General features: G+C 33.2%; 1 protein-coding gene and 1 pseudogene across 1 annotated transcript; one reads left to right on the top strand and one right to left on the bottom strand.

Annotated features, from left to right (window-relative positions):
• Positions 1–27,550: 27,550 nt before the first annotated feature.
• On the bottom strand, positions 27,551–34,378 carry LOC145003150 (uncharacterized; annotated as a pseudogene).
• A 12,778-nt stretch (positions 34,379–47,156) lies between these two features.
• Positions 47,157–48,252, top strand: LOC145026150 (uncharacterized). Its single transcript, XM_078976820.1, has one exon. The coding sequence runs from the start codon at positions 47,186–47,188 to the stop codon at positions 47,903–47,905; it is 720 nt and encodes a 239-aa protein (XP_078832946.1). The 5' UTR covers positions 47,157–47,185; the 3' UTR covers positions 47,906–48,252.
• Positions 48,253–72,089: the final 23,837 nt, after the last annotated feature.

Here is a 72,089-nt window from a genome sequence, read left to right as displayed (position 1 = left end):
ACCACTTCTTCTTCAGCCCCAACCTCTTCAGCAACCACTACTTCTTCAGACCCAACCTCCTCAGGTAGTTGTTCATCTGTAAAGCAAAAAAATTATTAGTGTCAAAATCTTAATAAAGAAAGATTGTAATTAGGAATCAAACCTTGTTTCAGCAATGGACATCGTCTCCTGTTGTGACCTTCTTGATGACAATTACCACATTTTGGAATGCCCCCCTTCTTGCTAACAATATGTTTTCCTTCTTTTTCTATACGACATTTCTTTCTGTTCACTTTTGGTCTCCCGGGCATTCTCCTACGCCTTGGTGGCAAGATGCTTTGAAGACCTGTTTCCGGCCACATGTCAGCTCCATTAGTTGGTTTCACGTTATATCTATATCAACTTCCAAACATATTCGTTGTGAACCAAACTGCAACATACTCCTCTGCATTCCCATTCAAAAACAAGATTACAGCAATACCATGTACACATGGTATACCAGTCAACTGTCATGCTCTGCACCCACAGGTTCTTTGGTCCAAGTCAACTGCATAAACCTCATGTAATTGTCTCACTTCATATATTTGCGGACCACTTGGAGTAACATCCCAATACCTATGATTAAATGGTATAAAGTAAGTAATTTCAAATAAAAAAAAAGTTGCATTCCAAGTAAGTATTATACCTCTGTTGTTCTTTAAATGTCTCAATCCTCCTTCTAATGGAAGGACATATATCCAAGTTCCATTTTTCCCCTTTCCCTTTTTGTTTGTACATCCTCTCCATCACGTACACTCTGACTTCTTCCAACATTGATATAATAGGTTTTTTCCTGGCCTCTACAATTGCTGCATTAAAAGATTCTGATATTCCGTTTTCCACAGCATCACAACACCTATCAAGCTCAAAAAATGCCTTGCACCATGTCTTTGGGTCTCTTTCCATTAGGTGATCATAAGCATGTGTGGACATCACATTGATTTCCCTCATATAAGATCGGAAAGCTGACTCGGTTGTGGACTTTGCAGCTCTCCAGAATAACTTCCTAAACTCAACACCTGTGTATTTCTTCTTAAAGTTAGCATAGACGTGTCTAGCACATTGCCTATGCTCACATGCTGGTGCTCTTTCTTTAACAGCTTCTACCAAACCCTGCCAGATGAAAATATTAACATTAAATATAAAATAACATATAAATAAACATATAAAGCACTAAGTTATGTATTTATAAGAACAAACCTTATGCTGGTCAGAAATAATGGTAAGACCTCTGCCATCTCCCATCCCAATGTCCTCAAGTAGCAGATCTAAGAACCATTTCCAGGTTTCCTTGTTTTCTACTGACACTATAGCCCATGCCAACGGGTACATTTGGGTGTTGGAGTCCCTACCAACAGCTGCTAATAGCTCACCTCTACAAATACCCTTCAAAAAACATCCATCAACACCAATCACCCTCCTGCATCCTTCAATCCAACCATCTTTCACACCCTTAAGGCAAACATACATTCTTTTAAAGTAAGTTGTAGAATCAGGCATAGGATTCACTTCTATTGAGACTGTTGAACCCGGATTAGACCTCAATAACTCCGCTCCATAATCCCACAACTTTTCATAGTCTCCCACCAAGCTACCTGAAATTTCATCTAGTGCAAAACTCTTGGCATTTTTACATCGCACAACACTTACATGCAAACCAAAATTTTTCTTAACTAATGCAACCATGTTCCTGTAGCTGATGCGGGGCTTTTCCAAAATGTCATTCGTTAACATTTTACCAATCCACCTGTATGTCACAATAGACCCCAAATTAACTTGCCTGCAACAGTTATGTTCGTCAATTAGCGATTTGATCTGGAATGAATCTTCACTACTCATTGGAGTAGCCCATAGTCTAAAAGGGCAAGCTGCCTTCCCTTCTTTATTTTTACAGCACCTCACTAACAATCTAGTTGACTCATTTTTTTTCGTACCACAATGCATACCCTTTAAAGACAGCATAATTTGTTAACATTTGCTTGAGTTCATATCTGTCAGAGAATCTCATGCCTAATACAGGTACCATTGTGTCCCATTTCTGGTCGGGATCATGAATAGGAAAGTGGTGGACCTCATCATCAACTTCCTCATCTACCCCTCCTTCTGGAATAAGATTTTTCTTGGATAAAAACGGATCAACAGATTTAGGAATTTCTATAACCTCATCATCAACTTCATGGTCTACCGATATATCATCTGACATCACCGAGTCCACATCATCAGAAGATGGATCACTATCACCGTACACTCCATCTTCGGCTATCTCTTCTTCAATCCATTGCATAAGTGGCTCGTGGTCGTGATCAATGTAGATACTGATTCTTCTCCCATTTTTATATCCAGCATCAAGAAACCTTACATAATCATCTTCATCTCTCAGCTCCCTCAACCCATCTACTAAGGCCCGATTTGGAAGACAGTAGTACATATCATGACACATACCCTTCGTCAGATTACGGATGTAGATTTTGAAGTCCTTAAACTCCATATTTCGTAAGTCTACCTCTGTGACAGAAGTCTTATCAGGATTGAAGTACATCAAGGGCTTAGGAACAAACACTCCTTTATGGAAAACATCTATACTCAATGCACCATCTGTTGAGAACGACATTCTTGTTTTAACGGCCAAAGTCAACTACAAAGGTCATTGTTAATGATTAGCAAGTAACATAATCATATAAGATAAATAAAGGTTGAACATAATAAAATTTCCAAGAATGTTCAACACAGTTCAAAAGTATGCGGACTGATTTAGGGTTTGTTACCCCTGATTTAGGGTAAGTTACCCATGAGAATAAGTGATGGTCTGATTTTTATCAATCAACGATGAGTCTACAAACCTCCATTCTATATCCAACGTTCGATTGATTTAGAGGGGTTGGGGTATCGAAGCTAGTGTTTGAAACACAAAAAGAGACACAAGAAAAGAAAAATCGTTTGCTAAAAGAGGGAATGTTAAGAGTATAACTTACATGAACATATCCGACTTCAGAATTTCTTGAAGGATATTTGATCGATCGAGCCCTAGAAGAATCGCCTTCCCGGTCTTCGTGTTGTTGAGAGAGAAGGGTAAAACCCACATATATGTTAAACGATCGTATACTCCATGTCATTTCCTTTTTTCTTTTTATTTTTTTTAAACGGTTGAATAAGAGAGGTAACCTACACCTGCCGGTTACCATAGGTAACATTTGAACAAACAGTATATTTTATTGGTATTTTTTATACAATATTGTTATTTGGATGATATTTTTTGAACAACGACAAACTTAGATGGTTTTTTTTTGAACATTTGTGAAACTTTCTTACCCTTATAAGTCATTTTCCCTCATATATACCACATTTCTTATAACTTTATGTTTATATATCAAATTTCTTAGAAATTTATGTCAGCTTTATGATTATATACTTAAATTGTAGACGAATACATGCTTAAAATAACTAAAATGCTGATATTAACTATAAAATAATACTTTTATAATAATAAGAAAATGATACAAAGTATTATAATCATCTAAAATTATGCGATAAGAGAAAATGTAAGTCCACCGAAGCAAAAGAAATTTGATGTATGTTCTTCCGATTTAACCGAAACCGAACAAATCGAAGCAGTTAAACAAAACATGGATTATACAGAGCGTTATTTTGTTCGATTTTTTTATAGATATTTTTAAAGTTAAAAAACCTTTTAAACGATAAGCAAAAACCATAGGGCAAAGTGTGTCTAATCAACACAATTGTTCATTGGAACTTAAGTCTTTTTTTTTTTTTTTTTTGAACAAATCTGATATTCTACAAATTCTTGATTATATCAATATGTACTCAATTTTTTAAATCAAAAGTTTAAAACATGATTTTTCATGCATTTAAAAAAAAAACATATTTAGAAAGTCTTATATATGCCGACCCTTTTTCAAAGATTTCAAGATATGCAGTAAACCAACTCATAAACAAAATCCATTTCAAACTCACATGTCTAATATTTTATGAACCGTTAATTCCACACATTCGATTCAATGCAAAACACACTACACACACCTACAACACATTGCGATATTACGGAGCATATTGAATGGACATAACCCAACATAAGGATTAATATATATGAGGAATATATATATATATATATATATATATATATATATATATATATATATATATATATATATATATATATATATATATATATATATATGTCAACAATTTTATCTAGTTATTTTTCCATAAAGCAACTTTATATTCTGATTAATAGTTTTGTATTGAATTGCGTCTTAATTAAAGAAAGATTTTTTACGAAAGAACAGAAGTCTGATTTCAACTCATAATATTATGATAATATTTTTCTCAAATTAATGTAAAAGTAATTTCAAACTTGAACTACGTTCCGGTCATGTGTGGTGGCGCAGGACAAAGTCCCGTTGTCTCTCCGGCCGTAGCGCCACCGTGCATTATTACCTTCAAACCATTAATTAAATTCATGCAGATATGCATTCCTTCAAGTAAAAGCGATTCATACATCTAACACAAACATCAGAAAAAACAAGAACTTCGAAATCGTATGATTAAAATTATATCCTGCAATTTGGTTACACTTTACATGTATACACGCAGTTTAAAAAATATTCTATAAAATTAACCCAAGAAAAATTAAAAAAAAAAAAAGAAAAGAAAAAGAAAATGAAATTTATGTAAGCTAATGGCCTGGTCCTCGTTTGCTTGGGCCAGAAGCTAATATGTATTCCAATGTTCTCATCTTCAATCTTCGACTGCTACTACTGGTTACATCACTGGTGTCATTGGTCGAGGAAACTCCGAATTCAATCTCTCCGCCGCTTTGTTCGCACTCAGTGGCTGCAATGGTGGTGGTGGTGGTGGTGGGTGTCCCTTCCAGGCTTCGGCCATGGACAGCACTAAGCTGTGTTATCAATAACAAAAAGATGACACCAAAAGCAAGACAGTTGTCCCTCATTGCCATCTTTAATCGGTTTCCTTGATTCCGTAAGCTAATTTGATTGCTTTTGAAACGAATGGTTTAAGGAGGAGGAGGTGGCGGAAGCAGTGATCGAAAATGGTGGTGGCGGCGGCGATAATGGTGGTGGTGGAGCTGTTTAGGTTAGTGAAGAATGAGAGGATGGAGAGGTGTGATATATATAAGAGGAATAGACCGTGTCAGGACGGTGAAGGGCTTTTGAAAATTTCGTTCATATAAGATATAACTACCGAGGAATTTGACTTTGGCTTGTTCCCACTTGTACACCACGGGTTTTTACATTTAGCTACCTCCTATTATTTTCAATTCTAAATATGAACACTTAACTTGTAAGGTCATCATACAACTAAAAAATCACCAAGTAATAGAAGTTTTAGGGTTATTATTGCAGCAATTTGTGATCAATGTTGCCGGTTGCGAATAACCCAATTGGCAGAGATAGGGACGAACAAAGGAACCGACTCGGTTAAAACTGGCCCGGACTGGACCCGGCCTAGTCTGGGAACCAAATTCGGCCGAAATTAAAAACCGAAACGAACCGCAGGTTCTACCGGTTCTTGCCGTGTTTATAATGTTGGAAACGATCATCGAGAAATAACAACATACGGTTCCGGTTTTTACCAGTTCTACCGGTCCCGGTTCCTATTGATTTTCAGTTTCAAAAATTCACAAGAATATTGTCCTGGTCTCGGACCGACCAGTTTCATTGGGTTCCGGTTCTGGTATCAGTTCAGGTTCCGATACCGGTTCTGGCCGGTTCCACTGTCCAAATGCTCATCCCTAGGTAGAGGCATAGGATATGTTTGGTTGTGAACAATTTTCTAATAATTTTTTTTTTTTTTGAAAACGTGTTTGGTTCGTCAAGTTTTCTAAATTTTTCTAAGAAAATAAAAGTTTTCGTTTTTCCAAATTGTATGTAAATTGAAAAGTGATTTTTACGGTTTTCCAAAGTTTTTAGAATTTATAAGATGGAAAATTGACAACTCTATCGGTTTCAATCAAACATTTTTGCTAAAATTTTCATTGAAAGTTGAAAATGAAAACTCAACTTTAGTTTCTGAAAACAATTTCTTAGAAAATAAAAATAGGTTTCCACAACCAAACACACATATTGCCCCTTAGTTTGCGAGAATGGGGATGTCAGTATTTGATCCTTAGTGTTAACAAGAATTTAAATATTAACACTAACATTTAACCAGTCAAGTTGTCGTTCAAAAAAAAAAGTATGTGATAAATGTCGATCAAAGTTGTTGTCACAAATTTAGGATTAATTATTATGTATTCTAAATATAAACACTTGACCAAATCCACGAGTTTAGGGTCGCATAAGAATTAGAAGAATCCATCTTTGAAGGGCACCTAGACTTAACTAAGTTAAGCTTGTTTGTATTTTCTTGCTAAGAAATCATGCAAAAGATCTACACAATATTAGAAAGCCAAATAAATAGTGCTAATGTGTTATATAGTAATATTGTTAGCTATGGTACAACTAGCTCTTCAAGTAGGTGTGCACTATTCAAAACCTTCGAATTTTGTTAAAATTACAGAATTTAAGTTATTAAGTTGAGTATCAACCTTGATTAAGAGCAAATATTCCATTGAGGGGATGATTTTGCAAGAACTGGAATAGTATAAGGCAGTTAGTGGTAAAATAAATTATTCAAAGCATGTTGTGTTGACCGTTCATTCCGGTTAGAAATTTTGGTGTGTGGACCTAGTAATAGCCTAATAGGTGTGTGTATATTGGTCTGTGGTTTGATTTTGACTTTTATACCCCCGGACAGGCCACACTATAACGCCACATATATACTTGTAAACCTGCTTGCGTCACCATGATCAAACGAATATTTGACCAACGGCAAAGATGTAGCCGGACGGGGATAAATCGGAGTTCTTAAGTCAAGACATTAATAAAACAATTAAACTAATCCAAGCTAAACCAATTTAAACCGGTTTAGATTAGGTTAATCTAAATTGGATTATAAACTAAATACACATACTCTTTAAATTTTAAAAATTAAATATCAAACAATGTCGGTTCAATTTTCAAAACCAAAAAAAAAAAAAAAAAAAAAAAATGCTCGGTTTTGGTTTCAACTTTCAAATCATACCTAACTGAGAAAAGAAAATAAGTTATGTGAAGTTGTGACCTGGATAATTAGATTAATTGTATAAAACTAATTTGCATTTTTAATAAATTTGAAAATATTAATCTTTATAAATTTTATAAAAAAGACCAATTAAATTAGATTAATATGGTTCAAAATACATCTCTCATTCTTACATAGTATTTATTTGAAACCCCCAACATTTTCAAATTACTATATTTAAGGCATCTTCAACACACCTTAAATTTTTTTTTCTTCTATTTTTTCTCTTATTCTCCTCCAATCATATCATATTTCCATCTCCATTTTTAAAGATATGATATAAATAATATTCCTCTGTAGCTCCAAAAATAGAGTTGAAGTTTCGGTTGCCAATTTTAATCCCTTTTATTTTTATTTTATACATTTTTAGTTTATTTTTATCTAATACTTATAATTTAAATACAGTATTTAATATTTGTAATATCAAGTTATATATTAATTTATATTAATTAGTCGTAAATATAGAGTTTAATATTTATTTATCAAATTCATATAAAAAAATTAAATATATACTAAAGATTTGAAACATGGTAACATAATTTATAAAAATAGTAATTAAATATGATTGTAATCTTGATATATTTGTTATAAATATAATCTTATTTATTTAATAATTATTTATAATAAAGTAATAATAAATTTAAATTATTATTTATGTAACATTCATAAAATTCTAGAAAATTGTAAACTTTTTAAACAAACCCAAAACCATCATTGTTTACAAATTGTTTTCAAAATAAGTTTCACATCAGATATATCCCAAAATCGTAAAACAAAATCATGAGGAGATGCATGATCACGCCTTTGCCTTCCTGCGATCCTCTGAGGTACCTCAAGCATAATCCAAATTGTAACCCCAAAGCTTAGTAAGTTTCCACAAAATACCATCACAATACATAATCACAAAAGTAACAACACGCATAGAGAGCCTTCAGCATGTCTAGACTGCCACATCAGACCTTCAACTTGTCTGGATCGTTCTCCGGGCCTTAGGTCTGACTAGTCCGCCTCGTGGGCCTTCAGTCTATTCGGGCTGCCCTGGGTGTGTTGGCCTTCAGCACAAAGCAGGACCCGCCTCAACCCAACCACACACACATGTCGACATATACTTAACTCATAAACATATAATCAATCAAAAGTCAAGCACATATCATACATATCAATAAGCATAGCAACATCCTATGTATCAAGATTCAAATCTAATAGATCACTACAATACTCAATCATACGATAATTAGGATAACAATCCAAAGGGTTGGCCTTGGTGCCTTCGACCCGAAAGTATAATGAAGAAGACTCACCTCTCAAATAACAAACTGTACAAAAATCTCTGACTGCTGACTCACAGAAAAATCCTAAACTATTACAATAAACAAACACCCAATTAACAGTTGGGACACCATACTTGACTAAGGACCCAAACATAGGGTAATTATCTATTTTACCCTTTCCCTAATTAGGCCAAGGCCCAAGTCCAAATCTTTGATCCAAAAGGTCCACCTTACTTTAAGACCCATGATTGGCCCAATTTTCCAAATTGAGCCCAAACCCCTTATTGGGCCTCATCTAAAGGTTCGATCCTCTAATTAGCTCGAAACCTACTTATCCAGATGGTTCATTAGGGCCCAAGTATCAAAGCCAAATAGATGGACCAATACCCGAAGCCCAAAGTGTGAAACCCAAACAGAGGGCTTATGCGGGGCGTACCCCTTTGGTATGTTGGGCGTACTTCGCCTCGCTTTGACCACCATTGGGGTGGTTGACTCAGTATGCGGGGCGTAATTCAACTTATGCGATGCATAACCTTGGAAGTCTTAAAATCCTTATAAGTGCTTAATGGATTAAACACCTAAGCTTAAACTTCAGATCTAAGACTCAAATACACTCTAGAGCCATAAAGTCTCAAACTTTAAGACTTTAATCGTCCAAAAAGGGCTTAATAATGGTCTTAATCCATTAAGACCTCATACAAAGAACAATAGACCAAACTAGCTTAAGGGACCTCATTTTTATGAGTTACGACCTTTCCTAGGGTCTGAAAGGACAACCCATCGTGTACAAAACAAAGCATGCATAATATTGGGACTCTTGGGACAAGAAGAATACCAAAAATCAACCACAACAAGATCTAAACAACCAAGCATAAAGGTAGAAGCTTTATACCTTTTGAAGCTTCCTAAGAAGATGATAATCCCAGATCTACAAGCTTGCTTCCTTCCTTGACTCATTTGATGCATTAACTTCTCCCTTTTGCACACAAAAATCACACTATAAGCTCCAAATGCTCACTATAGGGGTTAGGGTTCTCTCATAACGGTTAAGGGACTTGGAGGCAGAAAGAGTGAGTCAAAATGGCCCATAACTGTGCTTAAATACCCTACAAACCCTAAAAATCACAGATTCATCCGGAAACGCGTACGTCCTGCGTATATATGTGTATGCTTAACGTACTAGGGCGTGCCCTAGTACGCTTAGCCTACCCACATGTACGCCCAACGTACATCTCAAGCTTCAAAGAATTACCAATTTGCCACTAAGGCTTCTTAGGGTTATATCCAACCAACATCATTGACCAAAATTGACTAATTAAAATACCAAGGGAAGGATTTGAAAATACCTAAAAACCCGGGATGTTACAATATATAAACCTTTTATTTATGAAAATATAATTTGTAATATTTTTTTAATGAAAAAAATATAATATATATTTGTTAAAATCTAGCCGTGTCAAAAATACCCATTACCCGAATTACCTACCCGATTTTTTTCGGGTCGGTTAAAGGGTAAGTTGTTTGGGTTTCGGGTATACCCGATTACCCGAAATATATATAAGAAATAATGTCCATTTATGAGTTTATCTAACCCTCCCAATTCCCAAATCCCAATTTCCCTCGTTGAGGCTCATTCTATTTCCCCCATGTCAAAAAACCCTCGTACCTCGTTCGGTCTTCGTTGGTATTCATCACCAATGGATGATTATATTGAAGTAGAAGATGAGACGATTGAAGTTGACAACCTAACAATTGATCAAGTTCCACAAGAAAAATAGAAAAAAATAAAATAAAGAATTAAACCCAAGATTGAAAGTTTGGAAAGAATACTTGATATCTCAAATATTATTGAGTAAAAAATCCCAATGTTCAAAGTTTAGCACGACATACTTATTTTATTAAATTTATTTAGATGCCATTAAAAATTAAAAAAAAAATTAATCGGGTAATACCTAAATTACCCTTACCCGACCTATTACCCGAATTACCCGAATTTAATTTGGGTAAGGTAACGGGTAAATTTTTTTATATGAAAAACCCGAATTACCCGAAACCCGAAACCCGAAAAATTTACCTGATCAACACCCTTATTAAAATCTATTTAGTAGAGGGTGTATTTAACAATAAATATAAGTTATAAAAATGGAATATTATAGGAATATATTTTTTGGGGTAAAAAATAGGGTGGAAAATGGAGTAATGTTGGAGATGAAACACTATTTATCCCATTTTTTTACTCTATTTATGGAAAAAAAAAATGAAGATGGGTTGGAAACGATCTTAATAGATAATTAATTAAAATATTTAACATATATAAAAACATTGTTTCACATTTTTGATTACTCATATTTGCTTATCTTATCTTTCTCTTTATTTTATATGAAGTACATACAAATAGAGAAAAAGGTTATAGTTGTCTTATGAAAGTGTTTTATGTCGAATATGTCATGAGTTATACGATTTTCTTTGGATATATCAGAAATTCGAAGGATCAATCCATTTTATTGGTTTAAAGGAAAAATATCAAATATTCAAAGTTAAGTGAATGATATGACTCATTGCCTCAAAGTTTTTTCTATTTTTTTAATTCTATAATTTTATTTTGAAACATAATATTTTAAAGTTACATATATGGTAATTAGACACTATAACTGCATTGTTGTGTTAGATTGTTGTGTTAGATTGTAAGTGCATTATGTCGAAATATAAAAGCATTCTAACATTTTCGATACAATTATAACTTTATAATATAATTAATTATTTACTTTATTGATTAAAATCGATACTTTTATATTTGGAGAATGGTCCAACATCATGTCTAATTTTGTAGTAAGGTAAGCCAATGTTCTTGCACATCAAAAGAACTTTGAAATTAGAATTAAAGCTTATTCGATTCTAACTTCATTTTTTTTTCATACTCTACTTCAATGTTCTTATCATCATCTCGATCAGAACTAGAAGGTTAGGGCACAAAAAAGCGAAACCTCGATTTCACCAATCTATTCTCGAAATTTTTGAATTTGAAATAAATTTGAGTGGAAAAGAACTTGATCAATGATTAATCTGGAAGTGTATGTTTTTGTGGTGGATGGAAGGGTTACTTAGGGTTGGAACAATTCCTGGTTCGTCGATACCATCAACTTAGTCGTAAAATTTGTCGTTGATGCAATCTCTAATGGAAGAATTAGATTCATGGCGTAGCCACGCCTCACGCCATGGCGCACCTTTTAGAACACTGGTTAGATCAGTATCATGGTAGATAGGATGGTATTATGTTATTATGTGGCTATGATCCGTTAGATCGGTTTGCTTGTCTACAGACTGATATATGATTATTTTTTATATGTGCACATGTTTGATTGGCGGTTAAGGCTTATATACTTTGTGCGAAAACTAATAGGCATGGGCATTCCAAACTATTGGTTGTGGGTCGTGAGTATTTCATCCCGAGGATGATTGGACTTGTAGTATGTGGGCTAAGGATGAGTGTGGGACGGAACCGATACCGACCCGTCCCGTTCCCGATTTTCCGAATACCGAATTTGATTGAAAGTTAATCCCGAGTACTGAACCGAATTAACATCACCGGTACCGGTACCGGAAATGGTACCGGTACTCGGTACTAGTACCGGTACCGATTCCCGAATTTCATGTTTTTGGAGTAACAAGTACCGTCCCGTATTTTTAAATTCGGTACCGGTTCCGGTACGGTACGAGATCAGGATTTAGGACAAACTGCTCACCCCTAATGTGGGCATTCCAACCTGTTGGTTGTGGGCTTGGGGTATTCCATCCCGAGGATGATTGAAACCATAATACGTTGGCATTCCAACCGGATGGTTGAGGGCCTGGGGTATTCCAACCCGATGGTTGACTGGACCCATAGTATGTTGTTTATGATTATATGTGCATTATTATGTGTGTGGGTATTTTGGGGAAAGTCACTAAACTTTGCGCTTACAGTTTCAGTTTTGTTTCAGGTACATCAGATGATCATAGGAAGGCAAATGCGTGATCGTATAACTTCTCATATTTGTATTTATGTTTATGGGATACTCTGATATTATACCATTTGGAAAACAAACTTTGTAATGTTTATGGGTTTGAAACGTTTTTAAAAGTTTAAATCTGACATAATTTTTTATGGGTGTTACAAGTTAGTTGGACCGACTTTGACCGATATTGACTAAGGCTGATTAACCTAACCCTCTAACCCTTAATCATAAGCGGTTGGAGATAGTTTATCGTCTAGGCATCGATTAATGGATTAATCACAATTTAAGCATTTAATTAAATTTTGGGTTGAAGGTTTTTATATAAATTTTTATCTAGACATTAGATGATCATATTATTTATTTAATTAATTAAACACAATTTAAGCATTTAATTAAGTTTCATAAATGTTTATTAAGTACCATTAATATAAAAAAAAACTTTTGAGTTCTATCAGTTTAGTTCTAGATAATTTTTACCTAAAATTTCAAAAGTTGGTAATATTAAAATAAAACTTCAATGTATTAACACCTTAGTATCTGTATATGATCTTGATTAAAATATTGATGTTAATAGAAATTTTGTAGCATCCCAAAAATCAAGGTAAAATTTTCATTTTTCAAAATCAAACCACAACCATAAATGTTTACAAAACTTAGTTTCCGAAGGTCAAAATCACAACAGAGTATGCCAAAATCAAATCTCATAAAAACTGAAGGATGTGCATGATCAAACCTTCACCTTGTCTCAATCATCTGAAGTAGCTAAAATATAAAACTTAAATTGTAAGTCAAAGCTTAGTGAGCTCCCTCAAATACCACATACAACCAAACAAATTTACAAAATGTATGTTGGGTCGATGGTCTTCCGACTGGATTACCGTTTTTGACGATATTTATATCTGTGGAAAGGTATCAATGAGATCTACAATTCTATATTGATACTTATGACTAAAAAGATCACTAACTAAAATCTTTAATTTATGTAAGAAGGTATCAATGAGATCTACAATTCTATATTGATACTTATGACTAAAAAGATCACTAACTAAAATCTTTAATTTATGTAAGAAGCCTGAAACATAATCCTTCCCATTTTACCCATCATCTTCCTTCAAAAAATCCAATGTTTAAATCACTTATCCAACATAGTTTCTAAGCTCCATTCCATCAAATCCCAATGTCTCAATATGATCAATTAATTGTCAACAATCTTGAAATAAAAATTTTCTCGAAACACGATGTTATAAATTTGAGTTTTGACACGTTAGTATGACGATTTTGAATAAAAAGATTCAAAAACATTTAAGTAAAATATAAAGAAATGGCAATTGGATATGGGATAAAATGCTTAAACCATTTTGAATAAAAAGATTCAAAAATATTCAAGTAAAATATAAAAAATGGCAATGAGTTGTGTACTAAAATGCTTAAACCATCGATGTTAGTTATAGATAGGTCCTTTAATGATTAATAAAGTTGAATATAATAAGTTATAGTCTTATACAAATTAATTTATATAAATAATACATACAAAATATTTGACAGTTATAATTAAGTTCTCTAATATAAGTATTGAGGTTTTTTTCATAGTTTTTTTAATCTAGAGATTATATGATCATATTATCCAGTTAACTGACTAAAAACAATTTATTTATTAATATTATATTTAATTAAAACACATAAGTATCAATCAAGTACACATAAATTATACTTAGTGGTTTAATGCTAAATAACATTTGTTTAAAATTTGAAGAGTTTTAATATTAAATTAAAACTTTAATACACTTAACTAATTTTCGTTATATTAATGTGGTTCAAGATATATAATTATGTTGAATCAAATAAAAATACTTATTATACTTACGATTATGTCTATTTTACTATTGAAACTCAATAATTTTCAAATGCTTTCTAATAATAATTGTTAATTACTTTATTAAATTGACATAAAAAAATTGACATAAAAGTAAACATATGAAACTTTCTATCAAGACATATTTTCTTTTACAGGTATTATATAATAAATAGTAAAACATATGTTATATATAATATATCTACAAAAATGTTATTTGCTTTTAATAATTTTCAAATACAATCGTAACTTGGTTAAAATATAAAAGTCGAGAATAAAAACTTATAAAATATTCAGTCGTATATTAAATATATGAAATGTAAAATTGTAAATCGTCTAACCTTCTCACAAATATTCAATCATGAATTAGTTATTTGAGAAGTAGAAAAAATAGATTCAATGTGAAATTGTATATTTTTATTAATATTTTTATAAATATTATTGTGAATACACCACATATCTATTTCGTAAATCACTCGATCTACTATTTATTTTTTTAAATGAAAATTCTGAAAACAACCTATTTAAGTAAATAATGACTTTTTTTTATTTATTCAAATACTACAAATTATTATTTACCAATTACACTACTTAACCGGCTACCAATGTTCAACATTATTATCATTTCATTATATACTTATAAAGGAAACATTTTTCTTTGCACCACAATCATTTGAAACTCCCATCTATTTTTTCTTTCACCACATTCATTTGAAACTTCCATAATTTTTTAATTTCTTTCTAATAATAATTATAATTTGGTTAATTAAGTTAAAAAAATATCAAACATAAAATATAAACATATGAAACTAAATTTTAATATTAAAATAATATCTTTACTTCTACTAATAAAAGCATGTTTTTTAACTTATAACATATTATACTTAATTTATTAGTTTTAATATATTATTGGAATTAAACCATTATCATTTTAAAGATACATTTTTAAAAAAATTTGTATAAAATACTTAAAATATTAATTTAAATATAACATTACAGGTTGAACTTAAATATAAATTGTGGTTTAATTTAAACAACCCAAAGAATATTTTTTAAATACTTAAAATAGAAAAATTGTAGTATCTTTCTAATAATGATTAAAAGTTGGTTAATATGGTTAAATAAATACCAAACCTAAAATGTAATCATAAATAAACTAAATTTCAATTTTAAAATAATATCTTTACTTCTACTTATAATGTAACATCCGAAAAATACAACCAATTTAAATTTTTCAAAACAACCCAATTTTCATTAAAATGTTTACAAAAAGGTTTTCAATACAAATCATTAGAGTATTCCCAGAATCACATTGCTACAAAATCGTGAGGAGCGGTACGATCACACCTTCGCCTTGTCACGGTCTCCTGAAGAACCTGAAAAACATTAAACCACAACTGTAAGCCCGAAAGCTTAGTGAGATACCCCCAAAATACCAACCACGTATACGTCCTTCCAGGCTACGACCTTCCGGTCCAAAACATATAAAACATACATAACATAACAGAACATGGAACAGCCATGCATATCGGGTCTACTGGGTGACTGGTCCGCCGTATAGGGCCTTCAGTCCACCGGATCCATCCTCCAGGTCTAGTCATGTCCTTCGAGTCTACAGTGGGGTTGGTCCGCCCGCATCGGGCCTTCAACCCACCTGGTCCACTCTCTGAGTCTACAGTGTGACTGGTCCGCCCGCATCGGGCCTTCAGTCGGCCTGGTCCACTCTCCGAGCCTCGGCACGTCTGGTCCGCCCTCGTGGGGCCTATAGCCTATCTGGACCGCTCGCTGGGCCTTCGGAATAACCGGTCCGCCCTGGGTATCTTGGCCTACAGCACAAAGCAGGACCCGCCTCAACCCATCTCTAGTCCAAACAACCACGTGCACAAAACATACAATCATATAACAATCATAGCCAACAAACCGAACAAACAGATCACATAGCATATCATTACCCTACCCAGCTTACCGACCTAACCGGTCACTCGCATAGCATCACTTTATATATATCGGGGAACTGACCTTAACAAGGTCTCCTAGCATGTACCATCCTAGCTACCAGGATGTAGACACACCAACAATAATATAATAACACTATCCAAATCTCAATCCAATAGAGGGCCGACCTTGGTGCCTTAGACCCTGTTGATATAGTGAGGATAACTCACCTCGAGACTGCCGGCTGAAAGGATAAGATCCCGCTGCTCCGAACTCTGACACGAACTCCTCCACTGAACATCAAAACATACAACTCAATAAATACCCTTAATTACCAAAATACCCCTGGAAGACAACTGGTCAACCTTGGACAAGTCAAAGTCAACCCCTGACTGTCCCTACTCGCCGAGTCAACCCGATGACTCGCCGAGTCCTTATGCTCAGAACTTCCCTCAAGTAGCGACCCAACTCGCCGAGTCACCCCAAGACTCGTCGAGTCCAACAACTCTGAGTCCACTCGCACCCAACTCACCGAGTCATCCCTTGACTCACTAATTCATCGACTCAACCAGAAATATTGGGACTTCCTCGACAAGACTCACCGAGTCCAAATGGACTCGTCGAGTCCAAGGCTATCTTCAACTTACTCGCCGAGTTGTTCTTCCAACTCGTCGAGTTCCAGGCCATCTTTAAGCAACTCGTCGAGTCCACCCATGTGACTCGTCGAGTACCACCGGTCTGAATCCATACAGAAGCATCTCAGGCCATGCAATTGATCCAAAACATATATCCAACCTCCTACAATCCATCCATCACGTAAAGTGGCAAACTTTACGTGAATCTAAAGAGATCTAGGCCTTATTCACCTTAGAACCAAGGTTTGGGACATGATAGCTCCATTAACAACACAAGAACAGGGGATTTAATGCTCTTAAGATCTTCTCCACTCCAGATCTGAGGTAGCAACCTCAGATCCATCCTCCAAACATCAAGATGCCACACAACCAAGCTCCCCACACAACCCCAAAATGAGAAACTAGGAAAACACAGCCCAAGAACGAAAGTATTACCTCCAAAGGATGCCTCAACAGCAATGAAACTCATATCCAAGCAAAGCCCTTTGATCCAAGCCACTTCTCCTTCAAGATTTCTTCAACCAACACCTCTCCAAGCTCTAATTTGCTCCAGAAAGGGACTCTCCATGAATTTAGGGTTTCTGGGACTCAAGGGGGGAATAAAGGAGGCTGTGGAGGGGCATAATGCTCTTTATATAGGGCTCAACCCCGAAAATTAGGGTTTTCTTCATACAACACCTACTCGCCGAGTAGGCCACAAGACACGTGACCATAGTCGCGACCTGACTCGCCGAGTCACCCTCCGAAACTTACACTTTTAGCCTTTCAACTCTACTCTTGCGATTCCGGGATGTTACATATAAAGTCATGTCTTTCATTTTTAACATATTATACTTAATTTATTACATTTAATATGATGTTAAATGTAAACCATTATCAGTTTAAAACTACAACTTTTGAACAATTTGGACAAAATACTTAAATTGTGATCATAAATATAACATTCCAATGTCTACTTAAATATAAATATAAATTCTACTTAAAAAACTAAAGAATATTTTGTAAATAGTTAAAAGTGATAAATGCAAAAACTAAATTGTAATCTCAATTTAACTAAAATATTTCTTAATGATATTTTTGTAATCGTTAAAAGTTTTCAAACAAGTAGATTAAAATAACTTACAATAACAATAGAAAAATAACTCTATATAAATGATTATATTGTTACCTTTAAAATCAAAAAATAATGTTTGATTTTTTAAATAATTATACTGATAGAAATTAAAACATTAAGCAAATAAATTTTAAAAAAATTAATTAACAATAACAACTATAAACAACATCATACCATATATTATATTTAATTTTATTCATGTGTAACTCGCGGGTAGAAGTCATTTAAACGATTGAAATTATGAAGTTATAATAGATGTATATATTATCATATAATTCAAAAATAATCAATATATTATATCAATTTAATGTAAGAATTATTATATCAAATTTAACAACAACGATATTGTTATATTTAAAAAGAAAACATATATTTGTAAAGACTTCAACTATATAGGTGTTTCTGCGCATTACTATTTAACTAAATTGTAATCTCAATTTAACTAAAATATTTCATAATTGTATTTTTATAATCGTTAAAAATTTCCAAATAAGTAGCTTAAAATAACTTACAATAACATTAATTAAAAATAATTCTATATAAATGATTATATTGTTACCTTTAAAATCAAAAAATAATGTTTGATGTTTTAAATAATTATAATGATAGAAATTAAAACATTAAGCAAATAAATTAAAAAAAATAATTAACAATAACAACAACTATAAACAACATTAAACCATATATTATATTTAATTTTATTCATGTGTAACTCGCAGGTAGAAGTCATTCAAACGATTGAGATTATGAAGTTATAATAGATGTATATATTATCATATAATTAAAAAATAATCAATATATTATATCAATTTAGTGTAAAAATTATTATATCAAATTTAATAACAATGTTATTGTTATATTTAAAAAGAAAACATATATTTGTAAAGACTTCAACTATATAGGTGTTTCTGCGCAACGCGCAGACATTCGCTTAGTATACTTATAAAGCAGACATTTTTCCGAGCACCTCATGTATTTGAAACTCCCATGTATTTTTTTCCTTTCACCACATTCATTTGAAACTCTCATGACTTTTCAATTTCTTTCTAATAATGATTATAAGTTGGTTAATATGGTTAAATAAACATAAAAACTAAAGTGTAATAATATATAAACTAAATTTCAATACTAATAGAATATATATTTTCTTATACTTATAAAGTTATGTTTTTAACTTTTAACATATTACACTTAATTTATTAGGTCTAATATGTTGTTGTATGTAAACCATTACCATTTTGAAGCTACAACTTTTGAACAATTTGTATAAAATACTTAAATTACTCATTTAACTATAACCTTACAGGATCAACTTAAATATAAATTTTAGTTTAACTTAAACAACCTAAAGAGTATTTTGCAAATAGCTAAAAGTGATAAATTATAGTGTATTTCTAATAATGATTATAAGTTGGTTAATAAGATTAAATGAGTATCAAACCTAAAGTGCAATCATAAATAAACTAAATTTTAATATTAAAATACTATTTTTACTTCTACTTATAAAATTATGTCTTTAACTTTTAACATATTATAAATAATTTATCAGATTTAATATATTGTTATATGTAAACCATTATCAGTTTAAAGCTACAATTTTTGAACACTTTGGACAAAATACTTAAATTGTTAATTTAAATATAACATAATATGGTCAACTTTAATATAAATTCACGTTCCACTCAAAAAATTCAAAGAATATTTTGTGAATGGTTAAAAATGATAAATTGTAGTGCTAAATGCAAAAACTAAATTGTAATATGAATTTAGCTAAAATATTTTATAAAGATATTTTTATAATCATTAAAAGCTTTCAAATAAGTATATTAAAATAAATTACAATGAAAATAGTTGAAAATAACTCTATATAAATGATTATATTGTTACCTTTAAAATATAAAAAATGTTTGATGTTTTAAATAATTACAATGATAGAAATTAAAACGTTATGCAAATAAATTTTAAAAAAATAATTAATAATAACAACAACTATAAATAGCATTAAACTATTTATTATATTTAAGTTTATTCATGAGTCATCGGCGGATAGAGATCATTTAAAAGATTGAGATTATGCAGTTTTAATAGATGTATATATATATTAACATATAATTCAAAATAGTCAATACACTATATCAACTTACTATACCAATTATTATATCAAATTTAACAACATTATTGTTATATTTAAAAAAACATATATTTGTAAAGATTTCAGCTATGTAGATGATTCTACGCAACGCACGGGCATTCACCTAGTTATTTAAATATAATTTAACTTACATAAATCATACATAAGGTCATTAAAGTCTAATTATAAAATAATTCTTCAAATATCTTTCCATATTATACTTTTTTACAACTAGTTCATACATGTGAATACAAACATTAACAATCACATACTCAATTTAGCTGAAAGTGATAACGTATTTTAACCAAATACAAAAAGTCAATTTTTTAGATCCAATAAAACGACAATTTGAGCCATAAACTTGATCTACAATAAATTTGATCCCAATTGACAACGAAACAATGCAAAATAATATCTGTCAATAAATGTCATATCCAAATCATGAACACCATTTTTGTAAGAGACGTTAAAAATATATCAAAGTGTAGTTTCTAATACAACCACCTATTTTAAATGCTATATATTTATAATATTTAAGCTATGTAATTAAATTTATGCGCAATGTGTGGGGTTTTTCATATATATATATATATATATATATGGAAGCAGACCATGGGTTGGACTAAAAGTACAAAGGTCGGAACATAAAATTACACTATATAATTTCCCTATGCGATTTGAACATGGAAACATTCAAATTGGATCTAAAATGTAAGATCAAATAAAAGCAAAGCGCACGAACTCACCGATTGTGATTTTGTCATGAACAAAATTAATATTGATTACAATATGTTTAGTTCGATGATATTGAGCATAACTAGAGGACAAGTAGACATTGTTAAAGTTATCATAGCCTTCATCATAGATGTGTGCAATTCATGAAAAATATTGTGTAGACAATATGTCTTGGAGATGATGTTGTATGGTATTCTATTTCAACACTAGATTGGCAAATCATGGATTAATGTTAGACAACCAAGAAATGATATTTTCATCAATATAAACCCAATACCTAGGCAATATAGCAAAGAGGCGAGTGACATCCACCTTGATCTGCATTAAAGTAAGCACTGAACTTATACGTGTGTTAGGCCAAAGTTTGAAGACCGAGATAGAAGGTACTAAAAAGTTAGTGTATAAGCATTTAACATAACCAAAATATGGAAATTATGGTTGGTGCATATATAAACGAATTTGTTGGACTACATACTAAAGATTGGTGTATGTAAGAATAAGTGTCATAACGCTCTAAAAGACTGGCTTATTATGAACTGACAACCCATCAAGGCCAAGCTTTACATGTATACTAACTATAATATTGGTCAATTTACATATGAGCTCGATCAAGGATGCTAATGTTTTTCAATATAAAAACATATCGGTAGAGGATCTAAATACAAATGTTCACAAAAAAATCTAGTAGCCGAAGATCCATCATGGAAAACTCTATGTTAAGGAATTAATGAGTTGCATAAGGACATGAGTGATTACAGTTAAAATAACGTCATCTACATAAATAAGAAGATATGCAACCGATATCATAGGATAATAAATAAATAGGGATGAATCACAATAATAAGGCATAGTCTACCTCGAGGCTACAAATATACCCTTACTATACTGAACCAGGTATATACGGAGTTGAGTATATACTGAACCAGGTTATGTGGGATCTACAAATTTGATTGTCGCTTATACATACACATGGTCTCATGAAGATCAGTATTAGGAAGCACATTATTCACATCCCAGTATCCCACTGATAAATAAGCCAAATATGAGTTATATAAATGATGAGAGCCATACATATGATGGCTAGTTTGACAACTATACTAAATGTCTCACAACAAATCAACACATAGACACTTAATCTTGCCATATTGCAGTAATACACACTTTTTAGTATGGTTGAGCAAAAGCAAAACCGAGAACCTAAAAACTGACAAAAACTAAAATCGAATCCATACCATCGGGTTTGAGTTTAAAATTTTAAAACAGAATATTTTGGTTTTGGTTGGGTTTGCCTTGTCAAAAATGAACCATTGAAACCGACCCAACTCAACGATTTTGAAACCGATATAAACTCAATCCAACTATTTCTATGTTACTTTGATTTTCATGTTTTGGTTATGAGCTCCAAAACTTGGTTGTTTTAATATTTCTTTGAACTACTTAATTGACTTTCGTGTTTTTGGTTTTTTTAAATGGATTGAAAAGTTTTTGAATTAATTTGTTAGTTTATTTACATTTTCAGAAAAATGGGTTTAAACCCCAAACCAATGAACCCATGGGTTGAACCTATAAACTAAGAAACCGAAATACCGGGTTGGTTTTAGTTTTACCCCAAAACCGATCCAATCCAGTGCATGCTCACCATACTTTTTAGCCATTAGAGAGCCATCGTCATGAAGTTTCTTTCTAAAAAACAAAGAGGATTGTACAGTATAAACATGTGAGTTGTGGGAACAAGCACCTACATGTCATTTTTAATGAGCACACTTTATCCATCTTGCATAACCTTAAGCCATAATGGGTCATAAAATGGATTTAAGGTAGGACTGTTGTGCGTTGTTAGAGTCGTTGATGTGGAGATTAATATGTTGGACGGTTTTGTGAAATCCATGTTTAGAATGAGTATACATGGGATGAATAGAAATTGTATGGATACATGCATGAGCGACATATATGTGGATAGTTGGGTGTGGTGTTTTAGTATGGATTGGAGTGGATCACAGTGACAAGTGGGGAACCGTAGGATGATTCATAAGAACATATGAAAATGAAAAGGGTGGAGTGTCATTATCCAAATAATGTAGTAGCCAAATCTGACTGTCGGACTGCTTTAGTAAGTAGAGCCGTGGTGGTAACATGTTTTTGGTTGGGTGAGAGGAAGAATCTTGAAAAAACTGAATATTGATAAGAGATGGGTCACATGATGGATAAAGAAATTCGTAGGAAGAGTGAAATTTGATGAAGCATAAAACGGAAATAAGTTTCATAAAATACAACATGACACTATCCATTTCAAGATGTTTGATTCCATAAACCCTTTAATGGGTTCTTTTAAATCGATTTTCCTACACACAGTCATTTTATACCACATAAACCCCTTATAATTGATTTATAATTTGGAAATTTCTACCACCTTAGACCTAGTTCAAAATGTTGTTTTGTTCTTAGTATCTATTATGCAAGATTGAAGGTACCGTCACTATCATTTCAAGATGTTTGATGGCATGATTTGAAATTAATCTACTTCTGGTTCATTCCTAGGCTGAAGAGAAATCCCATCTCCTTAAGCATCTTGAAGAAAAAGGCTATAAATATACATATGGAGAAGGTGTTTTGAAGATCCCAAAAGGTTCCCGAGTTATAATTATGACCGATTTGAGGAAGTTTTTGATAGATTTTTCTAAACCTAAGGCGGTACATCTACAAGTCATGCTATACTTACAATTTTGATAACATTTCCTCTTGTTCAACATGGTAAATCCAAGAGGGTGAAAATTCAATATTCAGTTATGACAAAGATGATTTCAACATCCAAATTAAACTACATTCAAGTTGGGTTGATATTTATCCATATATAGAACTTACAACACTATTGGGATTCATGTTAGTTTTAAAGTTTTGAAGGTTCTTTTGTTGAAAATGCACTTAATCTCAAGGTAGAGTTTGTTGATGATGTCTCGGAACCCTAATCTTGCATGATGAGTTTTTCTATGAAATGCAACCATCCCTATAGTGTTGCATCTCTAGTTTACATATCATTAGGAGTTACATGAGTGATGTTAGGAATATCTTTGTAAGGATATAAATAAAACAATTTAGAGCCTAATTAAAAATTCATTTCATTATAACCTTTTTCTCTACTCGCCCCATGTCGATTTTCCACCCCTTGTATCCTTCCCTCTTGTTAAAAAATTCCAATAAATATATAATGTAAGAAATCGGGGTATAGAAAAGCTTGGAAATTTTGAGAATTGTGGTTTCACTTTCAGATTAAAGTATTTCGGTGATACTCTCAATCTTTAATCAGATAAGACTCATAATTGAGAGCAAGAACAAAAAATATGGTTGTTATGAATTTCGTGAATGTTATTGTACCAGGAAAAAGATGACAAAAATGATTAAGTAGTTCATTTGTCTGAAAACTGTCAAGACAGTTTTCTTTGTCCAAAAAACTACTCCAACTGTCAAAACCAATAACAGTCACTAAAAACAAATCATTAATAAAGGTTAAATGGAAGTAAAAAACCGGCTTTATTTACATAGTCAAGGGCTCTGCCCCTTGGGCCCCGCCAGGGGCTGCCGCCCCTTGGACCCCACTCCTAGGGGCGTTGCCCCCGGACCCTGTTCATTTAGGGGCTTCGTTCCTAAATGACAGTCTACTTTGAATATTGAATAAACTTAAACAAGTGTGCACTCCGCGTCTTCCTTACTTGTTTAATATTCATCAAAATTGAATTTTGGTCAACAAGTCAATCCATTACACTTAAATACATGATACAAAATCACCAACATATAATAATGTCTTTGTAGTTTTTCTGTAATATATTGCACATCATATTATAACATCATCCAATTTGATTGTTTGTTTTTGTTGATTTAATTACACGATATAGTAAATATGTTTATATTATACAGTTTCTCGATCTAGGGTCTTATTACTTAATCTATTATTGAAAATATATGAAAAATACAGTAACACTTATATTTATATTTTATATATATACCAAATAATGATAAGAAAATTTTACCAGCTCGATTTCAGCATTTAAATACCATATAAATGTTCTATTTATCTTAATTAAACCTATTTAGTAAACGCACCACAATCCTTTTCCATTCTTACTTACAAAAGCAAGTCAAATACAATCCTTGAAAAACTGGTCTGATGATCAACGTAATCAGCATTTGACCATTGATTTAGACACACACTCAGTGAATTAGTTGAAATATTCTCGTTGATATACAATATTATATTTTCGATATTCAAAGTATCAAATTGGAATTCTTTGAATTTAATTAGTTTTGTAAGAATTTATTTGGATACATACAGTTGAAATATTTTCTTTAATATAATATCGTTTATTTTCGATTTTTAAACTATCAAATTGAAATTCTTTTAAGTTTTGACAGATTCTATCTGGTTGGAATAGTCTAACTTTTTAGCACTTATTACTTTAATTGGTTATTTAATTATTTTTCTACTATAATAGCAACAGTTCAAAATCATAATCGTAAAATACTCAATAAAACTCAAACAAGCTTGAAGTTATAATTTCAGTAATCGATAATACGTTCTTACGTAGTGCTTGTTAAATTCAAATGGGAATCAATTTATTAAAGTTTTTTGTTGTCATGCACCATGCCTTCCATTTCACCAACAGACTACGACTTCTACAGTTCTACTACATTAAAGGTCCCACTTCGATCCACATCTACCGTCAAATTAGAATACTATTGGTGAGATTCTACAACCACCATGGAATTTAGAGTAAATTACAGAAATGGTCCCTAAACATTTAAAAGAAAGGCATTTCAGTCTACTCGATAGTCGATATATACCAGTTGTTTCATTCTTTTGCACTTTTCTAAACGGCTCTTTAGATGGGTGTCAATTAGGGGGACTGAAATTGCAACGAAATGAAACCAAGGATATGCCGACATATTTTTCTTTAGATGGGGGTCAAGGATGCAAAACCCTAAAAATGGAATGACAGTGCGAATTTTATTCAAAAAGCGTTTGGATCTATATCAGCACATACTAAAAAATTGAGTGACTTACAAAACTAGTCCCTGTATTATAACAAAATGTGCAGTTTTGTGTCCTAAGTTTTTTTTAGTTATATAGGTCCTCCTTGCCTTTCTTGATATGCTAAAATGTCAATGTTCTTTCATTTGCTTATAATGTGTTCCTAAAAATGCAAAAACTTTAACATGTCTATTTCTTGTAATTACTACCACTAAATATTTCCACCAAAAATTAAAATAAAATTAAATTATTAAACCCTCACCATTTAATTACGATTGCCCCTTAAGATATGACAATTTAATCAAATCATCTCATATTCACCATTTCTCTAAACCAAAAACTATAATGCTAAAATAACAATGTATTTTAAAGTTTACCACACCAAAATATCCAAATTAACAAATATCCATAATTTCACGTTGTCTACAAATATTCATATGCCTAACCATCCATAGAGTCACCCAGATGCTTGTCGTACAAGTTCTCATTAGCTTTGGTTACGACCTCGCTGCTAATGGAGGATTTGTCCATCGAGGACATAACTTTATGCTCTTGCCTAAGAATGATCCTTGAATTACAATGCCGATCTATGAAATTTGTGCATGTTAGTTTATCTTCTTAAGCACAATTTAAGTACTTAAATATATTACCTTTAAAAGATTTACGGTTTCAATGATTTTGTTGAAGATTTCTAATGATAAAAGACAAAATTGCAAAAATGGTCCCTGTGGTATGTATTTTTTTGAAGTTTTAGTCCAAACTCCGATTTTTTTTGGTTTCGTAGTCTTTTTTAGCTAGTTTCATTGTGGATTTGATCCCTCGATAAACTGAAATGACTTTAATATCCTTGAGGTATTTATTTTATATTTTTAAATACATTTTTTTTAAAGTTTTAATAATTATTTATTCATTTTAATAATTAAAAAATAAAAGGGCTCTCTCTCTCTCTCTCTCTCTCTCTCTCTTCCTTGGTGTATTTATTTTATATTTTTAAATACATTTTTTAAAAGTTTTAATAATTATTTATTCATTTTAATAATTAAAAAATAAAAGGGCTCTCTCTCTCTCTCTCTCTCTCTCTCTCTCTCTCTCTCTCTCTCTCTCTCTCTCTCTCTCTCTCTCTCTCCCTTTTCACAAAGCAAGAAATTAAAAATCAAGTAAGAAATATTCACCCCTTTTTATCTTTTCGGTCTTCAAGAAAGAATCAAACTAAAACCAAAAAGATATCTAGAATCATGTCCATCAACAACAAGCATCTTATTTCATTTTTGAAAATAATCGTTCGTAGCATCATAAATTTGATTTCTCACTTTTGAAACACTCGATTCATACAACATAGATTAACTCACACACATCAAAATCATGTCATTGGGATGAACCCACCAGACAAATCGATTATGCATCAAAAAATAAAACAAAATATCTCAAACTCATAGGGTACACCCAAAACCTACGACTCAAGTATGTATGTGTGAGTAAGTTTGATGTGAAGACAATCAGGCAAAGATTATGATTATCAAGCTTACTGAACCTTTGATCTTGATCTCGGTCTCCCCTACCTCCTTTATTTCTCAATTCTAAGAAATTAAGAAAATTGAATCGGTGCACCATTCTATCTACATTTTCTTATAGATAGAACTGGGAAAGAAGTGGAAATGGTAGTTTGATTGAGAATCAATCGCCACCATGGTTGATTGATGTTTAAGCATATCCATCTAAATCGTTACCATCTTCATAAAAATACCAGAGAAGACGAACCAGATCTTCAGCTCCATCATCGCTGTTGCCACCACAACTGGAAAAGAAAAACCTTAAGCTCATCACCGCTACAAGATCTGCAAACGGGATACGCGGATCTGAAAACGAGGTCCTCAGATATGAAAGTCATCATCTCCTTGAGCTCGTCTCTGCTAAAAGAGAATACCTACCAGGCGGCGACGTTAGGGCTAGCTTTAACAGGAGGAACTCGTCATCTAAGGAGCAGTCGGAGACCCAACTTGATCTGATTTTTTCTTCTTGAAGGTGTTCATCCTAAAATCATTCATCGGATTTGATTTTGTGTGTGTGGAGAAGAAGGAGATGGTGGAGGTTACTAGAAAAATGAATTTACAGAAAAAGGAGGTGAAGGACACGGTGGTAGTGGCGGACGGTAGTTGAAGTGTGTATGTGCTCTTGAGTCTATGTTCATGAATATGAATATGTGTTCGTTAGTTTGTATTTGCACACACACACACAGAGGCCCCTCTTTTTTATTATTAAAATAAATAAATAAATATTAAATTTTAAAAAAATGAAAGAAAAATGAAAAATGAATATCCCAAGGGTATTAAAGTCATTTGAGTTTATCGAGGGACCAAATCCGCAATGAAACTAGATCAAAAGGGCCACGAAACCAAAAAAGTCGGGGTTTGGACTAAAACCCCAAAAATATCCATACCACATGGACCATTTTTGCAATTTTGCCATGATAAAATTGACCGATTAATGACATAAAAGTAAATCTGTGGGTTACAATGCTGATCTATGAAATTTGTGCATGTTAGTTTATCTTCTTAAATACAATTCAACTATTTAAATATATTACCTTTTAACAAGATTTATGGTTTCAATGATTTGGTTGAAGATTTCTAATGATAAAATTTGCCGATAGAGGACATGAAAGTAATATGTTTCTTGAAATAAGCAAAAATATAGTATTCTTAACAAGACTATTCTAAACGAAATTTGTAATAGACTGAAATACGAACGTGTGGGTATAAAGATCGTTAATATGCGAGATCGCTTGAATAAGTTACAACGTTCAGAATACAAGACCTAAGCCAAACCAAAAGATCAAAACAACCAAGCAGTTGATGTCATGGTGGCCACAAGTATCAACAGTTTCAAATATGTCATTAATGATTGTCACACGTAGCATATTGTGAGTAAAATCTAAAGAAACCGATCACAATGACTGAATATGTACAAAAACAACGATTTATTTTGCAATAAAATATATTAAGAACTAAATATGTAGAAACCGATAAATATATTATCATATTAAGTCATTTTTTCCAGCTTACCTGAAATAGCTAGTTATAAGGAATGAATGTTTATAAAAAACAAATTAAATAGTCAAATATAAACGAAAAATATAGTGATTAAATATATATAAAATAAAAAATACATTACCCTATTAAATCATTTTCCTTTCCCTAAATCAACTCTCATTTATTGAGCACAATATACAAACATATACAACGTTACAATGAGCTGAACTAACGTTGTGTTTGGTGCGCCACAATTAGCTGAAAAGTTAGCTTATATTTCGAGCTTTTTTAAGTTCTCATGTTTGGCAAACTAAAAAGTAGCTTATAAGCCAGTTTTTTAAAAAACTACTTAGACTAGCTTTTTAGAAGCTTTTTTAAAATTTTCCAAATATACCCCTTAACTAATTATAAAACACATTCTTTTAAGACTATGTTTGGCGTACTAGCTGAAAAGCTAGCTGATAGCTGAAAAGCTAGTTGATAGCTAAAAAGATAGTCGTTAAATAAAAATCTAGCTGATAACTAAAAAACTAACTAATAAAGAATGACGTTTGGTAAAACTAGCTGAAAAGCTAGCTAAGATATATAAATTACATAAAATGACATTTAAGAGTATTTGTTTATATAATTAATTAAGGGGTATATTTGGAAAATTTTGAAAAAGCTCATAAAAAGCTAGTCTAAGTAGCTTTTCAAAACGCTAACTTATAAGCTACTTTTGGCTTACCAAACACGACAACATGAAAAAAAACTCGAAAAATAAGCTAGTTTATCAGCTAGTTGTAGCACTCCAAACACAACCTAAATGTCCTTTTATGTCATTTCATGTTTTTCAACTAGTTTTTCAGTTAGTTTTAGCAAACGTTGTTTTTTATCAGCTAGATTTTCAACTATTAGCTAGTTTTTTATTTAACAGCTAGTTTTTCAGCTAGTACGTCAAACATAGCCTAAGGCTTATACAAATACATACAATATATACATACTAGTAGCAATGACATTAATGTTATCCCATATTATGGTTATGCACATTAGCGGATAAATGGATACTCCATCTCTCTACACATATTGGAAATGTACATGAATATAGTTTGAAATTCTTATTCAATACCCATATAAATTTTAACTATATAAAATAATTATTGATATAGAAAGTCTTAGGGCAAATGCTATATTAGCCCATCGAATTTATCGTGTTTGGTTTAAAAGGTCACCCAACTTTTTTTTTATACATTAAGGGAATGAACTCTCATTTTCCTATTTTAAAAAATCCTTATGTGACCTGATATTGGGTAAGCTTGTAAAATATATGCTTTGGCCACTGTTTTGAAAACCTAGAATGATTCTTCAACATTTCGTACACATTCAATTACAAATGGTTCCGACTGCCATCAGGGGTATCCGCCAAACGAAGATGGCCTCGATGACTCCTGAAAGTAAATGGGCCTATGCCCAAATTGATAACCTCCACAGGTTGCATCTGGCACCGTCAATGGCAACGATGCAAACTTTTTTGTGTCGAGCTTAAAACAAGATAGCTTAAAAGTGTTGGGAACCTAATGAATCGCTTGATTCCAATAAACACCATAGCTAAAGTAAGTTTTACATTGAGCAGAAATAAATTCATCTGAAATATTCCATGATCCGGGTTTCAGATGAATAGATTTAAATATGAAATAGGTCCTCCTTAGGCTTAACAAGATTAAGGTGCTGTTTGTTTTTCTGAAGTCAAAATGTTTGCAGTCTGCGGACCATATATGCAAGCCTTTGCAACAGAAGATGTGGACCAAATGTCTACAGTCTGCAATAAGAAGACTGTTTGTTTTTTAACATCTACAGGTACGAAAATAAACTGATTTTTCAAACTTAATTTCATGTCAAAAACATAAAAAATGCATTTTCAGCAAAAAAGATAGGCGGTGGAGAAAGGAAAAAAAAGAAAGATAGGCGACATTTTTGTTTTGTTTAGGTTAAAATGAGGCATGAAGACCTTTGAAGACAGTGGTCCGTGTTTGCGCCAGAGAGACCTCGTGCAGACGTTTTTTGATCTGCGCACTTCCAAAAAACAAACACTCTGCAAGAGCATATGTTTGCACGTTGTCTGCGCGGTGCAGATAAAAGTGGTTGCGCAAATCTGCACAAAAAAATAAACAGCCCCTAACACAAACAACTTTGAAGTGGACACAATCTGTTCGATGAAATGTCAGACCCATAAAAACATATATTTTTTTTACCAACATCCTTACCTCAAAAAACTGATGGGATGATTACAAATTGTCTGGTGGTGGGATTGAATACATCAAACCGGATATACATATTGTAATAAAAGAAGCTAAGAGAGATTGAAGATTTTTTATTTTGGAGGGTGAAATGCATGTCACTCAAAAGGGAACGACATTGTTTGGATACAGATTTGAATTACAGAACAGTGGTAACAAGAAGTCGAAGAAGGACTTCGATCAAAATATCATCGTTTGAATCTATTAAAGCTGTTGACTAGTTGTTCTTGGTGTTTTGTTTTTTTTTTTGTTTTTTTTTGTTTTTTTTTTATATGGTGTTCACCATTTTTGGAGTGGCATTAAAGAAGAGATGTATTTAAAGAGTGATGGTTACGATTGATTGAAAGATTTGGGTATAAGAAACTGAAATGAGGCTATAATGAGATTAAAAGCTGCTATAGTCGGTTAAATGACTTTTTAACATGTTAAACGAGAGTTCATTTCCTTCATGTACAAAAAAACAAAGTTGGGTGACATTTTAAAATAAACATGATAATTTCGATAAACTAATATGACATTTGCCCAAAGTCTTACCACTAAAACTATTATCGACAACTTAAGAGCATGTTTTGTGAGGGTTTTTCAATCAATTTATTGGTTTTTTTTTTGGAAAACCACGATTTCTTGGGTTTTTTAAAGAAAAAAAAATCTTTTTTTGTTTAAAAAATTTACCAAACATTTTTTTAACTTATTGATTTTTTGAAAAATAAAAACTTAACATGTCTTTTTAAACCCCCCCTCCCAAAATCCCCTAATTATCAATATCATAAGTTATAATTTTGAAATCACATATTAGCGACTTTTTGTCATCAATGTTGTTAAAAAGATACAATTTTTGTTTTATGTAATTGTATATTGTAATTTTCAAACCACAGTTAGTCATTTATGTTAGTAAGTTGTATAAGATTGCATGAAATAACAATTATACAAAAAAAAAAAAAAAAAAAAAACTTGTATAAATATTTAACTGATAGTCTATATGTTTTTCACATGTGAAGAGACAAGGAGGTTGCCAATTCAAATGGTGAACCAACTAGCTCTTCATGCGGTGGTTACCAATGTTATTTGTAAGGTTTGACGAATCCGTGATTATATATGGACTATATACTAAATTACATTAATAATACAAACGCTAACATGTTTTTAAAGTATTCATTTCTATATTAGAACGAGTGAACGCTATATTTTTTTATATGAAATAATATTATTACAAATAAACCGATTAATATCATAATATTATTTTATATCTTTTTTTATTAAAAATTGATTGAAAGATTATAATAATAACACAATTCTTACATTATGTATCAAATCCATAGAGAAAGTGATGGATTTTAAATAATAATAATTAGATTCTTGCGTTTCTCACATTGTTTGATTATGTACGCATAATAAATCCAAAATATAAAACCCAAACTATGACCCTAGCTATATAAGAATACATCTAGTTATGTTCCTTGAGGAACAACAATGAAGATAACTGGTGGTTTTTTCCGGTTTTCCAACAGAAGTATCATTGTTATCATCGTCATTTTTGTGTTTCTTCTTTGTCAAGTCGAGGTCCAAGGATTGAGACATTTAAATCAAGGTCGTGTTCTATTTCCCAAGTTTGTATCGACTGCACAAAACTTTATTCCCGGCAAGCATCAACTTTCTCATGAGATATTTGATGGATATGCAACTACACAAGCAGTATACTCCGGTCCTAGCAAAAAGGGAGGTGGTCATTAAGACTTTAAGGAGTTGTGATTTTCTCGTATCAATAGTGATGGAATTGGAATCACCTACATAATTCATGAACTGAATCTACATTATTATATTGCATACCCTACAATTTTATGGTCTTAATTTGTCACTACAAACTGCATATGCTTAACTTTTGATTTTCTACATATTATACATCTTAAGTTATAGTGTTACTTTCTGTGTGTGTGGTTATATTTCTTATATGAATATTGAAAATTTTGTCAAATTCTGTTAGAAATTGTTAAAAGGCCAAATGAAACTTGTTTTGGCCAGGCTAACTTGTCAACCAAGTCCAAAATTTGGATGCTTTGGTTTGCATGAGTATTATACAAAGCTTATACTTTTGGCCAATATCTTGTGTCCTAAATTGGCTAAATCAAAACATGTATATGCATAATTAAGGCATCTAGGCCTCGTTTGCTATGCATGTTGTGGCTGATCATGACATGTATTGCATTCTGTGAGAATTAGATTGACATTTAGATTATGTTAATTGGATAAAATTTGTAATTTTTTGTTTCGTCAAAGTATGTGCAATATGGCAGTCAAATAATCATCTTAGATCTTTCATATGTGCATAAGATATGAAAGTCACCATCATTCTAATCATAAAAAACAATCTTGAAAAGTTTGATAAGTCGAATTATCTTTGTCTAGTCTCGTTCCATGTAACCAACACAAGTTTAAACAACCCAACCATAAATCATGATGCACGTTTGTGGATCCAACACTAGGAAGTAAAGAGCTTCATGAGAGCATAGAGATTTCACGATTAATTGAAAAAAACAAAAAAAACTAACAAACAAACAAAACTATAAACAAATTTTCCAATAACATCCCATAAAAGGCTTCACGTTTCATAAAAACCATGCCTCAATCTATAAAGATTAAACTGCAAAATGATCATTGTAGTATGTTGAAAATTATCACTTTGGTCCAAAAACGTTTGGACTAGCACCAGTGGTGAAAAACTTTGATTTTATTGCGACTTTAGTCAAATTTGTTTTGAAGTTTTTTAAATGATGATTTTGTCCTTTGTATTTTCTTTTTTTCACACTTTTTTATTATATATATATATATATATATATATATATATATATATATATATATATATATATATATATATATATATATAGAGAGAGAGAGAGAGAGAGAGAGAGAGAAAAGAGAGAGTGAGTGAGTGAGTGAGAGAAAGAGAGAGATATGTTCAAATGTTTCAACAAGTATTGTGTGCTTCTAACAACCAATAAGAATTAAGAATAATAAATTCAATAATAAATAATAAAAATGATATAATAATAATCTTTGCTACATTTAATTGTGGTAAATATTTAAAACATTTAATATTCTTTAAATTAGGGAATTAGTTTTTCAACCCTACAAAAACACCAAACCCTCATCACCATCAACACACGTCAGTTTTTCACCACACAAACATCCATTATCGTCTTCTTCATCAAATGCACCATCGTCTCCATCTTATATCCCCGAATTCCGAATCGATATAGTTTGCCCCTTGTTGCAAATTAGGCTTTTATACTCTTCTTCATTTGTTTTCTTGAAATAGCTAAAAGGATAAGATGTCGACCGTCCATGGATGGATTGACGTAAAAAACAGGGGACGCAAGATGAATCATGAATAAAATTTGACATCATGTGGATATTTTTTCAAAAGTTGACATCAAGTAAGTTTTATTGATTTTGATTATATATTTCAAAAGCATATTCTAATAATATATGTTTTACTTTTGATGGATGTTGAGTAATATCCATGACTTTTTGTAAATAAGAAACTTTAGAATCAAGACCTATTGGATACAAACTACAAAAAAAATATAAAACGAAGATTTATGAAAAATAATGTGCTTCAAAGGAATCAATACCTATTGGTTCGATTACTGTTGTTTTACTTTGTTAATATCAAAATGTTTTATAAATAATCATAAAAGTTTAGTGTTTTGCAAATTGCATATTAGTAATTTCCCTACACAATTTCATGTTTTGCAAATTCCAAATTTCAAATTGCAAAAGTGTATTTTGGTATTATAGAATGTATTATAATAATATCCGACAAGTATTTGTTGAAATGTCTGAAAGTGGATCTAAAGAATCTAACCATATGATATGCATTCTGCCAGAATTACTAGGAATACATGTTTTATGGAATATTTATATTCTCATAGAATGAATAAATTTTTGCATTTTGGTATGGAAAAGAAAAAAAACATAGCAAAACAATAGTATATTCTAGCAAAATGTATTTTTATGTATAAACATTCTAAAGCATAGAATGTATAAATGCAGTCTCTTAGAATATTTTTAAGAATGTTTATTAACAACAAATATATTTGCTTAACTGGTAATACTAACAAGTAGTGCGTCTTATTCTTTCAAAATTGCATGAAGAATGAATTCAATATTGATCATACTAGATAAAGATTTGGAATTGAGTTTAACAACGAGTATATTTGTGAAGAACTACGAAGAATTACATTCTTATGATAATACTTCACATTTTCGTAAGAATAGTTTGAATCAAGTAGATTATATGTACCATTGAAAAAGATTAAGTGTATTTTTTCAATAAATGTATATTCAAGAATCCTATTTTTTAAGAATTTTATTCACTTTTGATGATATTCTGTTAGAATATGTATAACTATATTAAAATATATAAGATAATTAATCAGTAAGAATATGTATGGATTTTTATTTAATTTTGGATATATATTAAGAATAACATCATAGACCCTCATTCGAACTTGGATGTATACGAATAATATATAGAAGTGGAATTCTTAATTAAGTTTAATTATCAAAAATATCTGCATCGGAAATATATTCTGCAAGAATAAAATCGAAAATATTTTTACTAGTTTATGGTTGGCATTTTGTCGTTCTGAGAGAATAAAATCGGATTTTTAAATTTTGAATTAATTTAAAACATTCACATCTTTAAAAATAAGGGAATTGATTATTCCTTAAAATCTGAAAATTTCCTTTTTAAAATAGGTTAATTGACCAAAATGTCATTATGCTGAAATTTGTATGATTATATGGTAAATGTTACCCTATTGCGATATTATAGATCCTCGGATCATGACCATTGATTATATTTCATTCGTTGGTCCAGATTTGTGCTTACGAGTACACAATGGATGTTAGGAACATTTGAACCTAATCATACATATATATATATATATATATATATATATATATATATATATATATATATATATTTGTGCTTACGAGTACACAATGGATGTTAGGAAGATTTGAACCTAATCATATATATATATATATATATATATATATATATATATATATATATATATATATATATATATATATATATATATATATATCGAACTTGGTCCAGATTTGTGCTTACGACTACCACAACAAGTCCGCAACCACCAATAATTAACGATGCCGCCACTACCGCTCACCGCCGACAGTCACCGACACCACCACCACTAGTCACCATTATCTGATGAACTCAAACAAATCTCAGGAACTATTAGATTTGTAAACCCTCGGTATCATTCTCTCATCCTAATTAATACACATATAGAAAGATAAAATAAAAGATATGGAAACCATTTACTGATGAAGATTTGAACTAGATTCAACACAGACACACACGCACACACACACACACATAATAACATCATATTATTTTTCCATAGTTATTCTTATGTTCATCTCAGAGCTAAAACATAAAATTCATAAATCATGGAAAGAAATGTCGGAATACACAATGGTTAAAGATATGGAAACCATATGAAAATCCCGTTTTTTCTTGAAAAGATAAAGATCAAACCTAATACATAAAACCCATATTACAAGGTGTCCATAAATCAACACATATACACTCTGCCAGCATCAGATTCGTCGGATTTTGGGCTAGATCTAGGCAGGTACGGAGAGGGTTAGATCTAGGCAAACCTATCTTCTTCTCCAACTCAAACTGAAGAACACTTGGATCAAATGATCTCCTTCTCCCTTGATTTTCTAGCGGCGTTTGAGGTTCATCATTTACAAGATTGACGGGGTATGGGGTCGAGTTGCAACGGATCTGCTCGTCAGATCGATGGTGGTGCTAGCGTTTCGGAAAATGATTACGGTGACACTAGAGGATCTGCTAGAATGGCGAAGTTAGTGATGATTTCTATTGAAAATGGGGGGTGTAGAGATGGTTTCCGGTGGAGAGGATGAACCGAGAAGGTAACAATGATTTGGCGTTGGTTTCCGGCGATAATAGTCAGTGGCGGAGGGAATTGAAGGGTTGTCGGATGCCTAGCCCCCTCTAATGCGAATATTATTATGATAGAATAGATGTAGTAAACCCATCATGTATTTAAAACTCCATATAATAATGTAAAATGTAATATTGCTTAGACCCCTTTAATGTTTATGACATGAGTGTTTTCTGGATTCCAGCAGTTTGGTCACATGGAGTAAAAGCCCAACTAATACCCTACTATTAGTTTAATCGGTATAATAAGAATTCAATATTAAACTTAGGCCTTGTTTGATAGCCTCTTAATTGGAGAATTAAGAGGCAATCTCTTAATTTTTAAGATCCAGACCGTTTGGTAATATCTGAATTTATAGCTCTTAATTTGGGAGTTGCCTCTTAATTTTTAAGATATTGGGGCGTCTCTGAATTAAAAAAAATGACGCGCGTTCCTCTTTTGCCCTGCTACTCCACTTCTTTCCTCTTCTCCTTCTTTCACAAATGCCGACCCATCCTTCCAACTGCATTTCCGATCGTACGACTACAACCCTCTGCTATCCCCTCGACATCAGCCGACCACTGCCACTGCTTGTGCGGCCATCTCCGACGACAATCAAACCCTCCAACCCATTACTCATCGATTCTTTCTCTCTCGCCTCTCAAGCTGTGCACATAATCGCATAATCAACTCTTCGCTTCTCTACATCGTCTCTCTCCGGTCGCTACCGCTATTCCCTGAACCAACTCCGTTCTTCTCCGAGATAACGAGTTGCTCCATCCACCAGCGACTTTGCTGTCGAAAACCCCTCCGGTTGCAGGTGAGACTTTCTTCCTCTTTACCCTAAAACTTAATAATAAGAGTTGAATATGTTTTTTCTGGAATGTTTAGCTTATACCAGATTTGGATTGGGTTTTAAGTGTTGGTGTATGTATAAATTTTGATAAAATTGTTATTAGGAGCATTAATTTCAGTTTCTTTGCCTATAAATTGATTATTAACTTGTGTACATGTTGCTAATCGGCAATTTCTTGTTGAAATTGAAGATGTTTTGATGAAATTGTTTGTTGATTTCATATGATGGTCATATATTCTCTTTATGAACATTTAGATGGTCTTATGATTTCTCTTGATATGAGTTGAAAAGTTTGTTGTTGAAATCAATAGTTCATATGACTTGTTTATCGGGAATCATTAGTTCATATGATTTTTATTGTTTCTTAAATGTGCAGGAAGTAAAAGGATTTGGTTCAAAAAATTTGTAGCCATTTGGGTTCAAGACATATGGGATTGGTGGTGGTATTTATTAGTGGTTGTGTTTTTTTTTTTTTTTTTGTTATTATATGATGTTTATGTTTCCATGGATTAAAAGAAGTGAATTCGGAAGAATTTATGTATAATTTGGTTAAATTGTATGATGTTTAGGTTTCAATAGATTGAAAGATGTGAATTTGAAAGAATTTATGTTTAATTTGGTTATTGTATGATCACTTGTAATTTTTTTCAATTATGTATTTATCATTAACACAACACATGACTATAAAAAGGTAAAATTGTCATTTTCATCATTCAGATTAAAATTCAGAGGTTCCATCCAAACAACATGTTAAAAGTTCAGATCTTAAAAATTCAGACCCTCTTAAAAATTCAGACCTCTTGAAAATTCAGATCTTAAAAATTCAGATCCTGCCAAACAGCCCCTTAGCCAGTAGCCACAGAAACATAAATTATGTATTTTTTTAAATAAACGATTTGAAGATCAGTTTCTTATTTTTGCTTCTACCTTGTTCTACACCAATTAATCAGATAAATTTTCTTTTTTTATCACAATTAGTTTTACTAGTAATTTGTAATATTATCAATTTGTTAACTGTAACTGTGATATGGTTTGATAATTTGGTTTATTATAGTTATAAATTTATAGGAAAATTATGAGCAAGAAAAGAACCATTAATTCTTTTCTTAGACAAATAAATTTATAGGAGAAATTATGAGTACGAAACGAATCATGGATTCTTTTTGCAAACAAATATCAGATACGTATGATTCAAAATTGCATCTGGTTAGTGATAATACTAAAGAAGATTTTGATAATACACACCCACAACCTGATCAGAATAATATCATTGAAGAGCCCAATAATATTGAATGTGAAAAATTATATGTCAAATTTAGGAGAGTTATAATTAGATTCTTTGATTCGTGATCCAGAGAACGATCTTCAATCTTAAGCTATCCAAGTACCAACGTGATAATATTAGTCGATTATATATTAAATTTGGACCATATCAACTTCAAAACTCAAAGTATCAATTCAGTCCTAGTGGTCATAGTGGATCTATCAGTGATTTTCTAGAACTTTTAGCCATGGTTATAAAAATCGCGATCCTGATTGAAGGATCATACGATCGTACGATCCTAGGTATAAAAAACGATACGGATCATAAAATGATCGTATTTAGGGTAGGATCGTAAGATTGCAGATAGGATTGAGATCCGATTCGATCCTACCTTCACATGATTTTTTTTACCATTTTATGTATTTTACCTTTTACCAATTTATCATTTATAATTTGTATTGTGGCTTATGACTAATATTTTGAAGTTTTTATAACTTTTGAACGAAAAGTGAATGTTTGAAATGTTTTTCATGATTAAAATTATAAATTAAAATTATATTTTATTTTGTGGGATCTTAAGATCCCGATCCCGATCTTAGGATCCTAGATATGATCCCGATCTTGACAAACTTGCTTACAAACTTGCTTTTAGTGGTTGGAATATTTTGAGAAAAAAGATGTTGCGTTTTGTTTTCCTTATTTTCTATTCTTTTAAAAAATTAGACATATTACTTTATTCAAGTATAACTTTATATTTCAATATATTATTATGATGTGAGATTGTCAGCCCCCTATTCTCTTAAATCCGAGCTCCGCTCCTGATAATAATGGTGATTTTCGGCTCCTAGTGGCGTCCGACGGGATAAGGAAGAAGGAGAAGAGTGTGTGTTTATGTGTGTGTTAGAAGATTAGGGTTTAGGTTGGGTGGAGTTACTAGGTGGAAGGTTTAATTTCTTTTTTATTCTAAAAATAATTAAGTAAATAAAAGAAACAGAAAAAGAAATAATACAGGTAACACAATACTTTTATAATTACCAAAAGACCAAAACCGTAATAAAATTCTTAGTTGGACGAATGGTGGCCAAATTTTTTGGATAAAAATCATAATTTTCAGATAACCACAATAACGATTTTTACATTGTTGTCATCTATAAATTAATATAAAGGTTATTGTCCTCCTACCAAATATAACTTTTTTTTTTTATATATTAACATAACCGGGTTATCTAACAACCCAAATCTTAATAATATGAAGTTTGTATTTTTCGTCTAACTCTAATCAAATTATGAAACATGAGTCATCTTAACACTTGAAGTTTATCATCTTCTACATCTTTTTGTCCGTAGTTGACGACTTATCCGACTTCAGAATTTTCACCAAGCGGTAGCTTGTAAGTTGTAACTTGTCAAAAGCACTATTTATGATGATAAGCACAATTGACTAATAATTAATATACATCATGGTTTACGTTTTGGTTTCGTTTTCTACCGTGTAGTAAAAGACACCTTCATATTTATCTTCTTTAATAGAATTTGTATGTAGTATCTTGTTTTATCTTATGGAGTGTTCTGTGGCACGTCTTTTACATGCACAATAATTCATTACTCTTGTCCTACTCAGACACAGGGTGTAACATGCGCACTAAAATTAGCCAAGTCAGAAACTAAAACTTTAAAGCAAATTAAAAGTGCAAAACCATGGACTACGGAGAAAAAAAGACTTACATGGAGGATCCAAATCAATTCAAAGATGCAAAGTCCCAGCTTTTTTATTTTTTTTTCAAAGGTATAAAATTTGATATTTTTAAGCCTAAAAGTTTCAGACTTGTACAACTAATCCTAAATAAGATTTTTATTTTTATTTTTTAATTTGGATTTGATCTTTGACAAATTTGAATGGATTCTTTTGGCTTGTTTTTGAGTAAACAAGTTTGGTCCCTATGATTTGCGAAGTAGTCGTCGTCCGAACAATCAGCTCGGACACTAGATCAAGTTTCGTTTGAGACGAAATATATATTTCAAGTGTAGATTAAGGGTGTGTGTTAGTTACTAAACCGTTAAGTACCAAAAAAAAATTTATTTGGTTTGAATTAATTTTTGAAAGAAACTATTATTATCAAGACTCAAACGTAATAATCACTTTATAACCTTGATATGTCTTGTCTATTAAGAAAAACATAGAGAACTTAACTTATAAAACCATTGGCCAAAAGATGATTATACTAACCAACTAGATTACACAAACATTTTCTTTTGAAAACATACTTATAAGATCAGTTTTCAAATCCTCTACGTTTGAGTTCACTTAAAATTTTGAGTTAACGGTATGATTTGAGAGAACATCTGTTTTAAGAGCATCTCTAATCGTAAGTATTTCTTATCATATAATATTTTTGTCACTTGATTATTCTAAAATTTTTGACCTATAATTACATAAGCCCTTTAATGGTGAAACTTTTTCAATTTTTTTTTTTAATAAATTTAACTTATTGATCCCCATCTATCTAAATTGTTTATACATTCTTCTCATTTAATTAGTCTGTCTATGAAATATTTTAAATTGAGGTTATCATTAGAAATTAGTATATAAACATTTTATAAATGAAAAACTATGATAAGAATAATTGAGTAGTTAAATAAATAAAAAATATTTAAAACTAAAATATAACTATAAAATATAATAAAAATAAAATATATTAAAAATACAAAGATTAGATGTTTAAAACTTTATATTATATAGATCACTCGTGGTCAATATACACAAAAAACAATCTAATGATATTAAACTAAAATAAATGATGAATGAAATGAAAAAACAAATAAATAAATAAGTCTCTTAGGATATACTCTCCTATAACTACACCAACATTCTTATTAAATAGTTAAAAATAAAAAAGTTTCTGCTTGGCTTTGAACAAAAAAGACCTCTTGCGTGTAAAACCTCTAATGATTAAAGAGGCTGCAACTTATTTGTCCTATGCTATAGGGGGTCATGGCCTACCCCAGACCCCAAAAGACTTCTGTCAGTTGTCTTACATATCATACTTAACTTAACCAATAAATGAACATCATGTTTTATACATTCATAGCATTATTGTACTTATACAAATCATTTTTTAACGTAGTTGTATCACCTTTCTTGTGAGTTCCGATATAATATGACTAAGTGTACAACTTAGCTTGATTTTTCCCATAACCAACGGTCACCAGCCTGCTTCTTGTCTAAACTCACAACATTGAATTTGCACATATACCATCGATAAAAATAATAACATAAATATGAAAAACAACCTCTTGTTTATACATATATCCTAACTCCTAACATATCGGTTTTCTTGATATCCACTTTGTTGTTGTCAAAGTATCAATTTCAAACCTTTCATATTTTGGGTTGTGTTAGACTTATATAAACTAGTTTATTTTTTAAGCTTATTGAATTTTATTGTTTAATGAGAACACATAAGTAGCTTATAAACTAGTTAAAATAACTTATTGATAAGTTTGCTTATGAGTTACAACAAAACAATAAAATTGGGGTTTTTCAGGTAAGCTAATAGATTTGAATTTAAGATCTTTGGTTTGCTAAAACACCACTTTTACCACCAGGCCATACTCCAAATTATCTTTATAACCTAAGAAATACGTATATATACAAATATAATTAAGAGAATAAGTTTTAAAATTGGAGATCCTTTAGAATTAGGGGCTCTAAGCCATTGCTTAGTTTTGCAAAACATTGAGCTGGCGGATTTCATATAGGGCACACGGTGGCTTGTGCAACCCCTAACTTTTTCCAGACGTTATGTAAAATTTTCCAAAAATTTTGGAACTTTTTTTTTTACTATCGTGTAACTAGTGGCGTAGCCACATGTACTCCAGGTGGATCCTAAGACCTACCTAAGTTTTATTTTTTAATAGAAATTATACATAAACTTATATAAGGACCTACCTTCTAGTATTGAAAAATATAAAAGACCTATCTAATTCTGTACGAAGAACCACATAACTTTTTGTCCTTGATAACTAGGGGTGTTTAAAGTATTAACAAAGAAAATGGAAACCAACAAACCATCAACCATACTCATTTTTAGATTAACTGAACAATTTTCCAAATTATTTTCTGAACCGACAATTTCTGGTTTTTCATTTCACTAATGATTCACAAATATCACGATTCTAGAAACAAACCGTAAACCATTTAACTGAAAAAGTCAGATATCAGTTTTATGTATAAGTCCAACTATTTATGGATTTAAGCCTGCTTGAATATGTAATGTTAGCCCAACAAAATAGTTTCAGAGCTAGAGGTGTAAAATTATTAATATGCAATCGTTCTTTAGATTAGTTGTTTTTTTTTATTAAATTAATTCTAAAGCTTTGCGTTCTTTTTCTTCCTAAATTTAAAATTTTGATACTTACATACAAAGTCAAATAAACTTAATATAAAGCATAAACATGATTTTAAATAAGTTTTTATAGTTTTTACTTTTTACAAAATCGGTATCTTGCGTAGCTGGTTAAAATCTTAAATGTGAGAAACACTCCAAAGTCAAAAGAGGACAAAATACATGTGAAAAACGACAAAGTTGGTGAGGAGCATATTAGGGATATGAGGGGACTACAGGCCAAATCGTATAAGAAAAACATGTAACTGAAATTCTCGTTTTGATATCTATATTTGAAACCTAAGATTTAGGATTTTGAAAGTAATGAATTTGATTAAAAAAAAAAACTGATATTTTGCTGTGAGTTAAACTAACGGAAATTTTGATTTAATTTTCCTAATTTTATATTCACGTCTGTATCTGTATCAATATAAAATTTAATCTGTATTAAGATACAAAATGACTTCTAGGCTAATAGTATTTGGTATTGGAAACTTTTTGAGGTCGAGGGTTTGAGTACTACTATGGAAATAGATGAATTAATTTAGGACTAGTTTAGTATATATATATATTTGTATTTGTCGTTCAAAAAAAAAACTTTATATCAGGGTTTGCTTGGCCCTGAATTTTTGTAACCTTTTAGCTTTAACCAAAACATCGAATTAAACAAAAAACTTCGTTTGACAGTACGAACGTTTAATTTTTAGTTTAAAAAAATCTAAATCTAAAAGTTAAACTATTGGGTTTTTTTTAATTAATTTTCAAAATTACGCTTATATATATATATATATATATATATATATATATATATATATATATATATATATATATATATATACACACACACACACAGTACGAACGTTTAACTTTTAGTTTAAACAAAAAAAAACTCAAAATCTAAAAGTTATTTTATATGGCGTTTAAGAAAAAACTATTGGTTTTTTTAATTAAATTTTGAATTATCCTTTATATATATAATAATAATAATAATAATAATAATAATAATAATAATAATAATAATAGTTGTCATTTAATGTAATTTTATAGATTACAAAAGTTTCTAGTTATTTTTATCAAGCATGCGTATTACAAATAAAAACGTTATTTCAATGAAACAGTCGTTATTTAGTGAGCTTTTGGTCGTTGTAACTGGTTACATGAATATATTATTTTTCTGGTTGACATTAAAAGAACTTAAACTTAATATGTTATTAATTTAGATGAAAATATTTTAAAATTTTACTATTATTTCTATCTACATGGAAGCCTACTGTTTCATATATGAAATTTTGCATAGAAGAGACACAGATCAAACGTACACCTAAATTATTACTAATGGTATACGATTTACCTTTCACATTAACTCTTGAGATAAATGAAATTTCAAATACGATAACAAGTTGTTTTTTTTAACGGCTGGATTTTTATAAGAAGCAAAAAAGCCTTATTAAGAAGCTAAAGGTGCAACAGAACTATCACATCATATAAAGTTCAATATGGGGTTTTGAAAGCCATAAATTCCACAGAATAGAACTTTTATGTTTCCGATGCACCACCCAATTAACAGGAAAAAAACAACAATATCTTCAAATAATTTATCTTGTCTAGGTCTTGGTTGGTCAAACGCACAATTAAAATAGGGTTTTGTAGTTTGTAGTAAATTGTTTATAGTTTGTAACACACACTATATACAACAAAACTTTCCATTTTAAACTTCTGGACATACTCTAACCATAACATGTGTTCAAAACTAAACAACTATATACTTTTCATATAAAGATGATCATTGAAACACATAATCACTTTAAACCAGTGTTGTAAAAGTCTTGTCCTGGTGGCGTCAAGGCACGCCATCGTGTCGAGGCGTAGGTATGATGTGTCAAAAACAAACAAAGTTAAGTGTTTGGCATAGTCTCCGAAAAAGGCTTGGATAAGTGTGTTTGTGCATTATGGCACGACACGAGTTTTTTTCAAAGGTAATTTTTTTAGCTTTTTCTCATCGTTAAATCATTGAATTTTTGTCATTTTTTTTATATTAGGCATTGATATAATACTTCTAAAAGCTTGAAATATTTGTTATTAATCTATAATTATATGATTTTTTTTTTTTTATATATATAAAATTTTTGTGTTAAGTCATGTTTTGGAAAACGTCATATCTCTTAAAGTTTGAGGACAAACCTTGTGGACACGTCACACAATTTAGAACCTTGAAATTAATCAACATTTTTTTTGAACGGTTAACTCAATCACTTACTAAATCTTACTAATAAATTAAAAAAAAAATTGTTAACAACAAAACTTGAACCACACTTTTCAAAATTTACAACAATGCTTAGATTGCCACATCTCATATTTCATTCCTTATACTTACTTTAGGCAATCTACTTCCACAAAATTATTAAAACAGAAAAAGTTGTCAGAACTTGTCCTATTTCATGCTTTATACTAAGTTTAGGCAATCTACAACTCATATTTCATGCTTTATACTCATTTTAGGGACCCAAATCGTAAACATTGCAAAAGTCATGTGTTGAGAGTTTTGAATGCCTTGTATGTTGTTTTACTCTCCAAAAACCTATTTCTATGAATATATGATGATTGAGTACACTAGTTAAGAAAATTGCGTTTTTAATTTTTTTTAGTGACTTGTTGTATGCCTAGAATTGCGAGGATGTATTACCAGAGAAATGTCAAAACCGATTTGCAAGGTACAGTGAAATGTTACAATATAGGCATTTAAATGTCGTCTAGGACCACTTTTTGCGTATTTCGCAACTCGCAATTGACTAGTTGCATGTTGTTGGTAGAAAACTTGAACAATTTATTAAATGTAACATCATAAATTCATTTTTATGGATGTTTCATTTTTCTTTTTCATTTTTCAATATCCTGCCTCTAGCTTAGGACCATAAATAAACTAAATATATAATACTATGAATAAAATAATGGAACATATGGTAGTGGTATTCTTATTTTCAGTTCAAACATGTAAAGTTTGATTTTATCCCTCACTCATGATGGCGTGGACCATTTTATAAGATTAATCCCCATTATAAGAAAAATAATTAACAAACCTTGTTTTACAACGATGTTGTCTAAAGTGGAACCCATTTGAATTTGTTTGCTACAAGACAAAAACTTATCATACAAAGCTTAAAAATAAAGTTTTGATGATTATATATAATTGTATATTATAAAAACAAACAAGTTAGTTGGGACACATATGACCAAATATAATCCTTTTAAGATTCTGTAAATCATAATTTCTTTTATGAAATACTGATGTCACATGACATAACGGGTGACGAGACTACGAAGTAATTTTTGATTTTTCTTTTCATTGATGATAAAATCTAGTTGAAATTCTAAATCTAAATAAAACAATAACCTAAAGAGATTTGTTTTTTTTTTTTTTTTTTTTTTTTTTTTTTTTTTTTTTTTATAAAAAAATAAAAAAGGAAAAGTAATATTTGTTTGTCCAGCGATGGTTAATTTGACATTTGGCAGAAACAGACAAATACGTAGAAAACAACAAAGAAATGAAGAAAGGACATAATAGTAAGTTTCTCGAAACACCCAAAGTGCATTCATTTCTCATGTTGTCCGTTTCGTTAACCATCAAAACCTGGTGGATACCCCCATATCTTTTAAACCCTCATTTTTCCTCTCAAAATCCACAACAAAAAATCAACATGCTCAAGAGATCATTACCTGTTGATCATTTTCACAATCGGAAGAACATGAACAACAAGAAGATCAAGCCATCTTCCTCCTCTTCCACCAGCGCCACCGCTGTTCTCAATGACGAAAATTTGCTGTATGAGGTGTTGAAGCATGTGGATGCAAAGACGTTAGGCGCGGCGGCGTGCGTCAGTCGGCAGTGGCACCGGACGGCTCAGGATGAGAGGCTGTGGGAGCTGATCTGCACCAGACACTGGGCGAATATCGGATGCGGTAGCAACCAGCTCCGCTTGGTGGTCCTTGCACTCGGTGGTTTCCGATGTCTCCATTCTAATTACTTATTGCCGTTATCTAAGCCTTCCATTTCCGTCGCAACTTCATCGTCTTCTTCCACCGTCGCCGCCGCGACATCATCGTCTGCGTGGCCGTGTCTACCACCACCTCCACAGCGTGCGATCGTTCCGGCGAAATCTACCACCGCGAAAACTCGTTGGGGAAAAGACGAGATCCAGCTCTCTTTGTCTCTTCTCTCGATTCGTTACTTTGAAAAGTTAAATTACAATAACCGAAGCATATAAATCCGTGGAAATCTGACTGTAATGATCAAAAGAAATCGTTGATTCGTCGTTTGAATTTCGTTTTTTTTTTATTTGTTTGTTTTTTGTAATTTTGTAGTATGAAATAGTAGATCTGATGTTGTAAACGGCTGATCTGCGGTGGCGAAGGATGGATGTTTGGTAGGTCCGACGACTTGTCCGCCATTTTCCACGGCGGTGTTTGGGGGGTTGTCTTGTTGTGGGAGATATGAGGGCAAGTGTGAAAAGGAGAAAAAGGTGGGGGAGAGATGTGTCGTATTCGGTGTTGGCATCATGTATGAAGACAAAATATATAACAACAAAAACAAAAAGATTATCGTTTATATTTATATTTTTATGTTTCCTATTTTTATATAATATAATAAAAATGAATATACGATAGAATAAGAAACAATGAAAGAGAATAACTATGTAATCCGCTGCTGTTATTTGTTGTATTCTTCGCTGCTCTGTTTATACATTTGTCTTTCAATTGAATCTAATTAATTTATCTATGGCCACTTGTGAAATTTTACATTTGTATGTTTCATTTGGGTAAACGGTAAGGTGGTGTGCAGTTTTGTTTTTTGTTGTTGTATATGTTTGTAGGATTTTATAAATAATTGATTATTCAATATAAATCTAAAATTTATATTATTATAAGAAGTATCATCTGAATTTTGAATAAAATAATTTAGAAAGTTATTTGTAGCAAAAGTAATTTTAAATATTTTTTTTAATCTTTTTCAACTAAGAGTATCTTCTATTCTTCTATAAATGTTTTTTTTTATGAATTATTATTATTCATGTAAAAGCTTTTTTCTTTTCAAAACATATACACATTTTTCAACTACATATGAGTATATGAGTTACCGCCGGACTTGAACCCTTAAACCTTTAAAAAAGATATTTTCATAACACATTTCCTATACTTGATAAAGTCATACCAATAACCTTTGTGTATTAAAAGCATTAAAATGTCATTATAACCTTTGTGTATGTATTTGTGTATGTAAGAGCATTAAATGTCATTATAACATATGAATAATTATGTTACTATTTATAAGTTATTTGAGCTATTAACAAAATTAATCACATTTTAAGTTAATGTTAAAGAAATATCCAAAGAAATTTTTTTTTTTTTTGAAAAAAATATCAATATTTTACAATGTTTGATTAACGTTCGGCGGGATTTGACAACGATTTCAAGTCTCAAGTTTTTACGAGCCGTGACGAGACACATTATTTGTAAAGCATGACTCAAGGTGACAATTTTGAACCACATACCTTATTGCTATTATCAAAAATAACAATGTACGTGAAGAGCCCTTCTTAGAATCCTAGCCCTAATAGCACGGAAGCTTCTAATGAATTACACCTACACCCTAGGAAAACCTTAGGATTGAAACTAGAGAGAAGGGAGAGGGATTTTGAAATTCCTTGTGTTTGTGTAGTGTTCTTGAGTCTTTTGGATGTCCCTATTTATAATTTTATGAAACCCTAATTTGAATTAAAAAAAATATATTATATTACAATTCAAATTCATTTTCCTTTTCAAACAAGGAGACTTTGAGAATTGCTATAAGGGCACCTCAAAATCATTTCCTCCCAGGAGGTTCTAGAATGCTTCCTTGTTCACCTTTTGAATAATTAGAATCTAACTCTTACACCCATTAATTAATTCTAATTAATTAAATTAACTCTAATTAATTACTTATATTTTTAATTAATATATTAATCTAATAATATATTAACAAAATCTCTCTCTCTCTCTCTCTCTCTCTCTCTTAATATCAATGTTCAACAAATTCGTAAAACATGACTTACATATCTCCGCTTTAAGGATAGAAGATATTATTGTCTTAGATTATTGGTGATTAAAATACATGAAGTAATCTCTAAGCCCGAGTTTAACCAATACTCAAAATCCTTATTTTCTAAGTACTCATGAACATTGTAGTAATCCCTATGCAATGTCCAATCCTTATGGATAATCAATAAATGATTCATGATAGTATTAAATCAATACTTACTCCCCATAAGTATGAATGACTATGACATTTCGAATAAATTAATATTAAGGAACTAAAACACGCAAAGTGAAGCACAAGAATAATTTAATTGACAAATGGTACACAATTTGAACACAAATAAATCCTCATTAACTAATCACCATTCAGTTACAACTTATAATTGCTATATTGATTCAAAACTATCGACTAACTACTAAAATCTAGAATCTAACATCATCTCTTAGCTCAATGCTCCTAGCATGCTCGAACTGCTTGATCTTGCTCAATCCCTCTATGAGAGCATCAACATGATTATCCTATAATGATACTTGACTTGCCACGATTTTTCATTCTTCTACCCGATGTTGGATGTAATTGTATTTTCTATCGATGCGCATTGATCTACCACGACCTTTTGGTTATTTAGTCAAAACTGTTGGATTAGTGTCTAAGCCTGTAACTATATTTAGTATGTACTTGATCCAGTTGTGCATGGTTCTTTTAGGTTGCCTTCACCAAAGCAACGAGACATGATATATATATATATATATATATATATATATATATATATATATATATATATATATATATATATATATATATATATATATAAAGAAAGAGAGAGAGAGAAAGAGAGGGAGAGAGAGAGAGAGAGAGAGAGGTTATTATGGTTTATTAATATATTATATGAATAATATATTAAAAGAGAAATCATATAGTTTAATTAATATCGGTCAAGAATTAATTTTGTGGCTAAAAAAGATTAATTAAATAAGTGGGACTAGAACTGTCAATTATAAGATAATTGAGTTTGGCTGTGAATCCTTATGGATATAAGGGGGTACAAAATTTAGAGTGAAAGCCCACTTTAATTTCGTCCAAGGGGTCTTATTCCAGAAGGTTCCTGAAGTTGCTTAGGTCCTAACTCATTCAATTAGGGTTTTGACTGAAACCTTAGTAGCTCAACTATTTAAGGGACCCGAGGGATATAGATTTCGGCTACCCTAAGAAACCCTAGAGTTACTATAGTTGAAATTGTGCCTCTCTCCTTCTCTCTTCAAAATCATCATCTTGCCTTGGTGTTTGTAAGCCATTAAAGGTATAACATTTGTGATACTAAGCTCTTGAAGATTAAAGATTATTACAACTATTGAAAGGTATCATCTAAACTTGTTTTATTATAGATCTCATTTTCATAGTATGCTAGATTAGGATTTGCAAGCTTTGGATAAATTTGCATGTACAATAGAGAAACCTAGATCCAAAGCTTTAGGGTTTTGCATGTGCACATAAGATGTTCTTTTGCTCAAAACCCATAAAAAACAACCGCACTTTCGTCGTTGTAGAAAATGTTTATTGGTTCTTAAATTAAAGGAACAACTCTAAGATCACCAATAAAGTTTGTCAACCATGCCGCTTCCTTCGTTGCCTCGCTTGTTGTGATGTACTCTGATTCGTAAGTGGAATCAGGTGTCGTCTGTTGCTTGGAACTCTTCCAAGTTATCGTTCCGCTATTTAATAAAAGAGAAATTAAATATCCTCCTACCTTTTGATCCTACCAATCATCCTACTCATTTAAATGATGACATGTGTTATATTAGTATCCTAAAATATCATTAAATTTCATTAAATGTTACACATGTCACAATTTCACTGGGTAAGAGGATATGTAAGAACAAAAAGTAGGAGGATATTTAATTTCTCTTAATAAAAATACCCAACCAGATTGTGAATAATTATTATCCCGATCGATCAAAAAGTCGGCGTCAGTACAACCACTCACCTTAAGTTCATATTTGCCACCAAAAACTAAGCTAATATCGTTCGTTTTGTGCAAATACTTAAGTATACTCTTCATTGTTTTCCAATAAGACATGTCAAGATTTCCTTGATATATACTAACCGTTCTTAAAGCAAAAGCTACATTAGGTCGAGTACATGTCATTTTTGGGTTTTTTAGGTTATAAAAATTACATGTAAGTGGAAAAACCCTTAACCCTTAAGTTCACATGCAACCTAGATTGGGTCTATGTTTTCTCTATTGATAACAATTATCTATGAACATCAAGAAACCCTAAGGGAAGACTATGAAAATCGAAATTCATATAAATTTAGGGTTACTTACCCTTTGATTATTATAGTAAATAACCAAACCAAAATCTCCTTGAAGTTCCTTGGAAAGAAAGCACCAAAAGCTTAATGCCTCTAATAGCTTGTACCTAAAACTATAGCAACTAGAAGACTCGAGGAGAGAAGAGTCTTAGAAAAAAATTCAGCTCTATGAGAGTAGGAAGAAGTAGTCGAAACATAGGCACCCTAGGGATTGTATTTATTGCTGATCAGGAACCCTTGAAACCCTAATTTCAATAATATAATAATATATTTCAAATTGGTAATTATCTAAGTCTTTAGTTATCTAATAGGATTATTATAGAAACCCAAAAGGGTTTACCCAAAACCGTCCACACCTATTAGGTTCTAGAAGCCCTCTATTTTCAACTATTGAGCAATTACAGCTTAGCCCCTATATTTCTAATTAATTCTACTTAACCCAAAGTTAACTCCAATCACTTCCTGATTAATTATTAATTAACTATTACTATTTTAAATTAATATATTAATCATATAATATATTAATAAATCATTTATTTTAATTTATTAATCATATAATAAATTAACAAATATGTCTCTCTCTCTCTCTCTCTCTCTCTCTCTCTCTTGAAAATTCATTCTAGTCGGTTACTAGTTACGAGGGCAACACAAAAGGACTTTGCTTCTAATTCAAAAATATATCAATTTAGCTATTAGATTAGATACCTTAATCCAGCAGTTATAGCATATATGATCGATCATATAGTCGAAGCATATGGGACTCGACTCATCGCTTCTATTTCCTTATCATTACTGGGACATTAAGTCATACTTAAATTAACAATATGATGGATGGGTAAATCCCCTTATTGAAGTTATTCATGTTGAACCGTTTCAATATTTTATCCAAGTAAGTATTCTGACTAAGCCCAAGAAAACGTATCTGCATATCTCTATAAATCTTTATTCCATTATGTACATGTCCTCTCTAAGATCCTACATAGAAAAACACTTTCCAAGCCAAGAATTCACCTCTTGCAAAGTTGGAACGTCGTTTCTTATAAGGAGTATGCCATCAACATACAAAACTAGAAAGGTCACTATTGTAACATCCCGAAATCAAGTATATTTTATTATCTCTTAAATCTTTATCAGAATTGGCACATTTGGTCCATTAAAGAAAAAGGCTTGCAAAAGTGATTATACGTCGGGCGTACATATGAGTACGTGCAGCGTACTCATTCAATGTGCATGATCACGGATAGCCAACTAGTACGATGGACATACATATGGTACGTCGGACATACTAGCCTAGATGTTAAACCTAAAGTTTAAGGGTTTCCTTTATTTCAAGAACATTATGACTTCATTTCTGGCCACCCTTATCAGCCTTCAACCCTCTCATAAACCCTAATCTCGTTTTAGTTACTTGTGTGTGAGATATTGCAAGTTTTGAGTGTTCTTGACTCTTATAGTAGAAGAAAGAGGATAGAGAAGAAGAAGAAGAAGGTGCTAACAAGCTTGAAGATCTGGAAACGTTCCATCTTTGTGCGTCATTTTCAGGTATAAAGTCTATACCTTGGCAAGTTTCTTTAAGATCTCTTTACTTTAATATTTATGAGCTAAAAGTATCAAAGTTTGGAACTTGATGAGTTTGAGACTCTCCAAAAGGTTTTAGTTGTCCTTTCATGCATATTAGGATATTTAGATTCATAAAAATGCTTTCTTGATCTTCCCCTTTGGCTCATTCATGAGTAAAGTAGTTTAGAATGGATGAAGTGATGATTTGAGCCTTTCCTAGCCATGTGATGGCTTAAAGCCAAAGAATTTATGGATTAAGATGTCTTAGATTAGCCAGATATGTGGTTGGGTTGGTTGTCTTAAAGAATTAAGACACTAACTTGGTGGAAATAAAGGCTGACGGAGTACACTGAGCTTACTCTTGGCTATGCGCATCGTATTCTGATTCTTCCACGATGAGAGCTGGCTCCATTGTACGCACATCATAAGGATTGGTACGCTCAGCGTACTCGCTAAGCGTTGAAGGGAAAAATGGTCCTTTTTCCTTTAGAATGTTTAGCCATGGGATTTGGACTTGTTACTTGGATTTTAGCCCTTAATTATTAATCAGGGTTAACTATTATGCTAATTAGGTGGAGTCTAGTTCTAGCAGTTTGGGCGTAAGGTTTACTAGCTGTCAATGTTAGGTGAGCCTCCTCACTTATTCTCACCTGTGTGGTAGATTAACTATATACGTGATGACCAGCTGGGTCTTGCTGCTTTTATTATGTAATGTTGATTATATGTGACTGAGACTGCTGACAGTCTCCAGGGTCGTTGATAAGCCATCAGACATATTGTTAGCTCATTAGGACTGGTGATAAGTCCCCAAGATTGCTGATAATTCATAATTGTTTATTTTATGATGTGATGTATGTGGTATTTTGAGGAACTCACTAAGCTTTGTGCGTACATTTTTTGATTATATGTGTTAGGTACTTCTAAGGACAGCGGGAAAACGAAGGTCTGATTGTATACACTCGCTGGGATGTTTGTTGTTGGGATGAATGTGAACTTTGATATTGTGGAAATGAATGTTTTGAATAATTATGTACTTGAAAACTTGTTTTGTAAAACCCTAATTTTGGTAACTTAAAATGAAAATTTTGGTTTGAAAATTAGGGTGTTACAACTACACTCCCAATAGCTTTGACATATACGTATGACTCATTCTTACTTCTAGAAAATCTAAACTCCTTAACTTTTTCACATAAGCAAAGATTGCTATTGCGAGATGATTGTTTCATTCCATAAATGGACTTCTCAAGCTTGCACACCTTATTAGGTAATTTGGCATGTTCAAAACCTTCTGGCTGAGCCATGTAAAGATCCTCAGTCAGTTTCTCGTTAAGGAAAGCAAATTTAATGTCTGCCATACTTCATAGTCATGACAGGCAACTATGGAATGCATCACCCTAATCGACTTAATCTTGGTAACTGGTGAAAAGGTCTCATCATAGTCAATTGACTGGGTTTAAGTAAATCCTTTTGCAACTAACCTTTCCTTAAAGGTATGTACATTACCATCCATGTCGGTGTTCTTCTTGTAGATCCATTTGTACGATACCGTCTTTCGAATAGGTGTCTGGTCAACCAAATTCCACACTTGGTTATTATGCATGGATTGGATCTTGCTATCCATTGTCTCTTTCTAATTCACAACTTTAGGTACTACCATCGCTTCCTTGTAGTTAGTTGGCTCATCCAAATTTAGCAGTATACTATCACTGATAATTGTGTACCCATGTATCGTTATATGGAATCCATAAAACGAATGTGGCATGATAACTCTATTGGATCGACGAAGAGGTAATGAATTGTCAATAGGCTCAACAGGTTCAGCCTTAGGTTGAGAGCTAGTGTCATCAAAGGTTCCTTCATTAGGTGACTCTTGAAGCTCTTTAAGGTCAATTGTACTCCCATTGTCTCCTTTGGATATGAGTTTTCTCTCATGAAAGACTTCTTCTTTAATAAATGAAGGTTTTTTTGCCACTTGTAACACTCTCATTCAATTTGCCAAAATTTTAAGGTTATTCTGATTTAATTTTTTTTCACATGTCATTTTATGAGTTTTCTATTTTATTAAATTTCAGATAATATTTTAATGTAATAGTTGCAATAAATGTAGTATTAAATTGATATTAATTTCATTAATAAATTATCTTTTAATTTCAAAATTTTCTTAAAATTAAAGCTCATTAGGTTCTTTTCTTTATTTAAATTATTTTTTTAAATTTAAAAGATAAATAACATTTCCATTATAATAATTCATTATTTTTCTTATTTTCCTATAAATCAAAGTTCATAAATATTTTAACCTTTTTTTTATAAAAATTAACATATGTAATACATTGGTCTCAGAACTAGTAATATAACAACGTAATTAAGTAGTTTAATTTTTATAAGGTATATTGACAAAAATGCTCATTATATATAATAGTAAATCACAAGCCCCCTTGTGAACATCAGTTTTCTATGATTGGTTGGAATTTGTTTTTTCTATTTTCCTTTTCCTTTGGTGGGTTTGCTTTTATTTTTTATTTATTTATTTTACTCATCTTCGAGATAGTGATTTACACGTGGTTTGAAGTCTACAACTCACATGTACATGTTGCGTTTTCCTTCATCTATGCTGTCCACTCAGCAGCTATCACCGATACTTTTCTCTATCCTCAGTTTTACTCCCGTTTTTTTTCTCTATCCTCAGTTTTACTGCCGTTTTTTTTTCTCTATCCTCTTCGTCTCTTTGGAGGTAAACCCTAAATCTTTTTCCTTTTTCCTTCTTGAGCTAAAATAATTAGGACAATCGTCCAATGGGTTTCTTCCATTAACCTACAATCCGATTTCTACTCTTGCCACGTCTCAATCACCCAGTGAATAGGTTGAACACTTGTAGGTTTTTAGTGAAGGGTAGCACAGTAAAATCAACGGTTGTTGTGTTGTGGAGGCGACAATGTGGCGAAGTTGACTTGGTGACATCATGGAATGTTGGAGATGGTGCGATTGGTGACCGGAGCAATCTGCAAGTGGCGGTGGCGGTGGTGGTGTTATTTAGAGTAAGGAACAAAAGGTTTCTACACCTTACATCCCCTTTTAAGCTATTTTACAACCCCCGAAGCCCCAGGATCATACCTAACACTCGAAGAACGTCCCGAAGTGTCCGAAGACCCCGAGAAATTTATCTTTTCGATTTGAAGCTCAACCCTCGCAAGGCCTGGTTCTCATTAAAGCTCCTGTTTTCATCGGAAATGATCATTTTTTAGAAACGAAGTGCTGCCCGATTATCGTTAAATCAAGTGAGTGTGTAGTCATTTTTTATCTTACACATAGATATGAAGTATTTTCTATAAAATACATGCTACGTGTAATTATATTGTTTGTTTATTTGAGATGGGTGTTGAATAGATGTTTTATACAAGTTTTAAATTGTATATGTATTTTTATCTAGAAATATATTGGGTAAAACATGGGTAGATGAAATAGTTGATGTGTGTTAAAATTCTGAGAAGCCTCGATGTTGTTGTTATTGTTGTTGTTGTTGTCATCTAGTGGAGTATAGATGATGACCACGGACCTTTCTAGACAGTCCAGTGGAACGCTAGCAGTCTCGCAACCTGTAGGTGTTGGTGAACTATATGTTCACTGATGTACTCCACCCTCCTCATGGTTTCCTTAAGGACATATTGTTGGATTAAATGTCTAAGAACAAATTATTATTGGTATGTATTCGACCTGACTTGGCATGATCCATTTGGGTTGCATGGCATCAGAACAATTTGGATAGACTTTTCTGAGAAAAGGATATTAATGATTTGTTAATATATTATAAGTTCTAATATATTAATATGAAATCATATTATTTAATTAGTATTGATCAAGAATTGATTTGGAATTAACTTTGTGATCAAAAGGAGACTAATTAAATATATGAGGATTGATTATGTAAATCATTCATTCTTATATAGGTGGGCTTATGATCCATAGTTCTTCATGTTGGGCTAAACCGATGGATTAACCTATGGATACTCCATGGAGGTTTTAACCCGTGGAGCATGAAGAATATGGAAAGACATGAGTTACATGGTGTAACCCTAATAGCCATAATATATAAGGACCCCATGGCTCAAGAAATTAGCACTAGTGTGTACACATGAGGGCTAGCCGATTTGAGCATAGGAACCTTTTCTCTCAAGTTATTCCAAGATGTTGGTGATGTTGTGTGAACCATTTGAGGTGTCACATTTGAGGCACTAGGCTCTTAAGCTCCATGGAATCAAGCTACAACAAAGAGGTATTTAATTCTACTAGAATTTATATTATATGTACTTCATATTATGCTAGTTAGAACAATACCTTGGAAGATTGATATTTGCATGTATAATAGAGAAAACATAGATCCAAGGTATTTAGGGTTGCATGTACACCTTAGGAGTGTTAGAATGCTCAAAACCCATCACATATATGGCTGAGGAATCCACTTAGCCATAGTGTCCATCCCGATGATGATCCTTAAGCTAGGTCCCTTATGATAGGTGTTTAGGGACGTAAAGTGAGGATAACGGGAACACGTAGTCAGGGTTATTGTTGGTTGATGAAATTAATAAATGTATTGTTGGTCGATGAAATTAATAAAGTTATTATTATTTATGGGTTGAAAATCCTATATGCTCACCAGGCTCCCAAGCATGATCCACTCAGCTTTCTGTATTACAGGTAGTGGACCCCGAGCATAGTTGGATGATGATGAGGGATTTTTGGATTATAGGCCAGTAGTTGTAAATAACTTTTGTAAGGCTTATAATATGTTGTTTATTTTTTGGTATGTATCAAAACATGACATCCCAATGTTTTGTTATATAATGAAAATACATTTCTTTAAGAAATGTTTTGATAAATTTTTTTTATCATATTTTTTTGGGGGGACAAATTCCGCAACATCTTTTGGAAGACTACTCTGATTTTACTAAATCGGTCTTTTCTGGCTGAGAAAAATGGGGATGTCACATGATATATTAGAACAACATGCCAATGATAGGCTAGGGATCTTCAGGAATTGCATGATAGAATTGCCTGATCTTTGATGCCTTAGCTTGTGTAGAGTACCTCATTGATTATTTTGTGACTCTTTTATGTGTGAATTAGTTATTAGATGAATTCATCAAGTCACATACTTCATGGGTTAAATGGTTCTAGGATAGAGGATTTGGTCCTACTATGCAACTCTTGTCTGAGTCCAACCGTTGTGAGATTGAATCTTTTAGCCTAGGGTTGTTTAAGTCATGGGGTATGTGATAGTGTTCATGAAATAGCTATCTGGCACCTGCGGAGGGTCGTGTGGTAGTTGGTGGTAGGATGGATGAGTTGTACGGGGTCAGCCAGCCAGTTATGTGATATTTAGCCTTCCTCTAGGAGTGAGGATTGAACGCTCGCCTATGTTTACATATATCGTTAGGGCATTGTGATGATACTTGATACAGATATGGGTAGGTGTGGAAGGTAGTATGGCCCCGTACTACTGAAAGCACAGGACCTATACGCGTATCAAGGAAGTCACAACCCCTAGGGATTTGTTGGGAGTTGGTTCCCTGTTGTTATATGGGATGTCTGATATCTTCCTAGTATATTTTCAGCATGGTGTTACTGGATCCGAGTCAGGATCAGGAGTTGGCAGTTAGAGATGGGACCGGATGAGTTGGACGCCAGGATTAGGGAGATCCTACAGGATGAGGTTGCTACACTGTTCCGAGCATAGCTGACGGAGATATTGGGTCTATCAAGACCGCCATGGTTGAGTACTTTGATGAGCGCTATGCAGCCATTGCTGAGACGGCTGCCGCTGTAGCAGCCACTGGTGGTGGGACCAGTCGGGCTTTTCAGTATCGGGACTTCGATAACACAAAGCTCCCGACTTTCGATGAGATTTAGGACCTAATCATATCGATAACGTGGCTATCTGACATGGAGGGATGTTTCTTCACATGCTCATGTCCTACTGACCATAAGGTCAGGTGGGATTTGAACCTGCTGAGGTTCGGAGCAAAGGACTCGTGGAGATTGATGACAAGGTCGTATATTGATGATCAGAGAGTTGCAGTTACTTGGGATCAGTTCAGGAAGATGTTTCGCACTCGGTACATTCCACGGGTTGAGTGTGAGCGACTTACACATGAGTTCTTAGATTTGAGGCAGGTTACGAAGTTGGTGACGGAGATCACCCACATGTTCACTGAGAGGGCGATGTTTTTCCCGGAGTTTGCTTCCGAGCAGGCTCAGATGACACTTTATCTGAGCACGCTCAAGACTGACATCCGACAATTTGTTTCTACCCAATGTTTTGATACATTGTTGGAGTTACAGGAGGCCGTTAGGCGGCGAGAGCTTGAGATTGAGTTACATTTGATGGAGGAGAGGCAGGCCCTGACTCAGTTGCAGCCAGCGCCAAAGCGGTCTGAGACCGCTGATACTCTGTCTGGGGGCCAATGTGGCCACACTTATGGGAGGTAGGGGAAGAGCCATTATGGGGTGTGTAGATTTGGTACTATGTGCCGCAAATGCAACAAGAAGGGGAACTTTGCAAGGGATTATCGCCAATTAACCCCGGTTCAGGATATGAGGATTTGCTACCACTACGATCAGGTTGGTCAGGTGAAGACCAACAGTCCATTGCTCGTTGCCCAGCCGGTGTAGGCTCCAGTGCCGGCTACACTGAGGATTACTGATGGGAGACAGGGTAAAGCAGAGCCCCCGATAGCTCAGGGATGCGTCTTCCAATTTGCAGCCGTGGAGGCCATGGTTGCATCGAATGTGGTGGTTGGTATGTTTCAATCCTTTTATCTTATTGATCATATATGTTTTATGCTTATGTGTTTGTACCTATGTTAGGTACATTTTTTAGTGAACTCCTTACATGCGTTGGCATTATTTGACTCCGATGCGAGTCAGTCAATTTTTTTCTTGATCGTTCAGTAGGGAGTTCGGTTTACCTACAGGAGAGCTTGAGTGTCCGTTGTGAGTCTCTATCGCCAACAAACACGTGATTTCTTCTTCTTTAATTTATCGGGGTTATGTTCTGGAGATCTTCGGGGTATCTTTCCCGATAGACTTGATTCTGATTCCCATGGGGGATATATGTGTGATAGTAGGTTTGGACTTGCTGAGTCGCTTCGGTGCCATGATCGACTGTGAGGGTCGGTGGGTGGTAGTTTGAACCCCAATTGTGGGAGATCTGGTTATGTACAACGAGGGCAACAGATTAGGTTCAGGGCTTTGCTCAGGCATCAGGGCTCGACAGTATATTCAGCACGGGTGCAGGTTATTTGGCATATATGATGGATACACGAGTCATGACGGATACTCGAGTCAGGAATCAGGACTCGGTTTTTGAGGTTCCAACAGTTAGAGATTTTGCTAACGTGTTTCTAGAGGAGTTACTCGTAGTACCTCCTGAGAGGCAGGTCTAGTTCAAGATCGACCTAGTGCCAGGTGTGATCCCTATCACCAAGGCGCCATACCGATTAGCACCACCCGAGATGCAGGAGCTGACATCCCAGTTACAGGAACTGTTGGACAAGCAGTTCGTTCATCGGAGCAGTTCTCCGTGGGGAGCACCGATTCTCTTCATTAGGAAGAAGGGTGGTTCGCACATGTGCATTGACTACCGGGAGTTGAACAAGTTGATGGTGAAGAACCGTTAACCACTCTCGAGGATAGATGATATTTCGATCAGTTGCATGGAGCTTCTTGGTTCTCCAAGATAAACCTGAGGTCCGGCTACCATCATGTCAGGGTTAGGGAGGAGGACTTGGAGATGACCGCATTCCGGACTCGTTACAGTCATTACGAGTTAGTGGTGATTCCGTTTGGGCTCACCAATGCGCCATTAGTATTTATGGACCTAATGAATTGGGTATGCAGACCGATGCTTGATCGTTCGCTCAATGTGTTTATAAATGACATCTTGGTGTATTCCAAGACCAGGGAGCAGCATGAGGAACATCTTCGTGAGCTGTTGGGAGTTTTGAGACGAGAGCGACTTTATGCCAAGTTCTTGAAATATGAGTTTTGGTTGCTAGAGGTTCAACTCCTTGGATATCTCGTTAACTAGGAGGGGATTTTAGTCTATATGGCCAATATCAAGGCGGTTATGCAGTGGGAGGTTCCAAAATCTCCCTCAACTATCAGGAGTTTTTTGGGATTGGTAAGGTAGTATGGGAGATTCATACATGATTTCTCCAAGATTGCGGTACCCTTTACTCGTCTGACGAGGAAGGGGGTGGATTTTTGGTGGGACCCTGAGTAGCGGACTACCTTTAAGACTCTGTGATAGTGACTCTACGAGGTGCCGATTTTGACACTCCCTGAGGGAGTTGAGGATCTCGTAGTATTTTGTGATGCATTAATCACCGGATTGGGACCAGTCCTTATGCAGAGAGGACGGGTGATAGCCTATGCATTGCAGCAACTAAAGCCGCACGAGATGAGATACCCTACACCCGATCTGAAGCTGGGAGCGATGGTATTCGCTCTCAAGATTTAGAGACGCTATGTCTATGGGGTCCGCTATACCATATACACGGACCACAATAGATTGAGACACATCATGGATCAGTCGAACCTGAACATGAGGCAGCACAATTGGCTGGGTGTAGTCAAGGACTACAATTAAGATATTCCTTACCACCCACGTAAAGTGAATGTGGTTGCAGACACCCTAAGCCGCAAGTCAGCTAGATCTTCTGTTCCAACGACATGTATGAGGATATATGTGGATTCTCCACTAGTCGGTATGATTAAGGAGATCCGGGTCGAGGGTGTACAATAGGAGAACTGGAAGTTGGAGAGGATTAGAGGTGAGATCACCATATTTGTGAAGGATAGTCGGGGGTTATTGACCCATTGCGGTCGGGTATAGGTTTCGATGTTTGGTGGGTTCAGACTGATGGTTCTAGAGGAGGATCATAAGTCTCACTTCTCTATTCACCCGGGGGCCACCAAGATGTACCGATATTTGAGTAGGAGTTACTGGTGGCCGTGCATGAAGCAAGAAATCGCTTGGTATGTCAAGACGTGCTTGAACTGCAAGATGGTTAAGGTCAAGTATCAGAGGCTGCATGGCAAGCTGCAACCTCTAGATATTCCCATGTGGTAATGGGAACAGATCACGATGGACTTCATCACCAAGTTGCTGAGGACAACGAAGGGATTTGATGCTATATGAGTCATTGGGGATCAATTGACCAAGAGTGCCTATTTCCTGCCTATTCGGGAGAGCTCATTGACCGAGAAGGTCGCCGGCGTGTATGTCTGCAAGATCGTTGCTCACCATGGGGTTTCGGTCTCTATTGTTTCCGTCCGTGATGTTAGGTTCACCTCCCGCTTATGGCAGAAATTCCACGAGGATTTGGGTACGTGTCTACATTTTAGTATATCTTATCATCCGCAGACTGAAGTCCAGAGTGAGCAGACCATACAGACCATCGAGGACATGTTGAGAACCTGCATCATTGACTTTGGTAGGAGTTGGGATTCCCACCTACCCCTTACAGAGTTCTCCTACAACAACAACTATCATTCCAGCATTGGTGGTCCACCTTTCAAGCTGTTATACGGGCGGAGATATCGTACACCGGTCTGTTGGGGCGAGGTTGGCCATAGAGTGATGGGTTGAGCTGAGGTAGTTCTGCAGACTACCGAGAAGATTCAGCAGATTAGGCAGCGGTTGCAGACTTCTCAGAGCCAACGGAAGAGTTATGCTGACCGACAACGATCCGAGTTAGATTTCCAGGTCGGCGACATGGTATTACTGAAGTTCTCACCCTAGAAAGGTGTGATCCACTTTAGGAAGAGGGGAAAGTTAGGTCCCCGATACATTGGTCCCTTTCGGTTATTTCCAGGGTTGGTAAAGTGGCATATAGACTGTACCTCCTCGAAGAGATTAGTCAGATTCACAACACTTTTCACGTCTCCCAGTTACGGAAGTGCATGCTTGCTGAGGAGGCGATATTGTCATTAGATGATATTCAGTTTGATGAGCGCATGAATTACGTAGAGAGGCATATGGTTGTTCTGTAGATGAAAGTGAAGGTTCTACAAAACAAGGAGGTACCTTTGGTAAAGGTACAATGGGAGCACCGGAGAGGATCTGAGAGGACTTGGGAGCCAGAGGTTGAGATGCGGGAGGATTACCCGTACCTGTTTGTTGTAGCGGATTTCGAGGATGAAGTCTAGTTCAAGTGGGGGTGAATTGTAACATCCCGACTCCCAAGTATTAGTTTGAAATTTAAATTTCACATTTTCAGAACGTACTCGACGAGTCGGTTACCCCCAACTTGTCGTGTAGAGATTAATCAGGCTGCATGACTTTTGTAACCTACTCGACAAGTTGGAGGACCCAACTCGACGAGTTGAGGTTGTTTATGAAAACCGTAATATTTAAGGTTTGCACCCTATTTAAAAGACCTTAAGTCCTCCCGTACAACCTCCTTACCACCTTTCATGTCCATAGAGTAAACCCTAATCTAGCTAACCATATTTTGAGTGTGTGAGAGGCTAAAAGTGAATATTTGGTGCATTTCTTGAAGATTTGGTGGCTTGGAACGGGAAGAAGCTTGTAGATCCAACATCTACATCGTGTTGGCATCCATTTGGAGGTAAAAAGTCTTTACCTTGTCTTTCCATTCCTTCGATCTCTTCTTATACAAGTTTATGGGAATTTTGGTGCAAAATAGGGGTCATTCTTGGGTCTGAGGTTGTCACAAGGATATGGCTTTAGATCTAGACTCCTCTAGCCCCTCTTTGACATAAGCCTCAAGCTTTATGAAGCTTTGGTCCTTCTGCATGCCCTAGACTTCTTTTAGACTAAGTTTTGGTGTGTTAAGCCTTTTGAGACCTTGCATGTACATAAAGTTAGCAACTTTACGTGGTAACTTCACCCTAGAAAGCTAGATCTGGAGTTTGGAGCCATGAATTCGACTGGAATGAGCTGAATACAAAATGGCAGAAGGAAATCGACGAGTTGCATAGTCAAATTGACGAGTTGGATGAGGGTTTCCCACTTTTGGATTCTGCATGAACTCGACGAGTTAGCAAGGTGACTCAATGAGTTGGTTAGGGTTTTCCCGACATTCTGGATGTTGCATGGACTCAACGAGTTACTTGGTAACTCAGCAAGTTGACTGGGGGTTTCACGACTTTATGAGTTCTGAAGGAACTCGACAAGTCTGTAAGTTGACTCAACGAGTTGTGTCAACATGGACTGTTGACCTTGACTGATTGACTTTGATGTTGACCAAGGGTTGACCTGTTTGACTTCTGAGGGTATTTTGGTAATTTTGTAACTAATTAATGGTGGTTGTAGGTGTTGGTGTTTGGATCGGTGTTTCAAGAGTTTGATATTTCAGTTCCGATCGACATTGTGAGGTGAGTTGTCATCGCTATACTAATAGGGTCGAAGGCTCCAATGTCGGTCCTTTTTGGATTGTTATCCTGGTTATCGTATGATGATATGTTAGTGACCTGTTAGGTCGGTATCCTGGTATATCGGATGATGCTATGTTAGTGACGTGTTAGATCGGTATCCAGGTATATAGGATGATATGATTAGTGATCTGTTAGATCTGTTTGACTGTTTGTCTATGCTAGCTAGAGTATGATATTTATGTGTTGATTACATATGTGTGGGTGGGTTGAGGCGGACCTACTTTGTGCTGAAGGCAAACCGAGCCAAGGCGGTCCGGAAAGACTGCAGACCTATCAGGGCGTATCAGTCAGGCCGAAGGCCCGAAGAATGGTCTAGACAGGCTGAAGGCGTGTGTGGGTGGCCTAGACATGCTGAAGGTTTTGAGAGTCGGCCAGTTAGACTGCAAGCAGGGTAAGGGAAATCCAGTCCACTATTGACTCTAAACGCATGTTGTTTAATTAGTAGGATATGGTTATGATTTGTAGGGAGTTGGTATTTTGAGGGAATTCACTAAGCTTCGATCTTACAGTTTTAGGTTTTCTTTCAGGTACTTCGGATGATCACGAGAAGACGAAGGCTTAATCGTGCACCTCCTCGCATATTTATGACTTGATTTATGGCATACTCTGATATGACACTATTTTGAAAACATTTTGTAATAAATAATGGATGTTGAATGTTTGAAAAGTTTTAAATTTTCATGAATTTTATATATGTTACGCTTAGGATGTGATTTCTGAAAATATGATTTTTAGTTGAAAGAATAAGTTAAAGATACTATAAGGAGTATTGATTTGAATTGTATAAAGTTGTCATTGTTCTGTTTTGGTTTTTTTATCCAGGGAAATAAGGGTCGAAGATCATAATTGGCTATTATGCAACTATATAAATACTTATTTACTTACTACCTAAACCTTTTTGTATTTATTTTTTCAGAATCTTGGTCATTCACTTGGTAGTGGCACATCAAAGTAGATTGTTATTTGTTGCATTTTTTATATTTAAATAGCATAGTCCTTTACAAGAGAAATTTCATGAAATAACCAAATCTTAAGGGGTGTTTTAAGTATTTAGCCACAAAATTTCGAATATTGTAAAATGACCACCAGATCCGCGGATCGCGTAATGTCACCGAGGAACTTAGAGCACCTCTACGGAAATTAGGTGATAGCACTAAAAGACAAAATTTTTGGGGTTTTTAAGGTTCCACAAAGGTGTTTATGCGAATCTTGGGAACACTTATGTGGATCGCTTAATGTCTTTGAGGAATGGGCATGAACAATTTTTTTAGAGAAACTTTTGGGGCTTTTAAGTATTTACCCATTCCTCAGAGATATTAAGCGATCCGTAGAGGTGTTCACAAAATTCGTAAAAACCTATATGTGGAACCTTAAAATCCCCAAAAAAATTATCTTTTAGTGCTGCCACCTCATTTCCACAGAGGTGTGAGACCTCTTTGTAGAACCTCAAAACCCCAAAAAAAAAAATTTCTTTTAGTGCTACCACCTCATTTCTGCAGAGGTGTGAGACCTCTACGAATCCTTAACCCCCCCCCCCCCCCCCCCCCCCCACAAAAAAAAAAGTTGTCTCTTAGTTTTGACACATCATTCCGCAGAGGTGTGCTATGTTCCTCAGAGATATTAAGCGATTCGTAGAGCCCCCTCTGTGGATCTGGTGGCCATTTTAAAAAACTCTAAATTTTGTGGTTAAATACTTAAAACACCCCTTAAGATCTGGTTATTTCATGAAATTTCTCCCATAACAATGTAATTAAATAAAATCTTCCTATTTTTTTCATTTCTTTGGCGTGTCAACCCTGCAAAGCAGGATTCTTCCTTATTTATGTTAATAAATGACTAAATCTTTTGTGTTTTGAAAAGATAGATTTTTTTTTCTAGGAACAAGTCATTGGAGACCAATTAAAAATATAAAATATGTATCTTTTATGGGATGTGGTTTCTATATTTGTTCTGATACGCAGGAACTACGGAAAAGTGAAGAGGTCGAGCATGGAAAGTTGAACCTAATAAAGGGGAATAGGTGAATGTCGGCTCTTACCAAGATTGAGACTTATTTGCTAATGTTTGATAATAGTGTTAGGGTTGATTTAAACAATTGTTGTTATTCGTCTTAAATTACAAGGAACATAATTTTATTTCGTGATTTATATAGACAAGGTTATCGTTATGGTTTTAATAATGACAACAGTGCAATTTTAGTTTATAAAAATTTTGCATTTATTTTCAAAGTTTTTCCTTATAATGGTGTATATGAAACTATTGTGTGTGTGAATGAACTTGACAATTGAGTTTATAATATTAAATTTTCCAATAGTTTGGATAATGCATGTCTATGGCATTGTCGTCATAAATATATAAATAAGAAACACATTGTCCAACTCCAAAATGATGGAGTGTTGGATCTATTTGACATAAAGTCATAGGATCGGTGCGAGTTTTGTGTATTAGGAAATATGACTGAGTCATGTTTCACTGGATTTTATGAAAGAGATGAAAGATTGTTAGACCTAATACATCCGGATATATGTGGGCCTTTTTGATCCGCCACAAGAGATGCTCATTCCTACTACGTGACGTTTACTAATGATTATAATAGATATGGGAAAATAATGTTTTTTATAATGCATTATTATAATGGAAATATGTTTTATCTTTTAAATTGAAATAAATAATTTAAATAAAGAAAATAAACTAATGAGCTTTAATTTTAAAAATTTAAAATTAAAAGGTAACTTTATTAATGAAATTAATATCCATTTATTACTACATGTATTGCAATTATTACATTAAAATATTATGTGAAATTTAATAAAATAGAAAAACTTATAAAATAACATGTAGAAAAAAAATATTAATTCAAAATAACTATAAAATGACATTTCTCAAATTGAATAAAATAGAAAAACTTATAAAATAACCATAATCCTGTAAATATATTTTGTATTTAATTTATATATATATATATATATATATATATATATATATATATATATATATATATATATATATATATATATATATATATATATATATATATATATATATTTGTATAGTTTTTTTTTTTGTTTGTATAGCTATATTCTTTATGCAAATAACAGTCATTTGTTGAATAAGGTTAACCGAACGTGTTCAAGCTTTATTAACACACCAGCGTGTTTATGTTTGCCACCAATTATTTTTAGACATAATTCCAAATTTCATCGCTGGCATATACAGGTTTAATACAAAAGTTTGATCCTACAATTTTAATCTCAAAGCAATTAACTTATAGCTATCTGATCCTTAATGTCGACCTTTTTAAAGCATTTCAATTAAATCACGTTATGTCTTTAACACGTACTTTCCGAGTGCATTTTGTCAAGTTAACTTAACATAATCCTCAAACTCCTTGTCTCGTTCCAGAATCAAGATTTCTTCATCTTCATAATCATTTTTTATAAGTGAAATTCTAATTAGACAATTTCCAAATCGAGAATCCTAAACATCAAAAGCAAATTTGATAAACCTTATAGAACTTTCATCTAAGATTCGTATGTATAACTATATAGTAAGAACATGATGTCTCCATCTCAACTAGATATATACAAATGTTCTGGGTTTAAAGTTAAATTAATAGGTTATTAGTACTTGATTTGCCTAAAATCTAGAAATCTGATTAATATTAAAATAAGTTGGTTGACAAAACAATTCTTTAAGAATCTAACAAATCCTTTAATGCTTGCTTGGTAATGAATAATGATGGACATACAAATTATCGTGCATTGAAACTATTAGTGTATCCTATATCGGGTGTGATACAATCCTAAAAATGGATATATATATATATATATATATATATATATATATATATATATATATATATATATATATATATATATATATATATATATATATATTAGAGTACAAATTATGAAGCCCCTTAACTCACATGTTAGTTCCAGTTACTTAAAATGACATGATGACACTACAATCGCCAACAATATATATATATATATATATATATATATATATATATATATATATATATATATATATATATATATTGTTGGTGATTGTAGTGTCATCATGTCATTTTAAGTAACTGGAACTAACATGTGAGTTAAGGGGTTTCATAATTTGTACTTTAATATATGTATACGGGGATGTGCGGAGTGCACGCATGTATAAAATCGAATTAGAAGCTGGTTCGACGACTAGTCGGGGGGTCCAGGGTTTCCAAAGGGGCAGCACCCCTTTGGCGGGGTTTAGGGGCAGCGCCCCTAGCAGGGTCTAAGGGGCAGAGCCACAGGCTGGGGTCCCGTTGCTAGGTCACACACACACACATTGGAGTTCCCCTCTTTCCATAATGGGTTTTTTGAGCCACTATTCGTACCCATATGGTTTAAAAAATCATTGCCTGACTTCATCGAGCCTACGTCTCTGATGGGAGTGTTAGTGTAATCCACATCGGTGCGATAAAGTTCTAGAAGTGGCTATATGATACGGTGGAGTCCTCCCCTCTTTCCATAAGGGATTTTTTTACATGTAAGATATATGTGGATTCTCACATTAACTCTCTAAGAAAACCCTTATAGAAAGATGGAGACTCTAACATATAGTCACTTGTAGGACTCCGTACCGATGTAGGATACTCTAACACTCTTAATGGGCCTCGCTAAAAATTTTTAGAATGCTTGAAACGACCCAAAAACAATGATAATTTTTTTAACCATTAGTTCCATACATCAGATGTCTCAAGGTCAACCACAATATAAAATGTCAAAAACATCAGAGTACAAATAAATATAAGTGCAGAATCATGAGGGGCTCTTATGTCATCACGTCGGGCTCTTCCCTTTCGTACCTAAAGTACCAGAAACCATAAACATAAACTGTAAGCACTCAGCTTAGTGTGTTCCCAAAAGTACCATATACCAAACATACATGTAAGATATTAATGGATTCTCACATTAACTCTCCAAAAGAACCCTTATTGAAAGATGGAGAATCCAACATATAGTCACTTCTAGGACTCCGTACCAATGTAGGATACCCTGACACTCTTAATGGGCCTCACTAAAATTTTTAAGAATGCTTTAAACGACCCAAAAATAATGATATTTTTTTAGCCATTAGTTCCATGCATCAGATGTCTCTAGGTCAACTACAATACAAAATGTCAAAAACATCAGATTACAAATAAATATAAGTGTGGAATCATGAGGGGATGTTGTGCCATCACGGCGGGCTCTTCCTTTTTCATACCGGAAGTACCTAAAACCATAAACATAAACTATAAGAATTGAGCTTAGTGTGTTCCCTAAAGTACCACATACCAAACATACATGAAAGATATATGTGGATTCTCACATTAACTCTCTAAAAGAACCCTTATAGAAAGATGGGGACTCTAACATATAGTCACTTGTAGGACTTCGTAGAAATGTAGGATACTCTAACACTCTTAATGGGCCTCACTAAAATTTTTGAGAATGCTTGAAACAACCCAAAAACAATGATAATTTTTTAACCATTAGTTCCATGCATCAGATGTCTCAAGGTCAACTACAATACAAAATGTCAAAAACATCATATTACAAATAAACATAAGTGTGGAATCATGACGCGATGTTGTGCCATCACGCTTGGCTCTTCCCTTTCGTAACGAAAGTACCTGAAACCATAAACATAAACTGTAAGTATAGAGCTTAGTGTGTTACCCAAAGTACTACATATCAAACATACAATTGAGCCCAGCCCTGAGGTATATTCCAACCCAATATACAATTATGGCCCTAGCCCTGGGGTTTATTTCAAGCCGATCATAAAAATATAGGCCCATCCCTGGGGTTTCTTTCAACCCGATTATAAAATAATGGGCCCTACCCTTGGGTTTCTTTCAACCCAATCATACAAACATGCAAGAATCACAAAGACAACAAACATCCTACATACACAATTCAATGGGTCGGTATTGGTGTCTTCGACCCACAAGAACAGTGAGAAGACTCACCTCCAACTGAAATAACTGAACTACACACTCGTGTTGCTGCTACCATGACTCCTCGCACTGAACATAACCCAAAATCAACCCTAATTAATAATCGGGGTGAAAACCCATAATCAATGGTCCAATTTGTCACACCCCCGAACTAGACGGCGGAAACGTCCAGGGGCTTGTGCGTGACTTCATATAAAACTCATTCCAGGCCCAATGAACCATGTAAGTGAGCAACAATGACCCACCAAACATGTAAGTCATTTTAAGGCTCGAAATGAATGAGATTATATAACATGGGCCCAAATATATATGTAAAATGACAGCTACAACTCATTTCACATGTAAAATATTTATAGGCCCAAATAGCACACAAATAGTATCCATGGTCCGTCGAACATGTTAATGGGTCCATGAGGCCCAATAAACATATAAAGAGTATTCTGGAATATCAAACATATAAATGGGCCACTAAGGCGCAATAACCCGAGAATGGTAAAAATTAGATCGTTTGTTATTATTTTGCTAGTATTAGCTCAATTATTTACTAAAGTGGCATAAAAGACCCACTTTTTGTAAAAATGACATTCTTGGCCCATCAAGCCATTTACAATTAAGGCCCAATTTTAGTAAAAATAACATTTAGGGCCCTTTTTTTAGGACAAAACTTGTATTCAAGGCTAGTTTTTTGTAAAAATAACATTTTTAACTCACTTTTATCAAAAATATCATTTTTAGATTGATTTTTATAAAAATATACACATTTGGCCCATTATAGAAAATTTTATCTTTTTGGACCAAATTATTATATTTTTGCAACTTTAACCCTTCTCATAAAAAATTTACATTTTTGGCACAACTTTCTTGAAAATGACATTTAAGCCCATAAAGATTAAAATTGACAATGTTTGGGCCCAAAACCGTAAGAAGCCCAAATAAGGCCCATTTATGAAAATATTTACATTTTTGGTCCCTATACGGTCTCAAATGTCGAGATTAGCTATATTTAGAAAAAGATTTCCTTTTGAACCCCTTACAAGTCGTAAGTTGCATAAATAACCCATACTTT

Source organism: Lactuca saligna, chromosome 1 (genome assembly GCF_052625555.1).
Source record: "Lactuca saligna cultivar CGN05327 chromosome 1, ASM5262555v1, whole genome shotgun sequence".
NCBI lineage: Eukaryota > Viridiplantae > Streptophyta > Magnoliopsida > Asterales > Asteraceae > Lactuca > Lactuca saligna.
The sequence above is the reverse complement of the archived record's forward strand: the minus strand, read 5'-3'. Positions and strand labels throughout refer to the sequence as shown.

Bases quoted from the DNA above. Each gene is read 5' to 3' on its own strand.
- LOC145026150 (XM_078976820.1), top strand. From the start codon at position 47,186: ATGAAGAAAGGACATAATAGTAAGTTTCTCGAAACACCCAAAGTGCAT.